This window comes from Triticum aestivum, chromosome 7B (genome assembly GCF_018294505.1).
Source record: "Triticum aestivum cultivar Chinese Spring chromosome 7B, IWGSC CS RefSeq v2.1, whole genome shotgun sequence".
In the NCBI taxonomy this organism is placed as follows: Eukaryota; Viridiplantae; Streptophyta; class Magnoliopsida; order Poales; family Poaceae; genus Triticum; species Triticum aestivum.
This window is the reverse complement of record NC_057813.1, coordinates 119,255,567-119,326,768: the sequence shown is the minus strand read 5'-3', so window position 1 is coordinate 119,326,768 and position 71,202 is coordinate 119,255,567. Positions and strand designations below refer to the sequence as shown.

Here is a 71,202-nt window from a genome sequence, read left to right as displayed (position 1 = left end):
GCAATCTTCAACTTCACCTGCAACTAACAACTCTATAAGAGGGGCTGAGCAAAGCGGTAACATAGCCAAGAAACGGTTTGCTAGGAAGGGTGACAAAGGTTAGAGGCTGACATGGCAAATAGGGAGGCTTGAAGAGCAAGCGATAGGTAGCGTAGTAGAGCGATAGAACGAAGCAACTAGCATAGCAATGATAGTAGTGAGATCCAGGGTAGCGGTCATCTTGCCTAAAATCCCGCTAGGAATAAGAATGAGTCCATGAAGAAGACGAGCGGGAGTAGTCGAACGAATCCTCACAATCACAACATCACCGGAACTAAGAAGCAACACCGGAAAGAAACAAACAACATGGTAAATGCACGAGCATAAACATGGCATGATGCACAACCAAGTATGATGCATGTTCGGTTTAAGGAGGCATGGCATGGCAAAGTGCAACAAACAACACTACAAATTAAGTGGAGCTTAATATGCAACGAGTTGCATATTGACAAAACACCACATGGACATATTTAGTTTAATCTCGTTTAAACTACCAAACAATATTAAATGTTGTTAAACATGACAAGAGGTGAAGCATAATTAAGCTACCTATCTAGGCAAGTTTAAATGAGGCCGGAAGAACAAACAATAATTCCGGAAAATCCCCATGTGCATATTTTAGATTCGGAACTGTTCTGCCCTAAACCATATTTTAGAGTTGTTAAACATGCAAGATGAGTGCACCATGTTAAACTAGGCATTTTTTCACCCCATTTACATATAAAGTTTATTTAAAACCGAGCTACGGTTATTTAGTTATGAAATGAATCGTTTTAACACGGCATTTATGCAAATTTAATCAAACATCATTTAAACATTTTGAACATGGATGAAAGTGGCATATTATGAAAGTGCATGAAAAACTGAGCAAGTTACATATATGACATGTTTAAATCCGATGCACGGTTATTTAGTTGTGAGTAATTTAAAATCATGGCATGATCTGTAATTAAGCATGCACTGGATAAATGGAAAAAAATCGCACGGACTGGGAAAAAAACGCTACACGGGCTGAATCTAGATCTGGCAAGGGTTGCTCACATTGGGCCAACCCCAGCTGATCCTGGAGGCATGGCGCGCTGAGGAGGCGCTGCCTGATGCGCGCTTGTGGCCCAAGAGCAGGGAAGGCCGGCTTGGGGCGACACAGTCAACGCAGCTGGAGCGCTGTGCTCTGCTCCTCTCGAACAGCAGCGCAGGGGAAGAAGAGGATGCAGCGGCAGACTTGGCGCGATGCAGGGCTCCGACGAGCGGCGGGATGGAGCGGAAGGGCGGATCCGGCGGGCGACGCGGCGGGGAGGCGGCCGGAGGAGGCGGACCGGGGCCCTTGGGCAGGGACGCGGGGAGGTCGTCCATGGCGTCTGCCTCCTGTGAAGGTGAGAGAGAGAGATAGTGAGACGAGGGAGAAGGAGAGGAAAAAGCGAAGGGCGGAGGGGAGCAGAGGGGCGGCCTGGTAGTCTAGGTCGTCGGAGGGCGAGGTCGCCGGCAGCAGGTCGAGCTCCTGCTCGAGGAAGGAGGCGCGCGAGGTGGTGCTTCAGCATGGGAGTTCGAGGCGGCGGGGTCGATGTGCTCGTGAATGAGGGCGCCATGGGAGGAGCTCGGGGTAGGAGGCGTGCTGGAGCAAGAGGCTGGAGGGCTCCTGGTGCTCTGGTGGCTTGCGGTCCCCGGCGGCGGGGTTGACGGGGTGGCCGTCGGGGTCCTTGGCCCAAGCGCAAGCGGGCGCTGTGCTCGCACGGGGAGAGTCGAGGTCTCGAGGAGGAGGCCTCGGGCGTGAGCAGAGGAGGCTGGGGTAGTGGATGGATCTGAAATCGAGGGATGAAGGTGATTGGCTCGGTGGGGAAAACAAGGAGGAGACCAGGTGGGCGGCGGCGGCGGCTGGACAGGGAAGGATCCCTAGAAAACAGGGTTTGGTCTAAAATGGACTAGGGGTAGACTATATATAGGACAATAGGATTAGGTTCGGGCCTTTCAATTAAATCGGACGGCCGAAGATAAATGGCTTAGGGGAGTCCAACAAATAAACGCAGATATTTTATAGATGTTTGGGGACGATCTGAATGCAACGGTGATGACTGAGCGGTTCGGGTTCGGGCAAGTTCCGGACGTGCACACGAGGGGGTCTGAGAGAGGTTAGTTGGTTTGACAAGAGGGAATGGAAAACCCGGTTGGTCTCGGAACGACCAACAAAAGCAAGGGGGGACACGGCAACTACGAGCGGATGCAAGTTTTATGAAAACGATGCCGATGCAATGCGAATGATGACATGAGATGAGATGCATAACAAGAACAAATTGCAAAACAACAGAAAAAAACCCAACCACGGAGGAAATAACATATTGCATCTCCGGAAAAGGCAAGAGTTGGAGTTACGAATATGGAAAGTTGTATTCGGGGCGTTACAACACTCCACCACTACGAGAGGATCTCGTCCCGAGATCTAGGATGGCACCGGAGAGAAGCGGAAGAGAAAGGGGTAAGACAAAGTTGCTTCTTCGACAAACGAGTGAAACCATGAACCTTGAGAGGTTGAGAAACATGAAAGAAAGAAAACAATGAAGATGGACAAAGTTGAAAACACTCCGTTAGAAAAGAGGAACAAGGGATACGACGAGAACCAAGAGGTTTAGTGATAAGATAGATATTCAAACCACTCCGGTTAAAACTAGATAGAGAAGGAATAAGATTGATATAATTTGGGCAGCACCTCGACTGAAAGAAGAAGGAAAACTTGATAAGCTGAAAAGCACTTGAAGAGATGACACAACACTCCGGTTAAATGGATAAGCACGAAAAGAACATGATCCTCACAATTCAAGATGATGAGTGAAAAGAGCAACATCACAATGCCTCCGGAAGAAAGAATAGAAGATAGATCATTGGAATAACAGAATGAAGAAGAAAATGCCAACTTCTGCCACAACTGAGCTTGGAAAGCATCCTTGCAAAGAAGAATTGAATAGAGTTATTGCAAAATCAACAACGAAAAGCACAAGCTTGTTGTGGGCTTATGGCAAACATCTCAAAATGATGAGCTGACAACCTGCCACTAACGAAAAACAATTTCTTGTTTGAGATCAACGAAGGGATGAAAACTGCTTTTGCCGAGAGGATAGGAGAAAACTTGGATCATTGATAAGCACCACAAATAGCAACATTCCCAATGGAAGGCTTTAGGTGAAATATAACCCAAGATAATTCCAACAAAGAGATTGATGGATTTAAAATACCTCATTCTTGACAGCATGTGAATTGTGAAACCTGAATGGAAATTGTCAAGAGTGACATAACACCACCTCAGAAGATAAGATAGAGAGAATTGCACTTCGGAATGCAAGATGAAGAATGGTTGAACTCCTCTGAAAAGAATCTTGATGAACACTTCGAGAAGGAATTAAATCCTTGATGAACCATCATGTAGAGCCTCCATGAAGAACTCCGGTAATAAAAGGATGATAAAAGAAAGAGAACTTGAAAACACAAGGTGAACGATGATTTAGATGGAGCTTTGCGACGATATAACCGAGAAAACTTGGAACTCCAGAAACGAAAAGATGAAACATCTCGAACCGGGAAATGTGACATGATGAACAACTCCGGAAAGAAGAAACTAGATTACTTGGATGAAACAATAATAAGAATTACGTTATGCCTATCCTTCACCGATTTAAATTGATGACAAGCAACGGATTTGGCATACTACTTATTCTTCTTGAGGGATTGAAAAGAGATATAGTGCCAACTTGAAGAAGTTATTGATGGGACGACCGGTGGGATTGGAAACAACGAATGAAATGATACGGTAGCAAAGGAAGAGGAATCTTGAATGAACCACCGTAAGAATTGAAAATGAAAGTAGCAAAGGCACAAATCACCAGGAAGAATGGGAAAACGAATGAAGATACTTGAGGGGATTTAGATACATGAGAATGAAGAGATCATGAACTGATTAGAGGGTATTTGAACGATGCACCGGTAAGGTTTGGACATAGCTACACGCTGAGAATGAAGAATTATGACATGATGGCCTTCAGAGGAAAGAAATGGAAACAACTCATGAAATGCTCCGGATGGTAAGAAAATAATTCTCACAATCGAAAACAATTATGAGAGGATGACATAAGCTAGAACTATGAATCTTCAAGAGAATGGACAAAGATTTAGGAGAAAACCTTCTTCGGTCTTCAAATGTTGAGAATGATGACGAGAAACACCACCATGAATTGTTGAGGCACTCCGGAATGACAATTAGTAAGATTGAACCAACAATGAAAAGAATTTGGAAGATCTTGGAGAAAGACATTTGACTGATGATAATTCATTCTTACGTCAAACTTTGAAATGAATTTGGGAATAGCTCCGGGAAGAATCAGAAGAGTCAGGTAAGATCCTGGAAAAGACCTGTGGGTCCCACTCAAAATATACACCTTCGAAAAATTACTTGAAAGGGAAATTGCACCGGTTGAATTAAATGACTTGAATGAGATAACAACCTCGAAATATCTTGAACGGATTGAGAATGGAAACACAAGTCTTGTGAAATATCTTCAGCACTCCAGGACAAATGAATAGGAAGAAGTGAACGATTAAGAGGTGCATCGGCATGAGAAATCATTAGAAACGAGGAAAGGAATATGATGAATATCGAAAGCTTGAATTGGATCCACCGGAGAAGAAACAACAATGAAGGATGATGAACTTGAAATTGTTGAGCATCTTCATGGGAAATCACCGGATAAGAACATTGAAAGAAAAGAATGAAGAGACTTCCCACAAATAAAAGGATACATGATTAAGAAATCCGAGTCCTTGAAGAAAAAGGGTGGGAGGGTGGGAAAACAAAGGCAACTTGGGGTAGATGGAATGGATACCGTTGAAGAAAACTTAGAATTGATCTTGCGGATGTTGAAAATGATCGGATCCACTTGAAGAGAAGCACGCCGGTTGGAAAAGAGTTGACATGACAACCTCAATGATCAAGAAGGATTAGCACTCCCATAGAAATATGAGAACACCGCTTGAAAGGTATGGAATCAACACTTGACTTTGAAGCAACTCGAATACCACAAATAAAACAAAACAAAGGATTTGGCTTGCAGAATAAGCCGGAACAAATACATATGATAGAGATTTACCCAATCCCATATCATGCATCTGTTGGAAAGATATTCTAGGAGCTACTTCAATTCCCACCTATAAACTCCCAAAATTTCTGGTTATGCAATCTGGTGTTGGGGATACAAGGGAAGCAATATATCTCACCCAAACTAACAATACCTACATCCAAGATGTATCCATCCGTCAACACATAACCAAGAAACCTTCGGAAATCGTGTACCTCAACCTTCGAAAAGCATCCGTTATACTAGTTATGGCAATACTCCCGAACTCCCGCCCCAGTACTGGGTGGCATCGAGGTTATCTCACCAACAACTGCATAAAAGAGATTTTCGATGTCGGCAAAACTCAGGTATTCCAGAACTGCAATGATAAAATTGTGACGACAACACCTCGGAGCTCAACTCCCCGGGTCACTGCCACATAAAAGACAGGAGGCACCAAGAACAATGTTCTCGTCACAAAACCATCGGAACGATTCCAAGATACCCGCGTGATCCTAAAAAAATGTGAAAAATTGAGGAGAGGAAAGACAAAACATCTACGTCGAGAGTCCTCACCAGAGCAACGAAGGGACTGGGGAGTAAAAAGAATCCTACTCTCCGATATATATAATCCTAAGACTCAAAATAGTTTTCTTCTAGACTCAACAACGGCCAACAATCAAGGGGGCTCCTATGGTCGGTCGAGGCTCTGATTACCAACTTGTCACGCCCAATATGCGATACTATCCTAAAGAGACTCGAAGGTCCCACCAAGGATAGAACTGCATATCAAAACGCTTTTGCAAGGTGGATATCATTACATAAACATTACATAATAGATGGGGATACATACAATAGGCATACAATGCCACACGAATACAACATCATAATACATAAGAGCATCATCCCACTATGGATGAAACACAAACAGAAACTCAAACGACATCCACCCTGCTAGCCCAGGCTGCCGACCTGGAACCTATCCCCTGATCGAAGAAGAAATAGAAGAAGAACTCCAAGACAAGCAAACATCGCTCTCGCGTCATGATCATCGCATAACCTGTACCTGCAACTGTTGTTGTAGTAATCTGTGAGCCACGAGGACTCAGCAATCCCATTACCATGGGTATCAAGACTAGCAAAGCTTAAAGGGAAAGGAAGGGGTAAAGTGGTGAGGTTGCAGCAGCGACTAACATATATGGTGGCTAACATACGCAAATAAGAGCGAGAAGAGAAGCAAAGGAACGGTCGTCAACTAGTAATGATCAAGAAGTGATCCTGAACTCCTACTTACGTCAAACATAACCCAAAACCGTGTTCACTTCCCGGACTCCGCCAAAAAGAGACCATCACGGCTACACACATGGTTGATGCATTTTAATTCAGATCTGGTGTCAAGTTATCTACAATCGGACATTAACATATTCCCATCTGCCACATAACCGTGGGCACGGCTTTCGAAATATAATACCCTGCAGGGGTGTCCCAACTTAGCCCATGATAAGCTCTCGCGATCAACGAAATATATACCTTCTCCCAGGAAGACCCGATCAGACTCGGAATCCTGGTTTACAAGACATTTCGACAATGGTAAAACAAGACCAGCAAAGACGCCCGATGTGCCGACAAATCCCGATAGGAGCTGCACATATCTCGTTCTCAGGGCACACCGGATAGGTCAGCCTACGAGTAAAACCAGCCCTCGAGTTGCCCCGAGGTGGCCCCGCAGTCTGCCAGTTTCGGACCAACACTCGAAGGAGCACTGGTTCGGGGGGGCTACAATAAAGATGACCCTCGGGCTCCGGAAACCCAAGGGAAAAAGGGCTAGGTGAGGCAAATGGTAAAACCAAGGTTGGGCCTTGCTGGAGGAGTTTTATTCAAAGCGAACTGTCAAGGGGGTCCCATAAATCACCCAACCACGTAAGGAACGCAAAATCCGGGAACATAACACCGGTATGACGGAAACTAGGGCGGCAAGAGTGGAACAAAACACCAGGCATAAGGCCGAGTCTTCCACCCTTTACCAAGTATATAGATGTATTAATTAAATAAGAGATATTGTGATATCCCAACATAATCCTGTCCATCATGGGGCAATCTTCAACTTCACCTGCAACTAACAACTCTATAAGAGGGGCTGAGCAAAGCGGTAACATAGCCAAGCAACGGTTTGCTAGGAAGGGTGACAAAGGTTAGAGGCTGACATGGCAAATAGGGAGGCTTGAAGAGCAAGCGATAGGTAGCGCAGCAGAGCGATAGAACGAAGCAACTAGCATAGAAATGATAGTAGTGAGATCCAGGGTAGCGGTCATCTTGCCTGAAATCCCGCTAGGAAGAAGAACGAGTCCATGAAGAAGACGAGCGGGAGTATTCGAACGAATCCTCACAATCACAACATTACCGGAACTAAGAAGCAACACCGGAAAGAAACAAACAACATGGTAAATGCACGAGCATAAACATGGCATGATGCACAACCAAGTATGATGCATGTTCGGTTTAAGGAGGCATGGCATGGCAAAGTGCAACAAACAACACTACAAATTAAGTGGAGCTTAATATGCAACGAGTTGCATATTGACAAAACACCACATGGACATATTTAGTTTAATCTCGTTTAAGCTACCAAACAATATTAAATGTTGTTAAACATGACAAGAGGTGAAGCATAATTAAGCTACCTATCTAGGCAAGTTTGAATGAGGCCGGAAGAACAAACAATAATTCCGGAAAATCCCCATGTGCATATTTTAGATTCGGAACTGTTCTGCCCTAAACCATATTTTAGAGTTGTTAAACATGCAAGATGAGTGCACCATGTTAAACTAGGCATTTTTCCACCCCATTTACATATAAAGTTTATTTAAAACCGAGCTACGGTTATTTAGTTATGAAATGAATCATTTTAACACGGCATTTATGCAAATTTGATCAAACATCATTTAAACATTTTGAACATGGATGAAAGTGGCATATTATGAAAGTGCATGAAAAACTGAGCAAGTTACATATATGACATGTTTAAATCTGATACGGTTATTTAGTTGTGAGTAATTTAAAATCATGGCATGATCTGTAATTATGCATGCACTGGATAAATGGAAAAAAATCGCACGGACTGGGAAAAAAACGCTACACGGGCTGAATCTGGATTTGGCAAGGGTTGCTCACATTGGGCCAACCCCAGCTGAGCCTGGAGGCATGGCGCGCTGAGGAGGCGCTCGCCTGATGCGTGCTTGTGGCCCAAGAGCAGGGAAGGCCGGCTCGGGGCGACACAGTTAACGCAGCTAGAGCGCTGCGCTTTGCTCCTCTCAAACAGCAGCGCAGGGGAAGAAGAGGATGCAGCGGCGGACTTGGCGCGATGCAGGGCTCCGGCGAGCGGCGGGATGGAGCGGAAGGGCGGATCCGGCGGGCGACGCGGCGGGAAGGCGGCCGGAGGAGGCGGACCGGGGCCCTTGGGCAGGGAAGCGGGGAGGTCGTCCATGGCGTCTGCCTCCTGTGAAGGTGAGAGAGAGAGATAGTGAGACGAGGGAGAAGGAGAGGAAAAAGGGAAGGGCGGAGGGGAGCAGAAGGGTGGCCTGGTAGTCTAGGTCGTCGGAGGGCAAGGTCGCCGGCAGCAGGTCGAGCTCCTGCTCGAGGAAGGAGGCACGCGATGTGGTGCTTCAGCACGGGAGTTCGAGGCAGCGGGGTCGACATGCTCGTGAACAAGGGCGCCATGGGAGGAGCTCGGGGTAGGAGGCGTGCTGGAGCAAGAGGCTGGAGGGCTCCTGGTGCTCTGGTGGCTTGCGGTCGCCGGCGGCGGGGCTGACGGGGTGGCCATCGGGGTCCTTGGCCCAAGTGCAAGCGGGCGCTGTGCTCGCACGGGGAGAGTCAAGGTCTCGAGGAGGAGGCCTCGGGCGTGAGCAGAGGAGGCTGGGGTAGTGGATGGATCTGAAATCGAGGGATGAAGGTGATTGGCTCGGTGGGGAAAACGAGGAGGAGACCAGGTGGGCGGCGACGGCGGCTGGACAGGAAAGGATCCCTAGAAAATAGGGTTTGGTCTAAAATGGACTTGGGGTAGACTATATATAGGACAATAGGATTAGGTTTGGGCCTTTCGATTAAATCAGACGGCCGAAGATAAATGGCTTAGGGGAGTCCAACAAATAAACGCAGATATTTTATAGATGTTTGGGGACGATCTGAATGCAACGGTGATGACTGAGCGGTTCGGGTTCGGGCAAGTTCTGGACGCGCACACGAGGGGGTCTGAGAGAGGTTAGTTGGTTTGACAAGAGGGAATGGAAAACCCGGTTGGTCTCGGAACGGCCAACAAAAGCAAGGGGGACACGGCAACTACGAGCGGATGCAAGTTTTATGAAAACGATGTCGATGCAATGCGAATGATGACATGAGACGAGATGCATAACAAGAACAAAATGCAAAACAACAGACAAAAACCCAACCACGGAGGAAATAACATATCGCATCTCCGGAAAAGGCAAGAGTTGGAGTTACGAATATGGAAAGTTGTATCCGGGGCATTACAATACTCCAAGAAGCTTCCGAGGAGGTCACGAGGGTGGAGGGCGCGCCCCCCTACCTCGTGGGCCCCTTGGAGCTCCACCGACGTACTCCTTCCTCCTATATATACCTACGTATCCCCGAACAATCAGACGAGGAGCCAAAAACCTAATTCCACCGCCGCAACCTTCTGTATCCACGAGATCCCATCTTGGGGCCTGTTCCGGAGCTCCGCCAGAGGGGGCATCCACCACGGAGGGCTTCTACATCATCACCAGAGCCCCTCCAATGAAGTGTGAGTAGTTTACTTCAGACCTTCGGGTCCATAGCTAGTAGCTAGATGGCTTCTTCTCTCTTTTTTGATCTCAATACAATGTTCTCCAACTCTCTCGTGGAGACCTATTCGATGTAATCTTCTTTTTGCGGTGTGTTTGTTGAGACCGATGAATTGTGGGTTTATGATCCAGTATTATCTATGGAAAATATTTGATTCTTCTCTGAATTCTTTTATGTATGATTGAGTTATCTTTGCAAGTCTCTTCGAATTATCTTTTTGGTTTGGCCAACTAGATTGGTAGTTCTTGCAATGGGAGAAGTGCTTAGCTTTGGGTTCAATCTTGCGGTGTCCTTACTCAGTGACAGAAAGAGTTGCAAGGCACGTATTGTATTTTTGCCATTGAGGATAACAAGATGGGGTTGTATCATATTGCATGAATTTATCCCTCTACATCATGTCATCTTGCTTACGGCGTTACTCTGTTTTTACTTAATACTCTAGATGCATGCTGGATAGCGGTCGATGAGTGGAGTAATAGTAGTAGATGCAGAATCGTTTCGATCTACTTGTTTTGGACGTGATGCCTATATACATGATCATTGCCTAGATATACTCATAACTATGCTCAATTCTGTTAATTGCTCAACAGTAATTTGTTCACCCATCGTAAAATACTTATGCTCTTGAGAGAAGCCACTAGTGAAACCTATGGCCCTCGGGTCTATTCTCATCATATCAATCTATATCACTTTATTTACTTGCTTTGTTTTACTTTGCCTTTTACTTTTTACTTTGCATCTATCTATCAAAAATACCAAAAATATTATCTCTATCAGATCTCACTCTCGTAAGTGACCGTGAAGGGATTGACAACCCCTAAGTGTTGGTTGCTAGTTGCTATCGTTTTGTGTAGGTACGAGGGACTTGTGCGTGGTCTCCTTCTGGATTGATACCTTGGTTCTCAAAAACTGAGGGAAATACTTACGCTACTTTACTGCATCATCCTCTTCTCTTCGGGAAAATCCAACGCAGTGCTCAAGAGGTAGCAAGAAGAATTTCTGGCGCCGTTGCCGGGGAGGCTCACGCAAGCAAGTCAACCATACCAAGTACCCATCGCAATCCCTATCTCTCGCATTACATTATTTGCCATTTGCCTCTCGTTTTCCTCTCCCCCACTTCACCCTTGCCGTTTTATTTGCCCTCTCTTTCCCAATCTCCTCCTCTCTTTCCCGTTTGCCTTTCTGTTTGCTTGTGTGTTGGATTACTTGTTGCCATGGCACAAGATAATACCAAATTGTGTGATTTCTTGAATACCAATAATAATGATTTCCTTAGTACTCTGATTGCTCCTCTTAATAATGATGAGTCTTGTGAAATCAATACCGCTTTGTTGAATCTTGTTATGAAAGATCAATTCGCCGGCCTTCCTAGTGAAGATGCCGCTACTCATCTAAACAATTTCGTTGATTTGTGTGATATGCAAAAGAAGAAAGATATGGATAACAATATTGTCAAATTCAAGTTATTTCCGTTTTCACTTAGAGATCGTGCTAAAGTTTGGTTTTCATCTTTGCCTAAAAATAGTATTGATTCTTGGAACAAGTGCAAAGATGCTTTTATCTCTAAGTATTTTCCTCCCGCTAAGATTATCACTCTTAGGAACGATATCATGAATTTTAAACAACTTGATCATGAGCATGTTGCCCAATCTTGGGAAATAATGAAATTAATGCTTCACAATTGCCCTACTCATGGTTTTAATTTATGGATGATCATACAAAATTTTTATGCCGGATTGAATTTTGCTTCTAAAAATCTTTTAGATTCAGCCACGGGAGGCACTTTTATGGAAATAACGTTAGGGGATGCTACCAAATTGATTGATAATATTATGGCTAATTATTCTCAATGGCACACCGAAAGATCTTCTAGTAAAAAGGTGCATGCTATAGAAGAAATCAATGTTTTGAGTGAAAAGATGGATGAACTTATGAAGATGTTTGCGCCTAAAAATATTCCTCTTGATCCCAATGATATGCCTTTATCTACCTTGCTTGAGAATAATAATGAATCTATGGATGTGAATTTCATTGGTAGGAATAGTTTTGGAAACAACGCTTATAGAGGGAATTTTAATCCTAGGCCTTATCCTAGTAATCCTTCTAATAATTATGGATATTCCTACAATAACTCTTATGGAAATTTGAAGATGCCCTCTGAATTTGAGAGTAGTGTTAAAGAGTTTATGAATTCACAAAAGAATTTTAATGCTTTGCTTGAAGAGAAATTGCTTAAAGTTGATGATTTGGCTAGGAACGTTGATAGAATTTCTCTTGAAATTGATTCTTTAAAGCTTACATCTATTCCTCCTAAGCCTGATATCAATGAGTCTCTAAAAACCATGAGAATTTCCATTGATGAGTGCAAGGAAAGAACCGCTAGGATGCGTGCTTCCAAAGATGCCTTTATTAAAGTGTGTTCTTCCAATCCCTATGAAAATCAAGATGAAGATCTAAAAGTTATTGATGTGTCCCCCATTAAATCTTTGTTTTGCAATATGAATCTTGATGAATCTGAAGATTATCTTCCTTTACCTAGAAGGCGTTCTAAGAATTCAGAGTTTCTAGATCTTGATGATGAAATTGATGAAAGTGGGATTGAAATAAATAAAAACCGTGATGTTGCTAAACCCACTATTTTGGATCTCAATGAATTTAATTATGAAAATTGCTCTTTGATTGGTTGTATTTCCTTGTTGCAATCCGTGCTAGATTCTCCTCATGCTTATAGTCAAAATAAGGCCTTTACCGAACATATTGTTGATGCTTTGATGCAATCTTATGAAGAAAAACTTGAGTTGAAAGTTTCTATCCCTAGAAAACTCTATGATGAGTTGGAACCTACTATTAAAATTAAAATTAAAGATTTTTAGTTTTATGCTTTGTGTGATTTGGATGCTAGTGTCTCTACTATCCCCAAAACTTTATGTGATTTGCTAGATTTCCGTGATTTTGATGATTGCTCCCTAAACTTGCATCTTGCGGATTCCACTATTAAAAAGCCTATGGGAAGAACTAATGATGTTCTTATTGTTGCAAAAAGGAATTATGTGCCCGTAGATTTTATAGTTCTTGATATAGATTGCAATCCTTCATGTCCTATTATTCTTGGTAGACATTTCCTTAGAAAGATTGGTGCAATTATTGATATGAAGGAAGGGAATATTAGATTCCAATTTCCCTTAAAGAAGGGTATGGAACACTTCCCTAGAAATAAAATAAAATTACCATATGAATCTATCATAAGATCCACTTATGGATTGCCTACCAAAGATGGCAATACCTAGATCTATCCTTGCTTTTATGCCTAGCTAGGGGCGTTAAACGATAGCGCTTATTGGGAGGCAACCCAATTTTATTTTGTGTTTTTTGTTTTTGCTTATGTTTAGGAATAAATAATCCATCTACCTTCTGTTTGGATGTGGTTTTATGTTTTAATTAGTGTTTGTGCCAAGTAGGACCTATAGGATAACCTACGATGATAGTTGATTTGATTCTGCTGAAAAACAGAAACTTTGCACGCACGAATTTATTTATGATAAATCACAGGAACGTGCTTTTGCGTTGATTCTTTTTTCTGCTGATCAATAAACAAAATTTCCAGGACTTCCTATTTTGGTAGAATTCTTAGAGTTCCAGAAGTTTGTGTTAGTTACAGATTGCTACAGACTATTCTGTTTTTGACAGATTCTGTTTTTCGTGTGTTGTTTGCTTACTTTGATGAATCTATGGCTAGTAAATTAGTTTATAAACCATAGAGAAGTTGGAATACAGTAGGTTTAACACCAATATAAATAAATAATGAGTTTATTACAGTACCTTGAAGTAGTATTTTGTTTTCTTTCTCTAACGGAGCTCACGAGATTTCTGTTGAGTTTTGTGTTGTGAAGTTTTCAAGTTTTGGGTGAATTCTTTTGATGGATTATGGAACAAGGAGTGGCAAGAGCCTAAGCTTGGGGATGACCATGGCACCCCCAAGATAATACAAGGACACAAAAAAGTCAAAGCTTGGGGATGCCCCGGAAGGCATCCCCTCTTTCGTCCACTTCCATCGGTAATTTACTTGGAGCTATATTTTTATTCACCAACATGATATGTGTTTTGCTTGGAGCGTCTTGTATTATTTGTGTCTTTGCTTGTTAGTTTACCACAATTATACTTGCTTTACACACCTTTTGAGAGAGCCATACATGAATTGGAATTTGTTAGAATACTCTATGGGCTTCACTTATATCTTTTGAGCTTGATAGTTTTGCTCATAGTGCTTCACTTATATCTTTTGAGCGTGATAATTTTTGCTCTAGTACTTCACTTAGATCTTTTAGAGCACGGTGGTGGATTTGTTTCAAAGAAACTATTTGATCTCTCATGCTTCACTTAGATTATTTTGAGAGTCTTTAATAGCATGGTAATTTGCTTAATGTTAATATACTTGGTGTTCAAGATATGTGAAACTTTCTTTTGAGTGAATTGAATACTAAGATAAGTTTGATGCTTGATAATTGTTTTGAGATATGGAGGTGATAATATCAAAGTCATGCTAGTTGGGTGAATATGAATTTGAGAAATACTTGTGTTGAAGTTTGCAAGTCCCGTAGCATGCACGTATGGTTAAAGTTGTGTAACAAATTTGAAACATGGAGTGTACCTGGCTTGTGCATCCTTATGAGTGGCGGTCGGGGACGAGCGATGGTTTTTTCCTACCAATCTATCCCCCTAGGAGCATGCGCGTAGTACTTGAATTTTTGATGACTTCTAAATTTTTGCAATAAGTATATGAGTTCTTTTGACTAATGTTGAGTCCATGGATTATACACACTCTCACCTTTCCACCTTTGCTAGCCTCTTCGATACCGTGCATTGCCCTTTCTCACCTTGAGAGTTGGCGCAAACTTCACCGGTGCATCCAAACCCCGTGATACGATACGCTCTATCACACATAAACCTCCTTATATCTTCCTCAAAACAACCACCATACCTACCTATTATGGCATTTCCATAGCCATTCTGAGATATATTGCCATGCAACTTCCATCATCATCATCATGACATACATTACTTTTGTCATATTGCCATTGCATGATCATGTAGTTGACATCGTATTTGTGGCAAAGCCACCATGCATTATTTTTCATACATGTCACTCTTGATTCATTGCACCATCCCGGTACACCGCCGGAGGCATTCATATAGAGTCATATCTTGTTCTAAGTTTCGAGTTGTAATCCTTGTGTTGTAATCAATAGAAGTGTGATGATCATCATTGTTAGAGCATTGCCCAAAAAAAGAGAAAGGCCAAAAAGAAAAAAAGAAAGGCCCAAAAAAAGAAAAAAAAGGCAATGCTACTATCTCTTTTTCCACACTTGTGCTTCAAAATAGCACCTTGTTCTTCATGTAGTGAGTCTCATATATTGTGCTTCAAAGTCGCACCTTGTTCTTCATGTAGTGAGTCTCATAAGTTGTCCTTTTTATACTAGTGGGAATTTTTCATTATAGAATTCGGCTTGTATATTCCTACGATGGGCTTCCTCAAATGCCCTAGGTCTTCGTGAGCAAGCAAGTTGGATGCACACCCACTAGTTTTCTTTTGTTGAGCATTCATAGCTCTAGTGCATCTGTTGCATGGCAATCCCTACTCCTCATGTTGACATCAATTGATGGGCATCTCCATAGCCCATTGATTAGCCTCGTCAACATGAGACTTTCTCCTTTTTTGTCTTCTCCACACAATCCCCAACATCATATTTTATTCCACCCATAGTGCTATACCCATGGCTCACGCTCATGTATTGCGTGAAAGTTGAAAAAGTTTGAGATTATTTAAGTATGAAACAATTGCTTGGCTTGTCATCGGGGGTATAGAAGTTGGGAACATCTTTGTGTGACGAAAATGAAGCATAGCCTAACTATATGATTTTGTAGGGATGAACTTTCTTTTGCCATGTTATTTTGAGAAGACATGATTGCTTTGATTAGTATGCTTGAAGTATTATTATTTTTGTGTCAATATGAACTTTTGTCTTGAATCTTTCGGATCTGAATATTCATATCACAATTAAGAAGATTTACATTGAAATTATGCCAAAGTATCACTCCGCATCAATTTTTTTTTTCATTTACCTACTCGAGGACGAGCAGGAATTAAGCTTGGGGATGCCTGATACATCTCCAACGTATCTATAATTTTTGATTGCTCCATGCTACTTTATCTACTGTTTTGGACTATATTGGGCTTTATTTTCCACTTTTATATTATTTTTGGGACTAACCTATTAACCGGAGGCCCAACCCAGAATTGTTGTTTTTTGCCTTTTTCAGTATTTCGAAGAAACAGAATATCAAACGGAGTCCAAACGGAATGAAACCTTCGGGATCGTGATTTTCCAACCGAACGTGATCCAGGAGACATGGACCCTACTCCAAGAAGTTTCCGAGGAGGTCACAAGGGTGGAGGGCCCCCCTGGGCGTGCCCCCTACCTCGTGGGCCCCTCGGAGCTCCACTGACGTACTCCTTCCTCCTATATATACCTACGTATCCCCGAACGATCATACGAGGAGCCAAAAACCTAATTCCACTGCCGCAACCTTCTGTATCCATGAGATCCCATCTTGGGCCTGTTATGGAGCTCCGTCGGAGGGGGCATCCACCACGGAGGGCTTCTACATCATCACCATAGCCCCTCCAATGAAGTGTGAGTAGTTTACTTCAGACCTTCGGGTCCATAGCTAGTAGCTAGATGGCTTCTTCTCTCTTTTTGGATCTCAATACAATGTTCTACCCCTCTCTCGTGGAGATCTATTCGATGTAATCTTCTTTTTGCGGTGTGTTTGTTGAGATCGATGAATTGTGGGTTTATGATCCAGTATTATCTATGGAAAATATTTGATTCTTCTCTGAATTCTTTCATGTATGATTGAGTTATCTTTGCAAGTCTCTTCGAATTATCTTTTTGGTTTGGCCAACTAGATTGGTAGTTCTTGCAATGGGAGAAGTGCTTAGCTTTGGGTTCAATCTTGCGATGTCCTTACTCAGTGACAGAAAGAGTTGCAAGGCACGTATTGTATTGTTGCCATCGAGGATAACAAGATGGGGTTTTTATCATATTGCATGAATTTATCCCTCTACATCATGTCATCTTGCTTACGGCGTTACTCTGTTTTTACTTAATACTCTAGATGCATGCTGGATAGCGGTCGATGAGTGGAGTAATAGTAGTAGATGCAGAATCGTTTCGATCTACTTGTTTTGGACGTGATGCCTATATACATGATCATTGCCTAGATATACTCATAACTATGCTCAATTCTGTCAATTGCTCAACAGTAATTTGTTCACCCACCGTAGAATACTTATGCTCTTGAGAGAAGCCACTAGTGAAACCTATGGCCCCCGGGTCTATTCTCATCATATCAATCTATATCACTTTATTTACTTGCTTTGTTTTACTTTGCCTTTTACTTTTTACTTTGCATCTATCTATCAAAAATACCAAAAATATTATCTCTATCAGATCTCACTCTCGTAAGTGACCGTGAAGGGATTGACAACCCCTAAGCGTTGGTTGCGAGTTGCTATCGTTTTGTGTAGGTACGAGGGACTTGTGCGTGGTCTCCTACTGGATTGATACCTTGGTTCTCAAAAACTGAGGGAAATACTTACGCTACTTTACTGCATCATCCTCTCCTCTTCGGGGAAATCCAACGCAGTGCTCAAGAGGTAGCAGATGCACACGCACTTAGCTTCCAGTTTGAGCTTTCATACACTTATAGCTCTTAGTGCATCCGTTGCATGGCAATCCCTACTCACTCACATTGATATCTATTGATGGGCATCTCCATAGCCCGTTGATATGCCTAGTTGATGTGAGACTATCTTCTCCCTCTTTTTGTTCTCACAATCACCACCATATACCATCATAGTGCTATGTCCATGGCTTGCGCTCATGTATTGCGTAAGAGTTGAAAAAGCTGAAGCGCGTTAAAAAGTATGACCAATTGCTCGACTCGTCATCAGGGTTGTGCATGATGGGAGTATTTTGTGTGACGAAGATGGAGCATAGCCAGACTATATGATTTGTAGGGATGAGCTTTCTTTGGCTATGTTATTTCGATAAGACATATTGCTTGGTTGGTATGCTTGAAGTACTATTGTTTTTATGTCAAATGATAGACTATTGCTTTGAATCACTCGTGTCTTAATATTCATGCCATGATTAGATATATGATCAGGATTATGCTAGGTAGCATTCCACATCAAAAATTATCTTTTTTATCATTTACCTACTCGAGGACGAGCAGGAATTAAGCTTGGGGATGCTGATACGTCTCCGTCGTATCTATAATTTTTGATTGTTCCATGCCAATATTCTACAACTTTCATATACTTTTGGCAACTTTTTATATTATTTTTGGGACTAACATATTGATCCAGTGCCCAGTGCCAGTTCCTGTTTGTTGCATGTTTTATGTTTCGCAGAAAACCAATATCAAACGGAATCCAAATGGGATAAAAACGGACGGAGAATTATTTTGGAATATTTGGGATTTTCCGGAGGAAGAATCAACGCGAAACAGTGTCCGAGGTGGCCACGAGACAGGGGGGCGCGCCCCCTACCCCTGGGCGCGCCCTGGGCTCTCGTCGGCCACCCGTAAGGCGGTTGAGGTTCTACTTTTGTCGCAAGAAAGCTAACTTTACGAGAAAAATCTGGGCGAAAGATTCACCCCAATCGGAGTTACGGATCTCCAGATATAAAGGAAACGGTGAAGGGGCAGAATCAATAGAACGCGGAAACAGAGAGATAGATCCAATCTCGGAGGGGCTCTCGCCCCTCCCAAGCCATGGGAGCCAAGGACCAGAGGGGAAACCCTTCTCCCATCTAGGGAGGAGGTCAAGGAAGAAGAAGAAGAAGGGGGCCTCTCTCCCCCTTGCTTCCGGTGGCGCCGGAGCGCTGCCGGGGGCCATCATCATCACCGCGACCTTCACCAACACCGTCGTCATCTTCACCAACATCTCCATCACCTTCCCCCTTCTATATCCAGCGGTCCACTCTCCCGCATCCCGTTGTACCCTCTACTTGAACATGGTGCTTTATGCTTCATATTATTATCCAATGATGTGTTGCCATCCTATGATGTCTGAGTAGATTTTTGTTGTCCTATTGGTGGTTGATGAATTGCTATGATTGATTTAATTTGCTTGTGGTTATGTTGCTGTCCTATTGTGCCCTCCGTGTCGTGCAAGCGTGAGGGATTCCCGCTGTAGGGTGTTGCAATACGTTCATGATTCGCTTATAGTGGGTTGCGTGAGTGACTGAAACACAAATCCGAGTAAGGGGATTGTTGCGTATGAGATAAAAGGGGACTTGATGCTTTAATGCTATGGTTGAGTTTTACCTTAATGAATCTTTAGTAGTTGCGGACGCTTGCTAGAGTTCCAATCATAAGTGCATATGATCCAAGAAGAGAAAGTATGTTAGCGTATGCCTCTCCCACATAAAACTTGCTATCGGTCTAGTAACGTAGTCAATTTCTTAGGGACACTTACATAACTCCTACCACCACTTTTGCACACTCGTTATACTTACTTTATTTGCTTCTTTATCTAAACAGCCCCTAGTTTATGTTTACGTGTTCTTTATTAGCTTGCAAACCTTTCCTATCACTCCTACAAGGTACTTCTAGTTTCATACTTGTTCTAGGTAAAGCGAACGTCAAGCGTGTGTAGAGTTGTATCGGTGCTCGATAGAACTTGAGGGAATATTTATTCTACCTTTAGCTCCTCATTGGGTTCGACACTCTTACTTATCGAAAACTGTTGTGATCCCCTACACTTGTGGGTTATCTGTAATGCCCCAAGACCAACGCTCCAGATGCCTTCCTTGTTTTGCGAGTCGGCTGTGTTATTTATTTGTTTGTTGCACCTCATCTCAAAGCATCATGTGCATTGCATCCGCATGTTTTCATAAAACTCATAGCCGTTCACAGTTGCCCCTTCTCTCTTTGCCTTCGTCGTCATTTTGTCAGGCCCCTTGTCCTTGTTGACCTCTCTCAGACCCCTCGTGTGCGTGTTCGAAACTTACCCGAACCCGAACCGGTCTGTCGTTACCGATGGGTCCGGATCATCCCCTAACATCCCTACAATATCTCCATTTTCTTAATTGGACTCCCTAACCTGTTTATTTTCGACCGTTTGATTCGAATCGGAGGGACAAGATATCCCCTAACCGAATCCCACCTAGCTATTTAAACAGTCTAACCCTAGATCCTAGGGGCTTGTCCCATTCATCCTTCCCGTCCGCCGCCACCCGACCAACTCCCTTCTCTCTCGGGATCCTCCCAGATCCGATCCAGCCAACCTGCTGCCTCCGACCATCTCCGTGATTTCCGCCGCCACCCAACCAGTGTATCCCTTCGGGTCCATCCTTCCCGCGCCTCCCCTCTTGATCCAGGAGCCTGAGCTCCCCTGCCTGAGGTCGCCATCTTCGACCGGCCTCGCCAGAGACCAGCGCCCCGCTACTTTCTCCTCCCTGTTCAATCCCGAGGAGAGGAGCTCCTCCATGCCCCACCTCACGCCGATGGTCGCCGGCCACTCAAGCAGCTGCAGGTCGTCGCCCCAGTCGTCCTCGACCGCGTGCCTCCCCGAGCGGAGAGGCTCATCCCCGAGCTCGACCGAGCCCCTCGCCCGCGAGCGTCTGCCTCGTCCCCAAACCCCAGTGTCGTGCCCTCTCCTCCCGCGCAGGAGCCCGCACCGGCCTCCGTTCGCCTCCGGCAGCCGCATCGGCGAGCGCCACCGATAGAGCTGCTTCGTCTGCCGCCGAACCTGCTAAGACCCCGCCGCCGGCGTCCAAGACCAGCACCCAGGCCGAGCCCTTGCTTCCTTCTCCTTCCTTGCTCTCTCTTTCTCTCTGAATGCGCTCCCTCCCTGTCTTTCTTCCACAGGGAACCGACGCCGCCCCTGAGCTCTACCCACGCCGTCGTTGCCCAGATCCGGCACTGGCCAGCCAGATCCGCCCCGTCCCCACCTCCGGCGCCCCAAGTCCCGCACCAAGTTGCCGTCCCCTTCCTCGCCTGAAGCCGCCATCGCCGGCCTCTGCTTCCTCTGCAACGAACAGGAGCACGCTCGTCCGGCGCCCGCCTCCTCTATTCCTGCTCGTGTGGGCTACGAGCCTCTCCAAGGCCCAGCGGGCTCTGCCTGCCAGCATCATCTCCACCGACTGGGCTTGGCCCATGGTGAGCGCCCCAGCGCCCAGCAGTTTTGGCCCGTGTCTTGTTTTTTTTTCAGATTTGCGTTTTAGTATTATCCAGAGTTACCAGTTTTACAGAAAAGTCCCTATAGTTCATGCATTTAATAACTCACAAATGGTGCATCGGATTTAAATGAATTATATATGTAAAATGCTTAGAATTGCATCTAGTTTCATAATATGCAACTCTTATCCATGTTTAAAATGTTTACAATGTTGTTTGTTTAAAATTTATATAAATGCCATGCTAAAATGATTTATTTCATAACTATATAACCGTAGCTCGGTTTTAAATAAACTTTATATGTAAATGGGGTGGGAAAATGCATAGTTTAACATGGTGGCATTGTTTTGCATGTTTAACAACATTACAATATGTTTTAGGGCATAACAGTACCAAATCAAAATATGCATATGAGGATTTTCCGGAATTGTTATATGTTGTTCCCGGCCTCATTTAAACTTGCCTTGATGTGTTGCTCTTGTATGCATCATCTCTTTCCATGAGTAGCTTCATGTAGCCTTGTCATGCATCATGCTTGGTTGTGCATCATATCTTGTATATGTGTGGTGTGTTTACCATGTTGTGTGATTCTTCTCGATAGTTTCCCGTTTTGTTGCGATCGTGAGGATTCGTTCTTATACGCTTGGTTCATCTTCGTGGCTTCATCTTCTTCATGGACTCGTTCTTCTTCGTAGCAGGATTTCAGGCAAGATGACCACTACCTTGGATCTCACTACTATCACTGCTATGCTAGTTGCTTCGTTCTATCGCTTTGCTGCGCTACCTATCTTTTGCTCTTCAAGCCTCCCAATTTGCCATGTCAGCCTCTAACCTTTTTCACCCTTCCTAGCAAACCATTGCTTGGCTATGTTACTGCTTTGCTCAGCCCTCTTATAGCATTGCTAGTTGCAAGTGAAGTTGAAGATTGCTCCATGGTGGACAGGATTATGTTGGGATATCACAATATCTCTTATTTAATTAATACATCTATATACTTGGTAAAGGGTGGAAGACTCGGCCTTATGCCTGGTGTTTTGTTCCACTCTTGCCGCCCTAGTTTCCGTCATACCGGTGTTATGTTCCCGGATTTTGCGTTCCTTACGCGGTTGGGTGATTTATGGGACCCCCTTGATAGTTCGCTTTGAATAAAACTCCTCCAGCAAGGCCCAACATTGGTTTTACCATTTACCTCACCACCACCTATAACTTTCCCTTGGGTCGGCCAACCTGAGGGTCATCTTTATTTTAGCCCCCCCCCCCCCCCCCCCGGGCCAGTGCTTCTCTAAATGCTGGTCCAAACCGAGCGATGTCCGGCGCCCCCTGGGCAACCAGGGTCTATGCCAACCCGACGTCTGGCTCATCCGGTGTGCCCTGAGAACGAGATATGTGCAGCTCCTATCGGGATTTGTCGGCACAACGGGCGGCTTTGCTGGTCTTCTTTTACCATTGTCGAAATGTCTTGTAAACCGGGATTCCGAGTCTGATCGGGTCTTCCTGGGAGAAGGTATATCCTTCGTTGATCGCGAGAGCTTATCATGGGCTAAGTTGGGACACCCCTGTAGGGTTTAAACTTTTGAAAGCCGTGCCCGCGGTTATGCGGTAGATGGGAATCTGTTAATGTCCGATTGTAGATAACTTGACACCAGATACGAATTAAAACGCATCAACCGCGTGTGTAGCCGTGATGGTCTCTTCTTGGTGGAGTCCAGGAAGTGAACACGGTTTTGGGTTATGTTTGACGTAAGTAGGTGTTCAGGATCACTTCTTGATCATTGCTAGTTTCACGACCGTTCCGTTTTCTCTCTTCTCGCTCTTATTTGCGTATGTTAGCCACCATATATGCTTAGTCGCTGCTGCAACCTCACCACTTTACCCCTTCCTTTCCCATTAAGCTTTGCTAGTATTGATACCCATGGTAATGGGATTGCTGAGTCCTCGTGGCTCACAGATTACTACGACAACAGTTGCAGGTACAGGTTATGCGATGATCATGACGCGAGAGCGATGTTTACTTGTTTTGGAGTTCTTCTTCTGCTTCTTCTTCGATCAGGGGATAGGTTCCAGGTCGGCAGCCTGGGCTAGCAAGGTGGATGGTGTTTGAGTTTCTGTTTGTGTTCCATCCGTAGTCGGATGTTGCTCTTATGTATGATATATTGTTGTATTCATGTGTCATTGGATGTATTGGATGTATCCCCACTATTATTTAATGTTGATGTAATGATATCCACCTTGTAAAAGTGTCTTCAAGATGCGGTTCTATCGTTGGTGGGACCTTCGAGTTCCTTTAGGATAGGGTCGCATCTTGGGCGTGACAAGTTGGTATTAGAGCCTCGACCGACCATAGGAGCCCCCTTGATTGTTGGCCGTTGTTGAGTCTAGAAGAAAACTATTTTTGAGTCTTAGGATTATATATATCGGAGAGTAGGATTCTTTTTACTCCTCAGCCCCTTCGTTGCTCTGGTGAGGTCTCCTGACATAGATGTTTTGTCTTTCCTCTCCTCAAATTTTCACTAATTTTTTTTAGGATCACGCGGGTATCTTAGGATCGTTCCAATATTCTTATGATGAGAACATTGTTCTTGGTGCCTCCTGACATTTAGGGGTTGTGGCAGTGTCCCGGGGAGTTGAGCTCGGAGGTGTTGTCGTCATAATTTTATCGTTGCAGTTCTGGAATACCTGAGTTTTGCCGACATCGAAAATCTCTTTTATGCAGTTGTTGGTGAGATAACCTCGACGCCACCCAGTACTGGGGCGGGAGTTCGGGAGTATTGCCATAGCTCGTATAACGGATGCTTTTCGAAGGTTGAGGTACACGATTTCCGGAGTTTTCTTGGTTATGTGTTGACGGATGGATACAGCTGGATGTAGGGATTGTTAGTTTGGGTGAGATATATTGCTTCCCCTGTATCCCCAACACCAGATTGCATAACCAGAAAGTTTCAAGAGTTTTATAGGTGGGAGTTCAACTAGCTCCTAGAATATCTTTCCGACAGATGCATGATATGAGATTGGGGTTCGACGTCAAGTGGTCCGCCTATCCACGGTCGTTTTTACAGTGGTCTCGTTGTGTCTTAAAGAATCCTTGGCTATGCCGATTCGGGGACACTTTGTATGTCATGTGCACTGCCTTGTACATGATGGTGTTGTACGATCGAGCCCGTGTGGGCTCCACCATGAAAACTTCGGACCAAATCTCTATCATATGTTTGTTCTGGCTTATTCTGCAAGTCAAATCCTTTGTTTTGTTTTATTTGTGGTATTCGAGTTGCTTCGAAGTCAAATGTTGAATCCATACCTTTCCTAAACGGTGTTCTCATATTTTTATGGGAGTACTGATCCTTCTTGATCACTGAGGTTGTCATGTTAATTCTTTTCCAACCGGTGTGCTTCTCTTCGAGATGATCCCATCATTCCCCCCATCCGCAAGATCAACTCTAAGTTTTCTCACCGGTGTTTGTTTCATCCGTCCCCAAGTTGCCTTTGTTTTCCCACCCTCCCACCCTTTTTCTTCAAGGACTCAGATTTCTTAATCAAGTATCCTTTTATTCATGTGAAGTCTCTTCACTCTTTTCAATCAATGTTCTGATCCGGTGATCCCTCGTGAAGATGCTCACGAGCTTCAAGTTTATTATTCTTCATTCTCTTTTCTTCTCCGGTGGATCCAATTCAAGCTTTCGATATTCATCATATTCCTTTCCTCGTTTCTAATGCTTTCTCATGCCGGTGCACCTCTCAATCACTCACCTCTTGTTATTCATTTGTTCCAGAGTGCTAAAGATATCTCACAAGACATGTGTTTCCATTCTCAATCCATTCAAGCTATTTGGAGATTGTTATCTCATTCAAGCCATTTAATTCAACCGGTGCAATCTCTCTTTAAAATTATTTCCAACGGTGTTTTCTTTTAAGTGGGCCCTAACCCACAGGTCTTTTCCTAGGACCTTACCTGACTCTTCGACTTATCAGGAGTGATTCTCAAATTCATTTCCAAGTTTGACGTAAGAATGAATTTTCATCAGTCACATGCCTTCTCCAAGGTCGTTTTCAAATTCTTTTCATCTTTGGCTCAACCTTTCCTCTTTTAATTCTCCCGGAGTATCTCAACAATTCATGGTGGTGTTTCTCGTCATCATTCTCAACATTTGAAGACCGAAGAAGGATTTCTCCTAAATCTTGGTCCGTTCTCTTGAAGATTCATAGTTCTAGCTTATGTCATCCTCTTATAATTGTTTTTGATTGTGAGAATTCTTTTCTTACCATCCGGAGCATTTCATGAGTTGTTTCCATTTCTTTCCTCCGAAGGCCATCATGTCATAATTATTCATTCTCAGCATGTAGCTATCATTCTCCAAATCTTACCGGTGAATCATTCAAATATCCTCTAATCAGTTCATGATCTCTTCGTTCTCATGTATCTAAATCCCCTCAAGTATCTTCATTCGTTTTCCAATTCTTCCCGGTGAATTGTGCCTTTGCTACTTTCATTTTTAATTCTTACGGTGGTCCATTCAAGATTCATCTTCTCTTGTTATCGTATCATTTCATTCGTTCTTTCCAATCCTCCTGGTGATTCGCTGAAGACTTCTTCAAGTTTGCGCTATATCTCTCTTAATCCTTTCTACGCGAATAAGTAGTATGCAAATCCATTGTTTCTCATCAATTTAATTGGTGGAGGATAAGCATAACATAATTCTTATTCTCATTTCATCGTGGTTAAGTTGATTAATTCTTTTCTTTGGAGATTGTTCATGATGAAGTAATTCTCTGTTGTAGTGTTTCATCTTTTCTTTTCCGGAGTTCTTCATTGAGGCTCTACATGGTGGTTCATCAAGGATTCCTTTCATTCTTCAATTGTTCTTCAAGATTTCTCTCGAAGTTATGACCCGCCAAGCTATACTCTAAAATAAACATGGTTCTCAACACATGTTTTGTTTTGAGGAGCTCAAGTATTCTTCATCTTGCATTCCAAAGTGCAATTCTTTCTACCTTATCTTTTGAGGTGGTCTTATGTCATTCTTGACAATTTCACTTCGTGTTTCATGATTCGCAAGTTGTTAAGAATGAGATATTTAAACCCATCATTTTCTCTTCGTCCAGGAGATCCTTTGCAACCCATCAATCTCTTCATTGGAGTTATCTTGGGTTATATTTCACCTAAAGCCTTCCCTAAGGAATGTTGCTATTTGTGGTGCTTATCAATGATCCGAGTTCTCTCCTATCCTCTCGGCAAAACAAGTTTTCATCTCTTCTTTGATCTCAAACAAGCAATTGTTTTTTGTTAGTGGCAGAATTTCACCTCTTAGTCTTGGGATGTTTTCCATAAGCCCACTACAAGCTTATTCGTTTCGTTGTTGGTTTTCCAACAACTCCGTTCTATCATTTCTTGTAAGCATGCTCTTTAAAGATCTTGTTTCCCTCCGTTCATTCCATTCCATTCTTTCATTTCTTCCGGAGGCATTGTGATGTTGCTCTCGTTGACCCATCATCTCGTTTTGTCAAGATCATGTTATTCTCTTACTTATCCATTTAACCGGAGTGTTGTGTTCTAATTCAAGTTCTTTCAACTTGTCAAGTTTTGCCTCTATTTTCAACCTGAGTGTTGTCTGAAATCCTTCTTAACCATTATGCCATTCTTTCAATAGTTCCGGAGGCAGTGTGTTGTTGATTTCATCAAGTATCATCCCATCTTCTCAAGTTCATATTCTATTCCTCCCAATTCCAACCGGAGTGATGTCTTAATTGACCTTTGTCATTCCTTGTACATCTCATTTCAACCGGAGTGCTTGCATGTACTTCTTGTCCATTGTAACCCTTTTCTTATGTCTTTCAACCCCCAAGGTTCACATGGTGTTCCTTGTTTCTATTTGTTCTACCGCGGTGCTCTCAATTGTGTTCAACTCTGTTATGTTCTTTCTTTCAAATTTTCAACCTCTCAAAGTTCTTTGGTTTCACGCATTTGTCGAAGAAGCAACTTAGTTTTACCTCTTCTCTTCCTCTTCCGTTTCTCTTCGGTGCCATCCTAGATCTCGGGACGAGATCCTCTTGTAGTGGTGGAGTGTTGTAATGCCCCAAGACCGACGCTCCAGATGCCTTCCTTGTTTTGCGAGTCAGTTGTGTTATTTATTTGTTTGTTGCACCTCATCTCATAGCATCATGTGCATTGCATCCGCATGTTTTCATAAAACTCGTAGCCATTCGCAGTTGCCCCTTCTCTCTTTGCCTTCGTCGTCATTTTGTCAGGCCCCTTGTCCTCGTTGACCTCTCTCAGACCCCTCGTGTGCGTGTTCGAAACTTACCCGAACCCGAACCGGTCTGTCATTACCGATGGGTCCGGATCATCCCCTAACATCCCTAAAATATCTCCATTTTCTTAATTGGACTCCCTAACCTGTTTATTTTCGACCGTTCGATTCTAATCGGAGGGACGAGATATCCCCTAACCTAATCCCACCTAGCTATTTAAACAGTCTAACCCTAGATCCTAGGGGCTTGTCCCATCCATCCTTCCCATCCGCCGCCACCCGACCAACTCCCTTCTCTCTCGGGATCCTCCCAGGTCCGATCCAGCCAACCTGCTGCCTCCGACCATCTCCGTGATTTCCGCCGCCACCCAACCAGTGTATCCCTTCGGGTCCATCCTTCCCGCGCCTCCCCTCTCGATCCAGGAGCCCGAGCTCCCCTGCCTGAGGTCGTCGTCTTTGACCGGCCTCGCCAGAGACCAGCGCCCCGCTGCTTTCTCCTCCCTATTCGATCTGGAGGAGAGGAGCTCCTCCATGCCCCACCTCGCGCCGATGGTCGCCGGCCACTCAAGCAGCTGCAGGTCGTCGCCCCAGTCGTCCTCGACCGCGTGCCTCCCCGAGCGGAGAGGCTCATCCCCGAGCTCGACCGAGCCCCTCGCCTGCGAGCGTCTGCCTCGTCCCCAAACCCCAGCGTCATGCCCTCTCCTCCCGCGCAGGAGCCCGCACCCACCTCCGTTCGCCTCCGGCAGCCGCATCAGCGAGCGCCACCGACAGAGCTGCTTTGTCTGCCGCCGAACCTGCCAAGACCCCGCCGCCGGCGTCCAAGACCAGCACCCAGGCCGAGCCCTTGCTTCCTTCTCCTTCCCTGCTCTCTCTTTCTCTCTGAATGCGCTCCCTCCCTGTCATTCTTCCACAGGGAACCGACGCCGCCCCTGAGCTCTGCCCACGCCGTCGTTGCCCAGATCCGGCGCCGGCCAGCCGGATCCGCCCCGTCCCCACCTCCGGCGCCCAAGTCCCGCGCCAAGTTGTCGTCCCCTTCCTCGCCTGAAGCCGCCATCACCAGCCTCTGCTTCCTCTGCAACAAACAGGAGCACGCTCGTCAGGCGCCCGCCTCCTCTATTCCTGCTCGTGTGGGCTATGAGCCTCTCCAAGGCCCAGCGGGCTCTGCCTGCCAGCATCATCTCCACCGACTGGGCTTGGCCCATGGTGAGCGCCCCAGCGCCCAGCAGTTTTGGCCCGTGTCTTGTTTTTTTTCAGATCTGCGTTTTAGTATTATCCAGAGTTACCAGTTTTACAGAAAAGTCCCTATAGTTCATGCATTTAATAACTCACAAATGGTGCATCGGATTTAAATGAATTATATATGTAAAATGCTTAGAATTGCATCTAGTTTCATAATATGCAACTCTTATCCATGTTTAAAATGTTTAAAATGTTGTTTGTTTAAAATTTGTACAAATGCCATGCTAAAATGATTTATTTCATAACTATATAACCGTAGCTTGGTTTTAAATAAACTTTATATGTAAATGGGGTGAAAAAATGCATAGTTTAACATGGTGGCATTGTTTTGCATGTTTAACAACATTAAAATATGTTTTAGGGCAGAACAGTACCAAATCAAAATATGCATATGAGGATTTTCCGGAATTGTTATATGTTGTTCCCGGCCTCATTTAAACTTGCCTTGATGTGTTGCTCTTGTATGCATCATCTCTTGACATGAGTAGCTTCATGTAGCCTTGTCATGCATCATGTTTGGTTGTGCATCATGTCTTGTATATGTGTGGTGTGTTTACCATGTTGTGTGCTTCTTCTCGATAGTTTCCCGTTTCGTTGCGATCGTGAGGATTCGTTCTTCTACGCTTGGTTCGTCTTCGTGGCTTCATCTTCTTCATGGAATCGTTCTTCTTCGTAGCGGGATTTCAGTCAAGATGACCGCTACCTTGGATCTCACTACTATCATTGCTATGCTAGTTGCTTCGTTCTATCGCTTTGCTGCGCTACCTATCTTTTGCTCTTCAAGCCTCCCAATTTGCCATGTCAGCCTCTAACCTTTTTCACCCTTCCTAGCAAACCATTGCTTGGCTATGTTACTGCTTTGCTCAGCCCTCTTATAGCGTTGCTAGTTGCAGGTGAAGTTGAAGATTGCTCCATGGTGGACAGGATTATGTTGGGATATCACAATATCTCTTATTTAATTAATACATCTATATACTTGGTAAAGGGTGGAAGACTCGGCCTTATGCCTGGTGTTTTGTTCCACTCTTGCCGCCCTAGTTTCCGTCATACCGGTGTTATGTTCCCCGATTTTGCGTTCCTTACGCGGTCGGGTGATTTATGGGACCCCCTTGACAGTTCGCTTTGAATAAAACTCCTCCAGCAAGGCCCAACCTTGGTTTTACCATTTGCCTCACCACCACCTATACCTTTCCCTTGGGTCGGCCAACCTGAGGGTCATCTTTATTTTAGCCCCCCCCCCCCCCCGGGGCCAATGCTTCTCTAAGTGCTGGTCCAAACCGAGCGATGTCCGGCGCCCCTTGGGCAACCAGGGTCTATGCCAACCCGACGTCTGGCTCATCCGATGTGCCCTGAGAATGAGATATGTGCAGCTCCTATTGGGATTTGTCGGCACAGCGGGCGGCTTTGCTGGTCTTGTTTTACCATTGTCGAAATGTCTTGTAAACCGGGATTCCGAGTCTGATCGGGTCTTCCTGGGAGAAGGTATATCCTTCGTTGATCGCGAGAGCTTATCATGGGCTAAGTTGGGACACCCCTGTAGGGTTTAAACTTTTGAAAGCCGTGCCCACGGTTATGCGGCAGATGGGAATTTGTTAATGTCCGGTTGTAGATAACTTGACACCAGATACGAATTAAAACGCACCAACCGCGTGTGTAGCCGTGATGGTCTCTTCTCGGCGGAGTCCGGGAAGTGAACACGGTTTTGGGTTATGTTTGACGTAAGTAGGTGTTCAGGATCACTTCTTGATCATTGCTAGTTTCACGACCATTCCGTTTGCTCTCTTCTCGCTCTTATTTGCGTATGTTAGCCACCATATATGCTTAGTCGCTGCTGCAACCTCACCACTTTACCCCTTCCTTTCCCATTAAGCTTTGCTAGTCTTGATACCCATGGTAATGGGATTGCTGAGTCCTCGTGGCTCACAGATTACTACAACAATAGTTGCAGGTACAGGTTATGCGATGATCATGACGCGAGAGCAATGTTTACTTGTTTTGGAGTTCTTCTTCTGCTTCTTCTTCGATAAGGGGATAGGTTCCAGGTCGGCAGCCTGGGCTAGCAGGGTGTATGGCGTTTGAGTTTCTGTTTGTGTTCCATCCGTAGTCGGATGTTGCTCTTATGTATGATATATTGTTGTATTCATGTGTCATTGGATGTATTGGATGTATCCCCACTATTATGTAATGTTGATCTAATGATATCCACCTTGTAAAAGCATCTTTAAGATGCGCTTCTATCCTTGGTGGGACCTTCGAGTTCCTTTAGGATAGGGTCGCATCTTGGGCGTGACATTATCACCCTGCGCCGGTAACATCATCAACACCGTCGCCACGCCGTCGTGCTGACGGAACTCTCCCTCATCCTCAACTAGATCAAGAGCTCGAGGGACGTCATGGTGTTGAACGTGTGCCGAACACGGAGGTGCCGTACGTTCGGTACTTGGATCGGTTGGATCGTGAAGACGTTCGACTACATCAACCGCGTTACTAAATGCTTCCGCTTTTGGTCTACGACGGTACATGGACAAACTCTCCCGTCTTGTTGCTATGCATCTCCTAGATAGATCTTGCGTGATTGTAGGAAATTTTTTGAATTACTACGTTCCCCAACAGCAACTAAGGCAATAATGAGTAGACCGCTAGTTGTGCATCGAATGTGAACTTGCAACTGGGACAAAAGGGTCAGGCTCCTCATCCCCAAGTTTCATATCGAGGATGAACTTGCAACTAGGGAAAATGGGGGTTGGTTGCATGTCGGTGGTGGAGGTGCAACTAAGGCAATAATGAGTAGACCGCTAGTTGTGCATCGAGTGTGAACTTGCAACTAGGATTAAAAAAAAGCATGCCCCAATTACATGTCAAGGATGTTTTGCAATTGGGACAACGTAAAGGCTCAGGCGGGCCCAAGTTTTCCATCAAAGGTTTGACTTGCAACTCGGACAACAACACAAAATTATGATACCATTTGCGAGTCAAGGGTGGACTTGCAACTGAAACAATAACAAATTTAAAGCCCAGTAGCGAGTTGAGAGTGGACTTGCAACTGGGATGAAAAAGAAAAACACATGCCCAGTTGCGAGACGAGGGTGGACTTGTAACTAGGACAACTACTAGCCCAATTGCGAGTCGATGGGGGACATGCAACTAGGATAACTATGAAACTACGAGCCCAGTTGCGAGTCAAGGGTCGACTTGCAACTGGGATGAAACAAACTACCAGCCTAGTTGCGAGTCGAGGGTGGACCTACAACCAGGATGAAAGAGAACACATGCCGAGTTGTGAGTCACGAGGGCGGACTTACATCTAGGACAAGTACAGAACTACGAGCCCAGTTGCGAGTCAAGTATCGACATGCAACTGGGACAAACAAACTGCAGGCCCAGTTATGAGTCATGGGTGGGCCTACAACCGGCATGTGAAACTAAACACGGGCTGAGTTGCGAGTCAAGGATGGGCCTGGAACTGAGATGAAACAAACTATGGGCCTAGTTTGGAGTCGAGGGTCTACTTGCAACTGGGATAACTACACAAAACTACGATACGAGTTGCGAGTCGAGGATGGACGTACAACTAGGACACCTACACGAAACTACGATATGAGTTGCGAGTCACGAGGGTGGACTTGCGACTAAGATAACTACGAAACTATAAGCCTAGTTGCAAGTCAAGTATCGACTTGCAACTGGAATGAAACAAACTATGGGCCCACTTGTGAGTCAAAGGGTGGACTCGGAACCGGGATGAAAAACAAAACACAAGCTCTAGTTGTGAGCCGAGGGTGGACATGGTACTCGGACAACTATGAGCCTAGTTACGATTCGATGGTGGACTTTCAACTAGGACACGGGCCAAAAACAGGCCCAAACAGACACAGGGACAGCGGGCCAAAAACAGGCCCAAACAGACACAGGGACAGCGGGCCAAAAACAATCGATGAAAGCAGCACACGTACGAGGCCGAAGAAAAAAGATAGCTACGACACTGGAAGCAACGGGCGACGCAAATCAAGCTTGGCACAAGAAAACAAGCAGCAATAGACAAATCTGTAAGAATAACTATTGCGTCGAGTAGCTGACCAGCAAAATCGAGTCAATTACAAATTGCAGATTCCAAAAATTAAATCAGACCAGTGGTTTTTACATCTACCACTACTGCCTATTGTGGGTGGGCAGGGCACGAATCAGGCGTGTTCGGAGGCTCTCCAGCTCCACGCTTCACGGATTTATGGAGGGAAGCTGAGCCGAACGAATTACTGCCAAGAAGCTAGAAGCGAGAAGCTCAGCCGGACTCCAGTGTAAAAACACGGAGTACCAAAAGCCCAGCTCCACCGATTTGGAAAAGGAGAAGTTCACCGAATTTACAAGGAGCTGCCACCGCCAAGTCAATTCCGATCGAATCGGTACGCTCGCTGTAACAGATGAGAGCTCCTATGCGCCGCTCGCTGCGGCGAATTGTCGAGCGGACGCACAGGCGCGTCTCCAGCTGGGCCGGCCCATTCGCGCAACGCAGTGAAAAAATCACAAAAAACTCTGCTTGAGAGAGGGATTGAACCAGGGACCTCCAACTTTCAACGAACGAGCATAGCCATCGCGATAGACAACCTTCCTTGATTTGATATGGCGTGCGGAGATAAATGTAAAGGAGGCCCGAACAATTTCTGAAATTCCTAACGCGAAAATTATTTTGAAAAGATGTTTCTTAAAAAGCGAACACTTTCCAAATTTTAGAAGAAAAACTAAAAGGCTTGAACAATTTTTTGATAAACTGAACATTTTTTAAAATCCCGAACATTTTTTGAATTTAGAGAACAAAATTTGTACATGAACATTTTTTAAAGCACGAACATTTTTTTAATCTTGAGAACAAATTTTGAATCAGAGAACAAATTTGTAAGCGAGGAAATTTGAGAACAAAATTTGAACATGAACATTTTTTAAAGAAACGGACATTATTTTAATCTTGAGAACAAAATTTGAAACAGAGAACAAACTTGGAAGCACGGATTTTTTTTCAAAGCATGAACATTTTTTTTTGAATCTTGAGAACAATTTTTGAAACGTAGAACAAATTTGGAAGCGCGAACAATTTCTTAAAGCACGAACATTTTTTGGATATTGAGAACAAATTTTGAAATAGAGAACAAATTTGAAAAATCCCGAATATATTTGGAAGCGCAAACATTTTTTGAAAACCTGAACAAAAAATTTGAAGTCCGGTACATTATATTAATTTCGAAAGTTTTGCACTTTTTTTAGTAACGAGAACAATTTTTGAATTTTGAGAACAATTTCTAAAAAACTGAACATTTTATGGAAAGGCAAACAAAATTTGAATATTTTGAAAAAAAAAAGAGAAAAGAAAAAGAAAAAGAAATAAGAAACCAAAGAAAGAAAACAAACAGTAAAAACGAAAATATTTTGAATCTTGAGAACAAATTTTGAAATGGTGAACAGTTTTAAAAAATCCTGAACAAATTTGGAAGCACGAACAATTTTTTGAAGCACGAACATTTTTTGAATCTTGGGAACATATTTTGAAACGGAGAGAAATTTTGAAAAATTCTGAACAAATTTGGAAGTCTGAACAATTTTCTAATGCACGAACATTTTTTGAATCTTGAGAACAATTTTTGAAACGGAGAGAAATTTTGAAAAATCCCGGACAAATTTGGAAGCGCGAACATTTTTTGAATATGTGAACAAAAAATTAAAATTCAGTACATTTTCTGAATTTCAGAAGTTTTGTACTTTGTTGTGTAACAAGAACAAATTTTGAATTTTGAGAACATTTTTTGGTAACACGAACAAAATTTAAATTTTTGATTTTTTTAAATAAAGAGAAGAAAAGAAAAGGAAATAAAAAAGAAAATCATAAACATTTTGTAAAACTGTGAACATGTTCTGAAAAAGAAAAATAAACTTGAAAAAGAAAGTGAAACAAGAAACAAAAAACGAAAAAATGAAAAAGAAACAGAAACGAAAAAAAGAGAAATAAAAAACGATAGAAAGCCAAAAAAGAACCAGGAAAAAACGATACAGGAAAAACACCCGGTTTAGGGAACCTTCTGGAAGGTTCCCAAAACCGGTTTGGACGCATTATGTGTGGGCCGGCCCATTTCTTCGCTCGCTGCGCTGCCCCTGTGCGATCGCTCGACAGTTTGCCGCAGCGAGCGGCGAATAGGATTTTCCGTAACAGATCGCTCTTCGCTCCCTCGATGGAATCGGTACGAGGGCTCCTTCTCTGGCTGAACCACCAAGTTGGGCTGCCTCCAACCGGCCCAAACTGGAGCCCAACTAGGCCAGCTAGCTCCCAGATGGGCTGCACCGCTGGGAGAAGCCACTAGAGCTCCCGAACGCTTTCCAATCGCTACGTGAAGTGAGAAGCTACGTGAGGAAGCAGAATCTGGGAAGTTTTCAGAAGTTGCAGGAGTTCAGAACACGCCCGAAGCTCCGAGTCTTTCACGTGGGGGGTGGGCAGGGCAGGAAGCTCCGAGTCTTTCACGTGGGGGGTGGGCAGGGCACGAAGCTCCGAGTCTTTCACGTGGGGGGTGGGCAGGGCACGAAGCTCCGAGTCTTTCACGTGGGGGGTGGGCGCCGCCGAGCGAGTCTCCTTTCCCGCGGGCGCTCCCCTAGCTTGACTCCGACAGCAGGACACGGGATGGCCGCACCCGGCCGGCGTCAACAATGGCATCCCGGATCCCCACGCCCTTGCCGCCAGCGCGTCACCCACATGTTTTGTGCGCTATTGATGCATGGTGGGTAGTCTGCATTAGCTCAAACAGATTCATTGAGTGTAAAGAAAACAGTTTGGTTGCATACATGAGAGTTGTTTTGCACGCGCACAAACCTTAAAGCAGTTCTATTAGAAACCCTCGAATCGGGAGTTTTCAGCGAGCTAGACTAATTCGAGCGCAAAAGGGGGCACAAAGTACGCGGTGGTGCAGGAGGGAATCGGCATGAAGATGATAGGAGACCAAAATCTGTCGGCGCACGATGGCACAAAATCTAGCCTCACCCCCATTTACTCACTCATCTCCGGCGGCATGACCTGCTTATCCCCTTCGCCTCCATCTACGTCTCGTTTCCCTCGTCTCCAAACATGGTCGCATCATCGGCTTCGATGGCGACAAGGACCATACATCCACACTTAGCCATTACTTACTGTCACATCAGTGAAAGGATGAATCTGGTTGTTTATGCAACATCACTTATAATTGTGATTCAGGCCTAGGCCATGTTGGTCCACAGAAGAGTGGTTCGTTAGAGTGATAAACATGTGATCCGTTATGATTCATTGTTACCCTGAGATAGGAAGAAGATGGCGAATCTGAAGTACATTTACAATAGCAACGACGTAGAGGCTGTGAACATCCTTCAAATGTGAAAAGACCTTTTGACAAGTTAGTGGAGATGTTTACGACCAATGGGTTGCTAAAAGATAGCATCCACAACTTTATGGAAGAGCGAGTAGGAATGCTCTTTCATGTTGTAGGTCATAATTAAAGGTTCGGAGTTATTCACAACACATTCCAGAGATCCAGCAAGACAATTTTCAAGGTATTTCAGAAGAAGAAGAAGAAGAAGAAGAAGAAGAAGAAGATTAAGAAGAAGAAGAAGAATAAGATTAAGAAGAAGAAGATGAAGAAGAAGATAAAAAGAAGCCAACTCTAACAGCCTCGCACTCTGAAAAACACAATGCAGACAGTACCAGCTAGGCATGGTCGCGCCCCGCTGCCCGCTGGCGGCGAGACAAGCTGAGGCCGGCCGTGGCAAACGGACGCGCGCCGTTCACCGGACACCAGTAAACTACACGCCCAGCCATTTCAGAGCTTCAGTGGCAGGTCTGAACTCTCGGACACCCTCAGCCCGGCCTCCTTGTGGTGGAATGCACGCGCATGATCAACGGGGGCTACAGCAGAACCTGCTGCAGTGCTCACCCGCATCGGTTTAGCACGCGGGGATAGATACGTCTTTGTACAGCTTCTCTTCACTAGCGTGGCAAATTTGCGTCAGCACTGAATAAGGGCTGCAGATAAACACAAGCCCCGACCAATACCAGCTATAGCCTCCCCACATCAAAATGGACTCTGCTTTATTTAACATAGGGGTAAAATATGTACATTGATTTCGTTCCTTGTAGCCTTACACATATAGACAAGGCAGACACGTAAAACAAGAGAAAGCTTCATAACGGTGGACTTACAGGTTACAACAACAACGACAACAGCCACTTGCCCGTAGTATTGATCAATTCGAGCGTGTCTTAGCACCGAGTGCTCTTGACAGCTCTCTAACAAGGACAGACTTCTCCCCGGACTCTCTGTCGGCTTCGTAATGCCATTTCCGGGACGTGTCCTCGGCCTGCAATTTCAGTGTGTGGAAACGGCATGTCAATTGTGTTACTGTACAATAAACAGAAGAAACCAGAGCAAGACCAACTCTGAAGTACAATCAAGACGAGAGGATCAATACGACAGCCAGAAACAAAGGATGGGTTCCGAAGTTTGGTTACCCATTTCCTCAGTGGAGCTATCTGTTCTTTGATCATATCGGCATGTGGTTGCACTGCGTCTTTTCCTTTAGCTTTGACGTCGTCTACCTGAAAGGGGATACCAGTGTTGTTTCAGAGAGGATATTTGTCAATTAGATGTCTTGACTTCCATCTCTTTTGTTGTTCATTGTTATTATCAAGGATGCTGATTAGTATGTTGACGTCGGCTTATCCAAAGTTGGTTTTATCTACACTGACATATGAATGGGCACAAGTTGGTTCTTTACCATTTTAAGTATGCCAATGACTACGTATTAACTAAAAGATGCTGAAGGAGCATAACAATTTTGAAAACCACATATTTTGGAAATTAATACATGAAAAACTGAAGACAGGAAAACAATGGAAGTACAAAACTCGAATACAAATCATAAATCTCAAACAAGACAGGTGAAGATCATGCAGTAACCACAGAACCTAGAATTTTTATTGCGATCTGATATGGCATTTTTTTTTCTTTTTCTTGAAGGTAGGAAGTATATTTACTCTTGTATATTTCAGTCTAGAGCAAGTTCCGTGACTTACTGAATGCAACTGTAGCTTATTGGCAGTGTACAGCAGCACAGCTGTTGCTCCTCCAAACACCAAAACAGTCCCAGCAAGAAATGCCTTTCCAACTGCGTCAATGAAAAGGTGAGAACAACAGATCTTGAACAACACCACAACACAAAATTTTCTGGCATAATTACATACCCTGTGAGTATCCATCAATTACAGCCTTCAACTTCTCAGGGTCCATGGGAGGAGGATGCATATCACGTCGCCGCTCATTGGCGGTTGCCGCCGAGTAGTAAGGCTGCTCAGTTGGAAGTTCCCATCTGTAAATTCATGACAAAGACAGAAAAATATGAAAATGAATCATCAAGTTAGGTTTTACAGCGTTAACTTAATTACCTCACAGAATGGCCAGGCAGAACAGCTCTCAATATGTAGGACTACTACATGGTACACTGAGAAGAGATAGTTTTCTTTAAATTTAGGAAGCAGTACTCCTGCTAAAAATCTCATGGTACCATTTGCAGCACTCAGTATGTAGAACTAATTGTTGATCAACGTTGCAAAGTTTTAATCTTAAACAGTGTGTTCATCTTATAAAAATGAATAAATGAAGGAGGTAGCACATAACCTCTTGCTCTAGTATCAAGTTGAGTTCTCTAACCAACTAGTACAAAGGTTGAGCCATTATATATTTACGGTTCTGTTTCTGGTATGTGCAACAGTGCAAGTACGAAATTGCATTCCTAGAGGACTCATAACGAGTGCTTATGCACGTGCTAAAAAAATGACCACTTTAGACCCCTCGTTATGACATTATAGAAAGCAGGCTGCAAATAAAATAACAATGTCTCAAATTCATGATTTATAGAAGTGTAGGTTTGTGATTGGCTTCTTGCTTGACCACAAGTCCACAACTATCTAGTGACAGATAATTACAGACGAAATTTATAATTGCTTTTTCAGTATTATTGCCTTACTCCATTTACATCCCTACCACTCTAGCTCAGCTCCACATGCTTTAAGTCGCTAGAGATTTGTAGCAAGTATATATACAAACTTCATGAAATATAACTCTCATCCATGAATTGATTTGATAGATCACCGTATTATGAAAGACGGAAAAAAAATCATTGGGTTATCAAATTCTCTCCTCCTTCCTGCCCACACCTTCATTCTTTTCCTCCTCTGAGAAAAGCCTGAGTTATAGACTGACTAAAGAAATCCACCTAAGCCATAAGTTTTTCAGTTAGAAACTTAGAACTAACACCCTTTTGGTTGGGTTGTGGCTTCACTCGAAGCAACTTTGGGTTGGCTGTACCAGCAAAACTGCTCTATGAAGCCTCGCAGGGTGCGGTGGCATTTTGTTTCCATAACGGGGCTCCGTGGAAGCCAGTTTTCTTGCTAGAAGCACCTCTTGGCTGCTTCGCGCCCTACGTGCAACTGAAGTAAGTGCCTTGGTCAAAGCTAGGAAACTGAAGGTAGGAAAAGGCTGTTTGGTTGGGATTCGGCTATTTTCAGTGGAAAACCACTCTAGAAGCCAAACCAAATAGGATTTGGTCAAAAATATTGGGAGCAGAGCATAGGTGCGGAAGTACATATGGAACACATATGAAATTTATCGGACTGTACATTCTGAAGTGACCCGTGTAAAATCACATATAGCTCATTGCATCGAGTGAATAGAATCAACTTTCGGAACAGTTTCCATATGAAAGCACACCCTGCACCTCACATAAGCTCATATGCCCGTTTTCCTTCCAACGTGTGCATCAGTGATATATATGATTTCCCAGGTATATCGTCCACACCAACTATAGGCAACTAACAATTGCTCTCACGGATCAAAATATACATCACCCATAAGCACAAATTCTTAATCCCTTGCTGATTATCCGAGCATGAATGATCGGGTGCACGTTTTCCCCAATTCAGAACGTACGCAGACCCGAGCGAGCACCCGATTTCAAAGCTACTGTGAGCGAAAAAATTGGAGCAGAACTGAAGGCAGCAGAGCCGCACCTTTTGGGGCCGAAGGTGGCCTGCGGCAGAGCGACGTACGAGCGGAGCGGGTTGAGCACGTCGGGCGACACGCCGGCTGTCTCGGCGCCGCCCTGTGGGAGGACCCAGCGAGTGGAGCCGTAGAGGGTGGAGTCAGCCGGAGGCGGCGTAGGCCTGATGGGCACGGAGTGGCGGAGGATCTCCGGGAGCACGTCGGGCGACGGAGGCGGGGACGCCGGCCTGGGCCCACGCGCGGACGCGGGGAGCTTCGCCGCGAGGCGGCCGGCGGCGAGCTTGGACTCCTGCAGGAAGTAGGCGCCCTCCTGGGCGGCGAGGCGCCCGGCGAGAAAGCTCATCGGAAGGGGCGGAGGCGGCCGGAGGCTAGCGGCGTTGTTCGGGCGCGGTGTAATTTGATCGAGCAGGTGGTGTGCGGTGCAGTGGTTTGCAGAAAGGTCGGAGGCTGCTTATGTAGACGGCCGTTCATAAGCAGTGACGTGGATGTCAGCGTAGCTACTTGAGCTATACTACTATGTGATTTTACTATGTAGTGAACGTTCATAGACAGAGATTATGAAAGGGCAGTGATCTGCGCCGGTGCACCGGCCTAACTGTTGGGTCAGTCCAGCTCGAGCCGTCCGATGCAGCGAGATTCAACCGTCCGATCATGCGTGCGTAATCTCTGTTTTATCTTGGTTGGTCGAAGGAAATGCTCCCTCCGTTTCATAATGTAGCAATCGTAGATTTTTTTTTATAAAGTCAAACCTCACAAATTTGATTAGGCTATGGAGAAACATATTACCATCTAGAATGCCAAATATATGTCATTAGATTTATCATAAGATGTAGTTTTGTATTTTATATATTTAAATATTATAAATATAAATAGTTTTTTTCATAAACTTGATCGAAGTTTGTAAAGTTTGACTTTTTAAAAAATCTATACGCACTGAAACAGAGGGAGTATAAAGTAATTCAGGGTATAGTAGTTTGGACTTTCAACAACTGAAACAATATTTTATTTACATATTGTGAACTATAATTTCAATATTGAAGTTTGAGATCTCTTTTTTTGTATTTATATTTATTAATTATTCTAAATGTCATCAGAAAAACTGTGATTATTTTTTATGTCTGAATGTGAAATTTTGAAACGCAAAAGATCATAATGAAAATTTAAGAAAGATCTAAGTATTGGAAATATGATATATTGAACCCGCAAAAACAAATAGTAAAAGAAATTATGCATCTTCAAATATAACACTAGAGATATAATTTCGATTGCTAAAATATAGACTAAGTAAAAAAACACAATAACAAATATTCATTTGATGATGTCATTTAAGTGGGAATTTGATGACTTTCCACACCTTTCTTTGCAAAACAACATAATCACCAAAAATTGGATCCTTCTTTGTTTAAACAACCACCCAAAATGGAACTTTAGAAATGGTAAGTGATTGTCACAAATAGATCGTTTCATTGGTAAGAATAATTCAAACAATACTAGAAGAATATAATGGCATAGCTCTATGAAACCAAAGAAAATTCATATGATATGAGCATACATTGCATCCTATTTGTAGCAATCAAACCAGCCCAATTTCATTGCATCCGCCTGCACCTCTAATTATAACCACTCAAAATCTCTATTTTGCATATGTGATTATAGGAGATGTCCACTATATTTAAAGAAATACATGAAGATTTTGCTATACAGTACGAACCACGTGCCTCCCTTGAGTGGTTATAATTAGGGGTGCATGCGGGTGCGTCCGGGACCATCCATCATCATGCCGACAGGTGCAGACGCGTCCGCCTGCATTCTTACATATGATCCATATTCAAAAATTTATCCGATTAACTAGTTAACTTGCTGATTAATCCCTACTCGTAGGGTAATCGACCGATTACTTGATTAAATGACTAATTAATTAGCCTATTAATCACTTTCTCGCCAGCCAACCGAGTAGCTACCAGTTAACGATTTCCTCAACAATGCATATGATGGTCTATAAAGATAAAAAAATTGCAATAAGTTCAACTATAGACATGAGACATGATATAAAATGAAATATATATTGGCGTAATCTCTATCAATTCATGGATGCGCTCCCAATTATAGTGTGATTTAAGTTAAACTAGAGCAATATTGGAGATATATCATTTTTTTGCTAACAAAAAACATTTTTTTATTTTCCATTTCTCTTCTAACTCACGGGTCATCCTATTTGGCATTGCTAAAATAACACTATGTCTTTTAGGCTCTACTTAAAACAATATATTTTTTTAAACGAAACAACTTTCACGAGGGCATTGCGCAACCACCAAAAATACACACCGTTTGTTGACTTGGACCATGTACAATTGTTGAAATATATTACCCGCATCCCTCCATCAGTTTAGACTTTTGGATGAGTTGGCTGGAGCATGAATTCAATATGGTATCAGAGCCAAGAGGTCTTGAGTTCAAGACTCTGCCAACGCAGTATTAAATAAAAATGGTTTTGTGGCCTACATCGATCCCACACCTAAGGACTAAAATAGTCTAGACATGAGAGGGAGTGTTGAAATATATTACCCGCCTCCCTCCATCAGTTTGAACTTTTGGATGAGTCGGCTAGAGTATGAATTCAATAATAATGCAAGATACTTAGAAAGTTGTTTGTAATAAATCATATTTTTTGCTTGAGCATCAGTGCTTGTTTCTATAGCTTAGGGGCCTAAGTACATGTTGTACAAATAAGCACCGGTACTTTAAAAAAATAATTCATTTTTACAATCTCCTCTTTAAACACCTTGCATTGTACATGCTCTTAAGACCCATAATCGGTTATTTTATTTACTATCGGTATGCACGTAAATGAGTCGCTAATGAAACAATTTCTTAGGATCCGGTCTTCGTTGTCTATATTATTTAAACACCCTGCACCATACATGCCTTTGGGCCCATAATTAGTTATTTTATTTACTGTTAGCACACACACGCGTAAATGAATCGCTAATGAAACAATTTCTTAGGATCCGGTCTTTGTTCGCCTATATTCGTATGTCTATAGGTTGGATTCTTTCAATCTACGCTTCTTTTCATCGACGGCGCTTGTTGTTCTATTGTGCTGGTCCTCTGGGGCCTTAGCAGGACAATTTTCTCACTGGTTACTACAACAAGGTTTGCCGGCTCCGGTGATGAGGCGATGAAAGGTGCGCCTTCGACTCGCTCAAGTGCTTGTAGTCATCGCTAGGTGGTTTACGGACCTGTATATAATTCCTTCTGATGTTCTTTGTACTATCTTTTCTTTTTTGAATCATTCTTTGTAATAACTTAACAGTAGATGAATAGATCAGAGGTCCCCCACCCCCACAAAACAAACAACTTCTTGGAAAGCAAGTAAAACAAGTCGTTTCATCTTGACACCCCCTTCCAGAAGGCAGAAATTCCCCGATTTCTCTGCCTTGGTCAACAAGTCCGTTTTGCCACAGTAGTCAGCAATAGCTGCACCCCAACATTTCTTATCACAAGGATTAGAGCCGCCAACTTCTGTTTATAGCGGTTGCTTCTTAAACACTTTTATATGCAAAACAAGCTTCTGAAAAGGCCGTCTCTTTGACAGTACTCCTTCCGTCTTAAAATAAGTGTCTCAACTTTGTACTAAGGTTAAGACACTTATTTTGGGGACAGAGGGAGTAGAGACGAAACATATCAAATGCTGAGCTACTGTCACTACAGGTCAGCGCAGAGGAACAAGCGGCTTGCACTCCAAGTAGTCAGGATTGAGTAGCTACAAATTTCAGTACTCCCTCTTTTTGTATACAAGACCACGTCATATATTTATGCTTAATTTTGATTATTAATATACCAACAAAATGTGAGCTATGTGCCACAAAAAGTATGTCATTGGATGAGTAGCATTTTTACCAACACTCACTGTCAGGTGGCCGGCTATTATTCATGCAAGCTTAGTCTGACAATTGGATACAGAGTAGCATATCTGTTGTGAATACCAATTTAAATTTCATTACGATCTGGCATCTGTATAATTTTGCTCATGTGAATCTATCAGTTCCACACAGAAGCAGGTTATTCCGTGTCTCCACATTGGCTGACAGGTGTTTTACTAGTTCAGTGGAATCTTGGTGTTCATGGTTAATGGAACCGAATGGATACATAGTCGAAGAAAATTATATAAACACAAAAGAATTTACACATATAATGAACCAAGAGACCGGTAACCAGGATGTTACCAGCTATCTTGGCTCCAATACTCTCTCAAAATCCCATTACTTGATCATTAGTATGTCCTCCTACCTCACGAAGTAAGTCTGTTTATTGAATCATATATTTTTGCCTCAATAGTATGCTCGTGGGATCTCCAAGGGCCTTATCTCCTAACCAAGTGAGCAGATTGTGGCAGCAGCGTCGCTAAGGGGATGGAGGCTCTTGACATGCCTCCTGTCCTTTACAACCAGCCAAATAATGGAGCTGCCGCCTTAGATGCAGTATCTGTTAACAGGAAAGAGAATCTAGTTACAGTACATATAATACTTCATGCATAATAGGCTTTGGGAGTTCATTTAGGAATAAATTAACTATTGTTTCCTCTCATGGGAATATGAATGGGACTGTCCCATGGAATGAAGGCTTATTCAGGAAGAAAAACATGTGGGTACAATGATGATTAAAAGTATTAGTCTGCTGTCAGAGAGAGATATCAGTCAGGAAAATTGACAGCATGAGCTGGGCTGGTAAAGTAGATACCCATCTGGAAAGAGGTGTTCTAACACTAAATTAAATGAAAACTTTGTTGCAAATGCTCATGAATCACCAAAGGAGCACAGACATTGAGGACGAAGATACATAAAGACCAGTAAGACAGTAACCGGCTGATAACCACCTGGTTCCGAGTACTGACTTGCTGCGATAATAGATCCGTTTTTTGTATCCTTACCCTTAATCTCATTCTCACCTATTCGCTTACGTTTTTTACTCACATATGTGCCCATAACAGTTTGATACACAAGTCAGCTCTTGAATTCATATGAAAACTTGCTATAACTTAGAATATCCATCTTATACAATGGCATGTAGACCAATGTCTGCATCTGTAGGAGTTAGCCGGCTGAAAGCGCAATGTGCCAAGATAAATTTAAATAAAAAGACATAAAAAAGATGCACCGAGAACAAAATCCATTTCAGGAAAACAAAAGAAAGTTTTAATAGGCTGTGCAAGCTGTGAGCAATTCATGGACTCATGTAGCAGATTACCACTGCCTAAGATACCCCAAACACAACAGAAAGTCAAAACTTCCAATATATCCCTGAGTCCCAGACTACCACACTCAATACAGGAAGTACATAAGATTAACTTCTTTAGTGTAAAGAGGATAAAAAAAGATTCAGTTGTGCTTTCTATTTGTCTGTCGTTAGTGGTGCTGGTTTCGGATACCTATCTCAGGTTTCCTATTGAGTATTAATAGGATACTGAATTACTGATCCATCTAGCACAAAGCTTGATATAATTTGCATAAGAAAAAATAAATTTAAAACATGTTGCTAAGGAGCAAGGTAAATAGATACGTGAGATACTTGGGCTGAATCAACGCACCTCCTGTTTAAGAAGATCAGGAAGATTGTCTGTTGAAACAAGACTCTGAAATTCAGCTTTCACGTTCTCGTCTTTTATGCCAAGCCATGTGTTAGGCTGTAAAACTAGCAGTAGGACAGTTAGAACATCTGTGCTTGATGGATACTTGACAATCTTGCTCCTCAAGTTTGAATTGCATGAGCTTGTTTTTGATGAGGATGTTGGTAAAAGCAAATCAACACCCTGTTCATTCCCTTTAGATACCACGGTTCCTGAGATAACAGTCTTTAGTCCATCACCATTTGCTTCTATACATTTGATACATGTTTCTCGGCAGCAGAACCCATCTCTAGATACAAGGTTACCAGACAGGAATGCAGCTCCTTGACAGCACACAGTGGCTGCAATCTCGGCAAGCGAATCTTCATCACTTGAAGACGAGCAACTACCACATAGCCCCTTGGGATATTGCAGTTCGTGGACTACTCTGAAAAGATCAGTATCACGGATTTGCTGTAATACTTTTTCCTGAAAATTAACAGAGTATATGGTGTGTTATGCAAGGGAGAAACAGTAACGGTAAAATCAGCATCAGCAAAGCAAAAGGAAACTGACCTTCAAAAAAAGCCTTTCTTTCTCCTCTTTGCTCAAGCTTGATTCACCTTCCTCTTTTCTCCTAACTTCAATGACACATTTGATCAAATCTCCAGCATTGGCTGGGAGAGATTCCACTAGGCGGGACAGAAGTGTTGTAACATTGTCTAGACTCTCATCCTTCAGTAGATTGGGTACATCTTCCACACAATACTTTGCCATGCTTTTCCAACTTCCATGGCCGCAACTCTTCAAAAAATTGGAAGCAATGAGAAAAGGAGAACCGAAGATGTCAATTTGCACTTGATACAGCATAGCAATGGCATGTTTACCACTGTGTAGAGCAATGAAGGAGCTGAACTGCGCCTTGATACAAGCATGAACCTATCAAATACGAAGACAACACTGTCATAAGGTGGCATGCAACACTGCAGTTTCATAATCTATTTTTGAATTTCCATAGGAAGAACTAGAACAACAGTGCAATTTTGCAGTCTATGTTTTCTCTAAATGAACAGGCAGGTCTACAGTCGGTTACCTGGAAAGATCTGAATGTATAGGAGATAAAACATGTGTAATGTGATGTCAAGGTCTACGACTCTACACAGACACATGATACAATGCAGCTAGCCAGCTAGCTGTAAGACTACTAAACTACAACTGGAGTAGCATTACATCAGAGCCAAAACAATCAGGCACCTCAAGTAGCATTGAGTTAGAGCAAACACCCAGTCTTTCCCAATGAAGCATGTCGAGCTAATCAAGAAGGCAAAAAGGAAATGAACTAAACAATTGCAGCTGAAGAAATCAAGATGCTCCCTGCAATAACATGTCTCAAGAACCTAATAAAAATGAAACTGCAGCCCATAGGGCAGGTTGTAAAGTTTACTATCTATGATACCAAAGTACATAAAAATGCCAACCATACAGAGCAGGTTTTCTTAAACCAAATATTAATTTTAGAGCTATTAGTAAACTGCGTGTCAATACAAGATCAAAGAAGAAATGCGTATCCTGATAATCACTGATAGTAGTGTAGCCCAAATGCTGTTGATTAATCCCAAACTGTCCTATTTGGTTACAAGGTAACAAGACAGCAAACTAAACTACATTCAACAGCATCTTTATACAGGACTACAGGAGTACATGTTGACTAAGGAAACAGTGGTAAGAGACAGAAAGATGGATAAACACTCAGCCTCTCCCAATGAGCATGTTGAGCCAATCAAGAAGGCAAAAAGGAAATGAAGTAAACAATTGCAACTGAAGAAATCAAGATGCTCCCTTCAAATAACATATCTCAAGAACCTACTCCCTCCGTTCACTTTTATAAGTCGTTTTAGACAACTGAAATTAAACTGTTTTGCATGCTGTCTTAAATCTCTACAGCGCCTTATAAAAGTGAACAGAGGAAGTAATAAAAATGAAACTGCAGTCCATAGGGCAGGTTGCAAAGTTTACTATGATACCAAAGTACATAAAAATACCAACCACACAAAGCAGGTTTTCTTAAACCAAATATAAATTTTAGAGCTATTAGTAAACCGCATGTCAATACAAGATCAAAGCAGCAGCGTGTATCCAGATAATCAATGAACAGTAGTGCAGCCTAAATGCAGCTGCTTAATCCCAAATCTCCTGTTTGACTGCAAAGTAACAAGACAGCGAACTGAACTACATTCAACACCATCTTATATACAGGAGTTCAATGTCTGACCAAGGAAACGGTGATAATAAGAGACAGAGAGATGGGTAAGAGAAGGTACCCCCTGAGAAGTCCAGTTGCTTCATCAGTCGTGTTCATGGCATCCCAGAGAAGCGTCAATGGAACCCAATGAGGAGGGTATTTGAAGCGCGCGACATCCAAGATGAGCGCCATGTCTTTTTCGGCGTGATAGCCGCCGATCGGTGAGAAATGGCCAGTTCCAGTCTGCACCCCCGCACGCCGCATCAGACATTGTGTGATCTACTGGTAGGTGGAATTTTGGGGAACTGAGGAACAAAGAGAAGGTGTACCAACCAACCGACCTGCTTGAAGGGGCTCCTGTGGTAGGAGGAGATGAGATGGCAGTCCTGCGAGGAGGCGCAGCGCGTGAGGTGGGCGCGGAAGTCGTGGATGGTGGTCTGGTCGGCGCGGAAGGACTGGACCCTGGCGCCGGCGCAGTGCGCGAGGCAGACGACCTTGCCGAAGGTGATGCCCTCGGACTTGACCTTGTGGAGGGGCTCGCAGCAGTCGAGCATGGACTCGTCGAACCAGCGCCAGGGCCCCTTCCACGGCCGGCCCGGGTCGATGGCGAGCGCGTTGAGGACGACGGAGAGGGAGGCGAGGCCGCAGAAGGCCGGCTCCGACTGCGTCTGGAAGTAGGAGATGAGGTTGAAGAAGCCCTCCATGGTCCCACCCTGCAGCGCCTCCGCGAAGAGGCGCTTCCCCTCCGCCGACGCGAACTCCACCGCCGGCGGCGACGGCAGCACCCGCCGGTACAGCGACGCCACCTCCATCCTGCTGGCTTCCGCCGGCCGATCTGCTGCAAGTGTACGGACGGCTTCGGGGGATTTCGCCACCTGTCGGTCGGCTCTCCCCTTCTTATTTCCTCTCCCTCCGCCCTTGAAATTCAATAGGATTTCAACCTGGGAGTCGTCGTCGGCGCCTCGCTGTCGACCGCCAGTTGTGCTCCTCCACTTCCGTTTTCGACGCTTAAATTTCGCCCAAAGTTGACATTCTTTCCGTATTTCTTCTGGTAGTAGTTGTCAATTCTTCGAAATTCGTACATATCCTGCGGGTTCGGCTCACCTGCAGGGATCACCGCAGGAATTAATGTGCAGGCCCAGTAATAGAGCGCCACGTATCATTTTCTGGTGGGCTAACAACTTTCATTAAGCTAGATTTATTTTGTTACTGCGTTCTCAATTTATTTTCTCTTTCTTGCTGTAGCAGCGATGTTGGTGCCACAAATTTTGAGAGCTCGATGTGCTCAAGGCGGAGCTCGAGTCCGCGCGCGCTGTCCACAACACAGCGGAGCGGAGGATGATGTTGGCGCTGGCGTACCAGAACGAGCTAGAGCGAGGTGAGGAGGAGGCACGGAGGTTGAGGGCCGAGCTGGACGCCACCGACGACCTCGAGAACAAGATGGTGACGGCTTCCGAGCATCCGGCGACGCTAAGAGCTGAGCTGTTTGCGCGCGCCATCGAGGAGGAAGAGACACCCACGGCAAGCAGCACGCCGGGGATGCAGGGCAAGATGAAGACGGAGCTTGAGAAAGCGATGGCGAGCGTCGAGAAGCCAAGGACGAGGCCAAGATCGTCCAGGTCGCCGCCACGTTGCTGCGCGCATACGTGAATAAGGGAAAGCCGCGCTGCGGTGGAAGGAGGGCGTGTCGTCGGCATCCAACCCGTCGCTGGAGGATGAGCTGAGTCGGGTGACCTCTCAGCTCGTCGTGACGCAGGAAGGACTGAGGGACAGCGGCGAGGGGAGGAAGATGACGCCTGAACACCTGATGAGTGATGAGGCACGACGAGACGTGGAGCAGTGAAGCCTAGAGCATGAGCGGCGCAAGAGGAAGTTGCCGCGGCCACCGCGGGCGCACGCGTGGTCAGGGGCGCCGGTTAGACCACGAACGAGAGCCTAGAGGCAGTGATGCGGGAGACACTAGCAGCGAACGCGTCAGCGGTGACTGCCGGTCTGCAGCGGCCTCGGCGGAGGAGCTTGAAACGGTAACAAAATAAATGTAGCTTAATGAAAGTTGTTGGCCCAGAAGACAAGGATACGTGGCGCTCTATTATTGGGCCTGCACATTAATTCATGCGGTGATCCCCTGCAGGTGAGTCGAACCCATATCCTGCGGCCGATTCTGGATCGCGGTTGCCGGCAAATGGGCTTATACTATGCCGATTTAAAGAAAGGAATGGTGATCACCTCCAATATTGTTCGTACAAAATTCTGCACGCGGCGTTGACTGAACGTGTGTCTGCCGTGGCACCAAATTTCAAGCACAAATGTGATCCACATGTCATGAAAAAAAATGGACCCCGACAAACGAACGTTTTCATCGCGAACATTTTTTCATGGTAACTTTAGTTGACGTGAGGTGGCAACTTTAGTTGTTAAGACATGACAACTTTGTCCCAGTTCGTTATTTTGTCGGAAATTGTCATGTTTTCCAACCTCGCGTGAACCGCGTGAACTAAAGTTACCGTGAAAAACGTTCGGGTTGCCATGCTTAACACTCGAATCGTTCGAGGGTTATCATTTCCCAATTTTTTTTTGACAAATTTAACCATGAATAGTAGCCAAAACCATTGTTCGGATGAATAACATTTTTTCCTAACTGTGTGAAATGGAATGGATCATGGCCTTTAATGGGGTTAATTGGACATTTGTTACACCCTAAATTCATTTTTATTATGTCGTCTAAAAATCATTATTATTGTGCCACATTCATCCCTCAGTCTTTCGCAATAATTATGTCTTGATTATCTTCTGAGGGGAAAAAATAACAAGGCCATAATAAATTACATCGTACATTTTGTTACAACAGAAAAGAGATAGGAGTACCAACATCACCATAACGACCGATGAAATTTATCTATAAGACACCTACCACCTTTGGCTATGGGTCTAAAAATATCCTAACCATGCCAAAAACCTTATAACCAATGACTTTGGTTGGCTCTTTCGTCAACACCTTAAAGGCTTGTTGGGTTTAATGGGGATTGAAGATGATTGAGGGGGACTAATATAAATCTCTTGCAGGTCAAAATCGCTTTTGATCTCCTCCAATCTTCTTGGGAAGGTGATAATACGAACAAGCTCGAACATAAAAACAAAATGGAAGGGGAAGGAGTGGCAGGAAGTTTTTTTTAAAAAAATTAGGAGTGGTAAGAAGTTTGAGGGAAGAAAGAAGAAAGGATTGCAGACATTAAGGGAGCTTTCTTTCTTGAGACGTTGCACTGGTCAGCTGGAGCATTGTCTTTCTATCTATTTGGTTACATTTTTCTTAAAAGGAGGATTACCTCGGCCTCTGCATCAAACGATGCATGCAGTCATCTTGTTAAATCTATTTGATTACATGTACTAGCTCTCTTGCATGGTTCGAAAAGAAAAACTACTACACTTTTGCTAATTCCTAGGCAGCAGAATTTTTTGCAATCTAAGTTGACTTTCTAACCCAAAGTCGCACCATATTTCACTTGTGCTTGCACGTTTCAAAAAAGGGCATGATTCATGCCATGTATATAGAACATGTTATTCTATTCAATTGTGATAATTTATGTCTCTTGATTTTAAATTTTAAACTTCTGTCAGGGTTTTGTGCCAAGATTTTTAATCCTTCTTTCTTACATTTTTAGGCCATCCTAGTCAACCCATCTGGGTTGCTTTTTTTTTTTTGCATGGTAATACGTGTCCCATTCATCGAGAAATAAGGGATCGAGATCGAGCGCTTTCTGCGCCTCCTCAGAGTTTAGTGGATTCTGGCCGTCCGATTCGTTTGCTTGATTTGTCTCCCACCATCGGATCGAGCCACCGGAGAGCCTTCGCCGTCGGATCGAACTTGGATTCTTGTAGCAATGAATAGTAACTCTGCCCTCGCGCTTTCGTTTACTCTGCAATTTCCGTCCGGTTCTCGCCGACGCGTGGGGTCTCTCGCTGGTAGGCCCCGCGTGTCATTTGCTGTGGCTGGAACGCATTCTCGTGCGGCTCGTCGGTGCTCACGACAGGCAAAAGATCTCGTGCCACCGCCGAGATTCTTATCGCCCACCGAGGGTAATTTTTGGGATTTCGCATAGCCTCTTGCCTCGTGCCTTCTGTCGATTCGTGGCTTCGTCCCCAATCGGTGAGGAGGGCGACGATTGGGTGAGAACCCTAGCATCCACTCCCCATCGTTGTTCCTCTCTTGCAGCCTGCCTCACTACTGCTGCTCTCGCCGCCGAGCTCGCCCGCTGCCGCTGCCGCCGCATCATCTTCTCCTCCTGGGAACCCTAGAGCGTCTACTCTCCTGGCTGTTCGTATCTTGGCTCGCCACAAAAAATGGGCACGGGTGGGTAGGACGAGGCCATGGCTAGGGTTTCAGGCTGGGCATCGCCTTCGTCGCCGGCGCGGCTCCGGTGGACTCCGGTGGCTCCTCTCCGTCTCCTTTTCCGTCACCACGCGCGGCTCCGCTTCCCGCCGGCCATGGGGTGCAGCCTTACAGGGGCGCATCGGGCTGGGCATCCTCTATTTCTGGTGAGTTCATCCCCCTCCTCCTTCTCTCTGATCTGATCTGCTCTAGCTCTTACCCTCTCCTCTTCTTCCTTCTCTATCAGAGTGCATGGGGCGGTTTGAGGCGCACTTGTGGAACAAGAACACCTGGACAGAACCGCAGAGGAAGAAGTCAGTCTCCGTCTCAATCTCGATTTCCTTGTGGACTGAAAGCTAATGCCATGTCTTTTATGTGATTTGATGCCTCTGGTTCTTCCATGATATATTTTATTTGCTGTCTTGAAGGATGGCTTGGTTGATGCAATCCGTGTATCCCTCACAGATCCACTTGGAACTCATGCTGCAGACCATCAATTAGGTGTGGTAATGAACTTTTCCTTTCCTGAGCATTTCATTTTCCTCTTGTTTTTAGTTGCTATACTGTAATGGTGTTTTTCAGTGGTGCTTTGCCTTATTTATTGCTATATATTTATCATTTTGAATACTGTGTGACCTGCTAATTTAGACATTGTTGGCACACCTATTATTTTTTGGATTATATTAGTTTAGATGGTTCATGGAGTTTTGTGGCATTTTTATTTTTCTTCTCTAGATCCGTTGTACTTTGTAGCTGAAATTTCATTATGTATGAATGAAAAAGAACGGGAATAAGCAGACCATGTGTATAAATATCACTAACTACTGATACTTTCTCCTTAGGATCAAGTATAGGTTGTTTTCATCCAAAGAAATGCATTATAGATTTACCAATTATGTGTTTACAATCTGAAATAGGCTAACCAGCAAAAAAATTGGTTCAATTATGATATTATTGTTCAATCCAAAGAAATGCATTATAGATTTACCAAGTATATAAGTAGTATACTCTAGAAGTTTGGCACTGCTCATTTTTTGTCATTTAAGAGTTCTATATTGTTATGTTCCTGTAGTAACCATTTGGTTTTGATGGCAGGATAACCATGCTCGGCATCCACATGAACAATTTGTTTCAATGACCACCCAGGTAATTCAGATGCTCCATTTGGTTCTTGGATATTCTCCCTGCTGCTCATTTCACAACTACGTCAATCTGTTGTTTTCAAACAGTAAGGGAGAAAGCTACTGATACAGTATATATTGGACATTGAATTGGTGCTCCATGGAGCCAGGGCACCATGATTTATGCACAAATCCAAACCAAATTTGATTATAGTTTTTTTTGGAAATTTTAGCTCTGGGGTATAATACCTGATTATTATAGAATTCAAGTACTCTACATCTAGGATATTGCTGTGTATATCTATTTCTGCATACCATACTGCTTGTATATAAAATCAACATATATCTGCAGTCAAACAATCATTAGAAAAAGTAACTGCAATTTGGCTTTAGTACAAATATTTCACATATATGTGCCTTAGTTCTATGTAATGCTTTGTTGTTCTCTAAGGTATCCTCCTATCTTTGATGGAAGTAGTAGCATTTTTCTGGCAGTGCTGCTTGTTAATCAATGTAAATCCTAGAGAATCATGTAATTAAGGATAGCCTTTGTTATTGTAATCGTAGATTGATCCTAATTGGGATCCTGTACATCTGGATGTAATCTTGATGATGAAGTATCATCAAGTATATATTCATGGCAAGGCCCAAGGGGTAAATCACGACAACCAATCATGTTTAACTCTGCTTTCTCTTGCCTTCGGCGGCCCCACGTGTGTCGTGCTCGTGGACGTGTGTGCGTCCTGATCGTGGCCGGCTCTTGCTGCTATTTTTGCTGTGTGTCGTGTTGCTACTGCTGTTGATTGCCGGCTGTTGCGCATGTCTTGCTTGTGGCCGGCCCTGGCTGCTCATGTCCTACAATTTCTGCTATTGTTAGTTTTTGCTTGCTTCGGTTTTTCTTTTTGGAAATTATGTATAGAATATGTCTTCTGTTGTATACAACTTTATTCTTTCAAAGAAAATAACTAAACAGTATGTGTTTCTACCCTCACCTTTTTTATCTGTTCAAATCCTATTTTACTTGGAATTATTTGAAATTCTGGGTCACTTTATCTGTTGGTGCAGCAGCTTGCATCTACAAGAATAGGTTATCAAAGAAACTGAATCTGGAAGGTTAAGACATTAGACATCTATTGACAGGTACCAACATGTCATCTTTGTCCGTGTGTACCCGACGTTGATCTGATTTGAAGTTGGTTTATTCAATTCTTTAGTAGTGATGCATACAGATATGATGGAAATACTCGAAAGTAGCACTTGTTTATGTGAGGTTTAGTGTGTAACCGCTCAAGTTTTAATATATGCATCACTACTATAGTCCTTTGTTATCCCAGCCTCGGCCGATCGGGTCGCAGTTGTTTCTTTCTGTATGACTATTGTTTCAACATGTGTGTGTTGCAGCCATGATCAAGAGCCGGCTGCACATGCAGCAGAGACATAGAATTATATTTACTGCCTGTAGTAGACGCATCCAAGTTGGACTTGCGTAGAAGGATTGAGACTAATTTTATGTTCCCATGTAGTAGCGATTCCTTGGTATTTAGATGATGCCAATATTGTATATCAGTAATCCATCTGGTGTTTTCCCCTTACATTTGTGCATTCTACAAAGGTGTTCAATTTTTCAGCTTCAATAATTCTATTTCTTTTTGCTCATTTTGTTCCTACGGGTCATGAACTATCCCCTTCTTGCCATCAATGCCCCGGGCATTGTTAGTACAGAAGTACCCGCTCCTACCTTATTCACATTTAAGTTTCATCTTTTCCATTGATTTATTAGTAAACTATATTTTCTAATTGAACTATAGCCTGTCAAAATAATTATAGCAAGGTCGTGTGTACATTTGTACCAACAAGCGAATCCACTATCAAATGCATTGTGCAATAATACATAAATAGGTAAATAGATGCTGATTCGGACACTTATGAAACTCAAATCACAAATTTAGGATGAATGGAGCAAACATCAATGACCGCATATGGATCAATGACGATGAAGGTGTTAATTCCCGCCTCTATTTGTTATGACTGCTTATGGATCGAAATCTGTTGGATTAGTATATAGCACACGTTGTCATTCCTTGCTTAATAGACACGCACTGCTCTTTTTGTCATGGCTGCTCTGCAGTAAATGCACGATGTTTCACTTTAGCCTGAGTCTTCTGTTCGGTAATTGTTGTTTCTCCCTGAAACAAAACTGACACTGTAATCCAAACATCCAGCTGGGTACTGACAAGAAGTACCAATTTAGGAGGACAGTGAGAGAGCTCAGAGGTAATAACACAGTTGATGAACATATTTGGTGCCTTCTGGTGCAAACAGTGGAAGTCTTTTAGTGAGCATATATTCATGTCAAACTTCTATGCTACTTACTCTTTGATCGCCTGTTCCCCTTCTTCCTTAGTTGTAGGGCTCGGCATGAAGAACACATTGGAGGACCATTTACGATGCCTTCTGGTGCAAATAGTGGAAGTCTTTTAGTAAATATATATTCATGTGAAACTGAAATTTAGACAACATTAGATGAACATTATTGTACTGAATCTTCACTGTATTGTTACTCTGTATGAACGTATATGCTAAACCAGGATTACTACTGGACTTAGCATTACCTGCTTACCAAAATGTTGGGACTGGCACCCTTGCGCCAAGGCGCGATCCCGATCTAGTATCGTAATATAGTAGCACATATTATGAGCTGGTCCATTAAGAAAGAACTTTGACCAGTCAAGTAAACAGCCAACCTTCCTTTAAAAAGGGTAAACATCCACTTTCCATAAAATGTACCTTCATTAGATGCAAATCACAAAGCTAACAAAAAAGTGACTGAAATTTCAGTAACCTCAAGCAACTGTTCAATTGATAGGCCTCGGCCATCAAGGATTCAGACAGCCGTATGACATACCAAGAGGGAGCTGCAGAGGTACAACTTGTACAAGTTGGAAGCAGAAGAACAGGAGCTAGTAAGAAATTCCAATAGTATTTCTGCCAAAATCACCGGTTGAGGAAATTCGAAAAGAGAATGGAGATCGTCCTCGTAGCAGCAGCATGGCACTGCAAGTCTGCACTTTGATGATACACAACGTATAGATACACAAAATGGCAGCATTGTTAACCTTGCCCTTTGGTATAACCTTACAATATGTACGGCTCGTATAGTACAACATTACCCACTGAAAAGGAATGCGAACAAAATGTACAGCAAGTTTGAGAACTCGACTCAACAAATGATGGACGAACCACAATTGATATGGCATGCTCCAATCTTAGGAAGCCAGAAGCCTGTGTTGACAAATGATAGATCTTCTGAACTCTGAACAGAAATAATATAGTTGTTTTTCCGTCTGTCAGATATACAGATAATACACTCGCGGTAACAATGCTGTTCCCAGCCTGACCTATCAAAAATACGGCAGCAGCAACACCGTAGCTCAGATGCAAAAATTAGTTCCTGATCTACCACAATCCAAGTGCAACACAATGTCAAGCTGATCAGAGCAGTCAGTAAACTGAATTTGATCCCAATCAGCTGTGCTGGAACCATATTTAGAATGCACGGTTGTTGTTCAGCTTAAAGCGAGAACTTTGTCACCCAATCTAAGTTGATTCCGGTGGTGCTTCATGTCGAGGTATCAGCCAAAGAGCCAAAACAAGCTCTGGGCCTCTGGCTGCATAATACCGTTACAGGCACAAGAAACTCCCAGAATGTCTCAATTATCTGTTCTGCACATACACTCTGGACAACGTGGATGTCTGAATATGCTCCTCGCAATTGGCCTCTCATGGACTTGCTTAGTTTGTTGTATGAGTTTGTTTACTCTAGTTTCAAATTCCTTCCACTCTATTGTGACATTCTTCACAAGTATGCTGGCTAGGCGACGCTTATTTGGTCTTAATGTGGGAAGGTCCCCACCACCATAGTACATGCGGTATCCTTGAACAAGAGAAGAGAACTGGCTGCCTGGGTCAGTCATAGCAAATGCATCAGCTGATGCACATGCAATAAAGTCCAAAGCTGCCAACTGCAAATGACAAGAGAAAAAAAAAATATTTCATCAAGTATAATTAGAATGCATAAGGTGCTTATTTTTTTCGAATTAAGGAGCAGAGCTCCCAATTTCATTTCATTCAAAATGAAACTGATAACACAGTTGTTGGTGCTGACCCCTCGAAAACGAAAGGCTCGACTTCTTTATCATGTACGTGCAGACTTTCATTCAAAATTCTGATATTGCTAATATTCTTTATCATGTATGCCACTCTAGTGGTTCGAATTTGAATTTCACACATGAGACACCTTAAGTACGGAACTGGCAAACGAAATACTTAAGCTGCCCACATGAGCCACCCTTACAGTGGAGCACGTAAAATTAGAGCATTCCTGGTGTTGCACATGCAAACTTGTATACATTTCAATCAAATTGTAGGCTATATCGAAGGTCCATACCCATTCGAGGCTTAAAGCCTTCAAGAAGCGTCTTTGCCTATGAATGATTTACATCCATGTCTAACGACATTGTGTTTGCATAGTTTTCTACCTATATACGGAATCAAATAAAACATCTTATCAAAAGTTACCTGCGATGAGAAGTTTCTGAATGGTTCAAGCTCTGATGGGGACAGAAGTGTTTCTTTAGTTACTATAGCAGGATAAAGGCGACTTATGGCAGCCATCCTATGCCTCCCTCCATAAATTTCAGCACCTGCAATGTATATACTAGTCCTGCGCTTGAAACCAATAGCAGCAAGCATAAGCGCAGCTTCTTCAGGTGCAAGGGGGCATTTGCCTTCAGATCGCAAGAAAGCAGCAGAGGGCAACCTGAAACAATAATTGGACTTTCAGAAACACATATTTTTTTTTTCTGAGAGGCAAGTATATTTGATTGGACATCATTTGATTTGGATGGAACATTTTTCAAAATTAGATACAAAGAAGACCATTTCATTGTCATGAATGCCCAAACAGGGCATCAAAAAGTATCTAGAAATGGAAAGCATAGGATGGCATACATACTTTGTTGTCCTCTTGATTTCTGTCAGAGCAGGAAAATGAATTTGACGATACATCTCTAATTCCTCTTCCTCATCTTTCCCACCACCAAAGTAACACATTGAGTATGCAACCATATCAATCTCAAATCTGAGATGAACTGCTAGATATTTGGACGACTCGTTTCTGTTCCCACTGGGGATGGATTTCCCAGCAAAATGACCTAAAAGATTATCTTGCAAAGGAGATAGATGGGGCATGTGGCCATGCAATCTCTCTACGAGTAATGCACCAGTTTCTTGTATTTTGTGTACAAAACGAAGAGCATGAAAGTTACATCTGCATCGCAATCTCTGTAGAACAGTTAGCACATATATAATTAGAACATGCTTTCAAATTATTATTTCTCACTTACACAGTGAAATTCTAATGCTTTATCCATGTGTCATGTATGTAATTTTAATATGTGGCTGAATCAGGAACAGAGGAATAAGAAACCTAGCAAACATAGTTATAGCTTCTTTATTGTATCTCACTTCATATATGGGTTGGAACTCGTGTCATAGCTCTGGTATGCGTTTTGTAAAAATACACTGCCCACCACCAGTATTTATGCAACCTTAGACTAACAATGTTTGAAGAGAACTCATGGAATTTAACACGCATATGGCTTTGCAGGTAAATGGAAACAATCAATAGAAAATGGCAATACCTGAAGTTGAAAAGGTATCGGGTCAAAAGATAAGCGATTGCCAAATCCTACAAAGTGGACAACTCTGTTCTTCAGTAAAATTGGTAGTATCTTTTTTACATATATACTTGGCTTTGCCTCTTTCATGACATCTGTATCATTAACCTACAGAAGAATAAGAGTTGGGCAATACAGTATGAGCATCAAAACCATTTTTCAACCTCTAGAGCTTTCTGCAAATCAGAGATTACTTACAAGGCTACCAATTGCCTCCAAATCTAACGATTGCAACTCCAAAGGAAGCTCCTTCACAATCCGAATATCAGGTTTCAAATATTTGATAAAATAATCCTCCTGATATATATCTCGAAACTGGCTACGATATTGAATTTAATTGTACTTTAGAACATAGTAGAATTATTCAACCACTGACACAAGCTATCAACACATAAGACTAAGATGAACTTATTTTGTAAGGAAATGATGAAATATACCTTTTGTCCAGCCAAACATTACTGTACAAGAACTTTGGAATGACAAGAGTTGCGTTGAGCAACCGGGATATGGTAACGGCATTACAGATCTGTTAGAAGATAAACCAGAATGCACTTAAAATTAATGAAATAAGTTTGAATAGCAGTTAAGAAATCTAGAGCTTGAACTGCAGTTTCCTTCAAGTTTTTTTTAATTAGACCAGGAAAACTGAAAGATGTTTCAAATTACATAAGACAAAAAAATGTTTACAATCCTCTTGCTCCAACTTGCTGTGAAGTGAGAGTCTTGTGGGATTCATGCTAATGATGTTTGTCATCCTTGGCCAAGCTTTGGCATCATATTTATGGCAAACCTTTTTATAAAGAGGATACGGATTCAACACAGAACATACTTCATAGTCTGGATAAATCATAACTTGCTTTAAAAAAATGAAATGTATTAAATTTATGCCCCCCCTAAAATGAAGTAAAGTGTGACATTGATTACAATTATTCAGGTAATGAACAACCCAGAGTCTTGTATGATGTTAGAACTCAAGTAAACCACCATCCTCCAATCCATCAAGGAACGAAGAAAACAGTCTTCTTCTCATTGTCTATTTGCATGTAACAACTGCAGACCTCTTCCACACTAAAACCTTGAGGACTAAATAGAGCGCATCTGATGTTACACAAGTTAGGACTACTCACCGCTACCCTTTGCTGGTTTATTCCACCATTTGCACTGATGATGATGTAACCATTGGTTTCCTCTGTAGTTAACAAACAGGGGGCTAATTAAAACAACAGAATGGTAACTCATAACACGAAAGGGGTGGGAGACAAAATCATTGATAGTGTGTGGGTAAGTGCAAAACAGCAACAGTAATGCTTACCTGATGAACTGATATTGCCTGATGCTTTCCAATCCCTTTGGTCAGAGCAAGGTTTCCACAAAGTAGCATTTATTGGTTCTTTCCATAGGTCTTTGGGTTCTGGCCTATTATCTGCCTAGGTGATTAACAGTACACATTACAAAAGAAAAAATTTCATCAACATGCGAACCAACTTTGAACTTGGGATGAACACATAGTTGCATTTACGAATGCTTTGCTACCTCTGCCAAAGCATGGGCCGCCAAAGCGAGCAGGTGTGTGAGCATGACCGGGTGAGGCCTCTTCCCCTTTTCAGTAGCATTCACCTCTTCCTTGAAACATTTGAAAACACAAAATCATCCCTGGGTAATGTTATATTATATCCAACAGCATACATGTTTACCTTTATACAAAGAAAAAAAAAGATAGCTTTCATTCCCTCAAGCAAGATGCACCTTACATGGAATCCCATAATGACATTGTCCGTAAAAACAATAATGTATGGCAGTAATGGAAATAAGGAGGGTGTATTGACTAATCCCGGGATTATAGTACCCCCGGTGCTCCCAAGCAGAGAAATCCTCTAACGGTCATGAAAATTTCTGAAAATAACGAAATATCAACATTAACACAGCATGCACCTGCAATAACATAAAAATATCAAACCCAAATTCGGCCTACACGTTGATAAACAGAAAGGACGAATTCTGCTGTGCATAACGTCTGATCCAAATCGGGTGAGTAATAGCCCACAGAGTCAGACAATACTGACAGCAGGATTGTTTTTTTCTTTCTCGACGAGTAGTTCGAATTTGGATTTGAAATTTCTGACATGGTAGGCGCATATCATGAAAATGCTGTCCTTTTTCTCCATAAATTTCCATGACCTCAAGAGAGTGGGTTTCTGAGCTCAGTAGTACTAAAGCAAGTTGATGGATAGTAGATGTACAACTACGAAGTTTTTGTCGAAGAACAGAACATTATTATTTTTGAAGCTTATGAAATAGTAGTTCAACATCGCGACACACTGCATTTTGCTATTTTGCACTCTTTCAAGTCCGCCGGCTAAAAACCCTCTTAACCAAAAGCCAGATTGCGAAATGTAGCAACGAGCCATGTTCTCCGTCCCCTAGAAGCAAGCATAACCCGAGGACCTAAGCCGAATCAAAGCCAGGAAGCACTCAAAGAGAAGCACCGGCATTACCAGGGTGGAGAGCGAGGAGTTGGTCGCGCGGGGCGGGTGGCGGCGGAGGCGGAAGCGCGGGCGCGTGGCGGGGTCCTGGAGGCGGGAGAACATCCACCAGTTCATGAGGAAGAAGAAGGCGACCAGGGCGCCCCAGCAGAGCAGCCCGCGCGGGCGGCGCCACGCCCTGCGCCGCCGCCGAGTCCGCAGCACGGAGGCGGCCGGGGAGCTCGCCGAGGCCGGCGGCGGGAGCAGCGGCGGTGGCGACGCCGCCTCCGGCATCGCGGGTGGCGGCCGGATTTGGATCTCGGGCGCGCGCGCGGGGAGGCAGGGGATTTGGTGGGAGTGGGAATCGAGCGAGCTGCGTGGGTGGGAAAGGGATGATCGGCGTGGGTTTAGCGGAGTGCGGCTGCGATTGATTGCGAGCTTAGTTTAATTGATTGATGGAAAGTGTGCTGCACGCTGGAGTTTGTGCAGATCGGAGGAGGGATGGGTTAAAAGTTGGTTAGCTGTAGGCGTGGCACGGAAGGAAGGAAGCTGTGCGGACGGTCACGTGAGGTGAGCGTGCTTCTTCCTCTTTCTTTTGGTGAGTGCTAGGCGTAGGTGCACCGGCCCAAATTTGCGCCGGTTAGCACGCGGCTGCTTGATATGTCTGGCATTCACTCCATTCAGCCCTTCTCTTTTGTCATCGATCTCACATGAAGACAAAAGAAATCCCCCCGCATCGCACATCTCGCAGCTCTTCAGCTCGTCGCCTCGTCGCTCACGGAGACGGTCTCGCAACCCATTGGTGAGCTGCAGGGCACCGCCGACCGCAGCTCCACCATTGTCGGCTCCAGCTCCACCACCGTTTTGAGTGCATCTTCGCCAATAATGGTTGTAGCATGGTCGTGGTCAGTTGCAGCTTCCTGTCGATGGATGCAGCAAAACGTGGCCCGACGCGATGCTTGTACCAGTGTGTGTTGCCTGGTTGTAGCACCCATGAGCAAGGATGGCAGCAGTGGATGCCAGTTGTAGCCATCGTAGACAACGGTTGTAGCAGTCGCGGCCAATGATGGCAGTAGTGGATGTCGGTTGCAGCCGCCGCAGATGATGGTTGTAGCATTGCACGCCGTCGGTTCCAGCAAAAACCAGGCCTTTGTTGTCTCCAGCAAAAAAATATCGAGGAATGTTGGAACCTGCGAGAAGATTTGCTGGAACCACACTCACATTTTGCTAGAACTGGCCTTCGTCATCTCTAGCAAAAACACGCCGAGGATGTTGAATCCAGCGAGACAATGTGCTGGAACCGGCACTTGCATTTGCTGGGAACGGTGGTCATATTTGCTGGAACTAATTGTGGTGAGTGCGGTGACCGGCGAGCCACGTTGCTTCGACAACAGGGGGTTGTAGCTTCTCCACGCCAAGGTTGCAGCTTCGCGTCATGGGTACCAACACCCCACCATAGCGAGGATGTGCGGCGTCGCTGGTTGCAGCCTCCCCTCGACAATGATGTGCGCGCGTTGGGGGATTGAAGCTCGGCCTCTCCGGTTGCAGATCCTCCACTACGAGGTTGCAACTTTTTACGCGAGGTTGCAACTCCCCTGCTAGTATTCCTCGCCACCTCGTCCTCTCGCGCATCCTGGCGGCCGCAGAAAAAATGGCGGAGAAGGAACAAGCCATGGTCTGGAGAAGAGATGTGGTGGTGAACGAATGGCCCTGAGGAAACCACGTCAAGAGATAAAGTTGGGGACGTGGGTGGTTGGTCGACCCAGTAACTGTGCAGCGTGGGGCATCTGATCTCCTCCCGTCCAAGGGCTTGAGCGTGACCGGCCGAGTTTTCAGTCGGTCCTCCGTACCCAAACATTTCCCTTTTCTTTTGGCTATATGGTGAATTCAGAGTTAGGGACGGTTCTTTCGGGGCTAGGCTTCTAGTATAAAATAAAATTTTAGTTTAGTCTTAGAATATGTTGGGGAGGGGCAGCTTATTTTCATAGCCACTCATAAGCCTCAAAAGAACTGGCAGGCTTCTAAAAATAAAATTTTATGCTGGACTTCTAGAATAAGCTAGGCAGGGGTTGCTTATTTTCACAACCGTCATAAGCCCCAAAAGAACCGGCAAGCTTCTAAAAATAAAATTTTATGTATGGTTTCTAGAATAACCCGGGGAAGAGGAAGCTTATTTACACATCCGGCCATAAGCCCCAAAAGAATTGGCCTTTGATTTGGTGATACTAGTACATTTAGTACATAAACTTGTACTCATACAAGAAATAAAAACACGCAGAAAAGTGGCCCTTTAACACTAATGCGGATCTAATTTCCTACAAATTGCTCCCATGATGACACTTGGCACGCCACATCGGCTTGCGGCATGCACCCCTCTCTCGGTAAATTATGAGAAAACCTACCCACGGTGTACCAATTTTACTTTAGAAGGTTCCTAGCCAGCACTATCCAAATCCCTAGCTCGTGACATCAGACTCCCCAATTCCCCCTTTCAAAATCTCTAGCCACGTGTGACAACGTCGACACTGCCAACCCTGTATGCCTCTCACGGTTGACAATAAGCCGTTGTACCATGTCGTATACATGAAGGGCTCCACAACGGGCTAGAAGCAGGAAGAAAGGCATTGATGTAGGATGGAAATCCTAAGGCCGATCTTTCACGAAATGGATTGGATCCTACGAAGAACACGACGAGCACGAGGGGAAACGCGAGGGGGAAACACAAGGAGAAACACTCAAATCAACCGGGACGATCACACATGTGCTAGATCCATGAAAATAAAGAGTGATACAAGATTAAAACGCAACAAAGGACGATACAAGTAGCAAGTTCTTCTCCGTGAGGAGGTCTTGAAGGTCTTCCCGTGAGGGGTCTTAAATCCACTTGGGGGATTTTCTCCGTAGAGGTCGTGATCTCCGATGGAGAAGGTATCAAGTGGATGAGCAAAGCTCTCTCTCACAAATGAGTTATCACATTGCTAACCCTAAAAAGAGGAAGGAGGAGGAGTATATATAGTCTAAGTGGGCGAAGGGGTACATGGGCTTCGGCCCAACACGCAGTCAACACACAGGCGTCGGACGTCCGACAGCTACCGGTCGTCCGACGTCTCGCAGGGGCTCGGATGGCCGGTACTTGTCGGATTTCCGATGTTTCGGCTCTAAACAGGCCGTGTCGGATGTCTGGTCGGGGTCGGACGTCCGGGGCGTCTGTCGTCCGGTGGCCTCCATACTTCTGATGTTTTGGTTCTGTACTGGTGGTGCAGGTCATCCGGGCGCAGGGGGGCGTCGGTCGTCCGAGGCGCGTCGGACGTCCGACCACTGTAGCATTCGCAGGCTGAGGCTGATCGACGTCCGGTGACTGGAGACTTTCTATCTACTTATCTTCTCGCTCGTGGTACTTGGTGTCCTTGCCGTCTTGTCCGTTGGCCGTAGCTGATCCGTGGCCTTCCTCCAAGTACCTGATCGCGCATAGGGTCTTCGCTTGAGGTAGTAGCCATGACTCATATGAGAAAGGGGTATGAGGGAGTCCCGGATTAGGGGGTGTCCGGATGGACGGACTATGACCTTTGGCCGGACTCCCGGACTATGAAGATACAAGATTGAAGACTACGTCTCGTGTTCGGATAGGACTTTCCTTGGCGTGGAAGGCAAGCTTGGCGATACGATATGTAGATCTCCTCCCATTGTAACCGACTCTGTGTAACCCTAGCCCTCTCCAGTGTCTATATAAACCGGAGAGGTTTAGTCCGTAGGACGAACAACAATCATACCATAGGCTAGCTTCTAGGGTTTAGCCTCTCTGATCTCGTGGTAGATCAACTCTTGTACTACCCATATCATCAATATTAATCAAGCAGGAGTAGGGTTTTACCTCCATCGAGAGGGCCCGAACCTGGGTAAAAACATCGTGTCCCTTGTCTCCTGTTACCATCCGCATAGACGCACAGTTCGGGACCCCCTACCCGAGATCCGCCGGTTTTGACACCGACATTGTTGCTTTCATTGAGAGTTCCTCTGTGTCGTCACCTTTAGGCCCGATGGCTTCTCCGATCATCAACAACGATGTGGTCCAGGGTGAGACCTTTCTCCCCGGACAGATCTTCGTATTCGGCGGCTTTGCACTGCGGGCCAATTCGCTTGGCCATCTGGAGCAGATCGAAGGCTACGCCCCTGGCCATCAGGTCAGATTTGGAAGTTTGAACTACACGACTGACATCCGCGGAGACTTGATCTTCGACGGATTCGAGCCACAACCGAGCGCGCCGCACTATCACGATGGGCATGATCTAGCTCTGCCGCCGAATAGTGCCCAGAAGGCCGCTCAGGTGTCCGCTTCGACCCTTAGCTCGGAGCCGACTGTGTCAATCGGGGATGGATGGTTGGACACCGCCTCGGGGGCTGCAATCTCTACAGCAATCGAGCCGAATACCAGCCTTGTCCTTTGTGAAGCTCGTGACTCCAAGGTGCTGGACTCCTTTCCGGACTCTGAATCTTCCGCACCCCTTCTGATCGAACCCAATTGGGCTCCGATCATCGAGTTCACCGCCGCGGACATCTTTCAGCACTCTCCCTTTAGCGACATCCTGAATTCACTAAAGTCTCTCTCTTTATCAGGAGAGCCCTGGCCGGACTGTGGTCAGCAAGGTTGGGATGCGGACGACGAAGAAATTCGAAACCCACCCACCACCCACTTCGTAGCCACTATCGATGATTTAACCGACATGCTCGACTTCGACTCCGAAGACATCGGTATGGACGCTGATGAAGGAGACGACCAAGAACCAGCGCCTATAGGGCACTGGAAAGCCACCTCGTCATATGACATATACGTGGTGGACACCCCAAAAGAAGGGAATGGCGATGGAACAACGGAGGATGACCCCTCCAAGAAACAGCCTAAGCACCGGCGTCAGCGGCGCCGCTCTAAATCCCGCCAAAGCAAAAACGGCGAGTCCGGCACCGGAGACAATAACACTCCGGACAGTGCCGAAGACAGCCCCCTCCAACAGGATTCAGCGCAGGAGGCTGGAGAAGCCAGCCCTCATGAGAGAGCGACAGACAGAGAGGTCGAGGACGACAATTATATGCCTCCCTCCAAAGACGAGGCAAGCCTCGACGACGACAAATTTGTCGTGCCTGAGGATCCCGTCGAACAAGAGCGTTTCAAACGCAGGCTTATGGCCACGGCAAGCAGCCTCAAGAAAAAATAGCAGCAGCTTAGAGCTGACCAAGATTTGCTAGCCGACAGATGGACTGAAGTCCTGGCGGCTGAAGAGTACAAACTCGGACGCCCCTCCAAGAGCTACCCAAAGCGCATGCTGCTACCCTAACTAGAGGAGGAAGCAACTAAACCTACATCACCAGCGTATGATGCGGCCGACCGACCACCTCGTGGCCGCGACAGAGAGGCCTCTCGGCCATCCATTCAAGCCGCACCCCGGCGCCGCTCAAAAAATACCAAGGCACGGGGAAACGCGCCAGACCTGCGAGACATATTAGAGGACAAGGCCAGACAAACAAGATCGATCTACGGATCGCGTGGGCACCCCACGACACGTGACGATAACCGTCACGCCGGATATGGCAAATACGACCAGGCCGAACATGGCAGGAAAAGCTCGTATGAGCTACGTCGTGATATAGCCCAGTACAGAGGCGCCGCACACCCACTATGCTTCACAGACGAAGTAATGGATCATCAAATTCCCGAAGGGTTTAAACCCATAAACATCGAATCATACGATGGTACAACAGATCCTGTGGTACGGATCGAGGATTATCTCCTTCATATCCACATGGCCCGCGGCAATGATCTACACGCTATCAAATACCTCTCGCTCAAGCTTAAAGGACCAACTCGGCATTGGCTTAACAGCTTGCCAGCAGAGTCAATTGGTTGCTGGGAGGACCTGGAATCCGCATTCCTTGACAACTTCCAGGGCACTTATGTGCGACCACCAGACGCCGATGACCTAAGCCACATAATTCAGCAGCCAGAGGAATCGGCCAGACAATTCTGGACACGGTTCCTAACCAAGAAAAATCAAATAGTCGACTGCCCGGACACAGAGGCCCTTGCAGCCTTCAAACATAACATCTGTGACGAATGGCTTGCCCGGCACCTTGGACAGGAAAAGCTGAAATCCATGGCAGCCCTCACGACACTCATGACCCGCTTTTGCGCGGGAGAAGACAGCTGGCTAGCTCGTAGCAATAACATGACCAAGAGCCCTGGTAATTCGGATACCAAGGACAACAATGGCAGGTCACGTCGCAATAAGCACATGCGCCGCATTAACAACGACAATACTGAGGATACGACAGTTAATGCCGGATTCAGAGGCTCTAAACCCGGCCAGCGGAAAAAGCCGTTCAAAAGAACTACTCTGGGCCCGTCCAGTTTAGACCGGATACTCGATCGCTCGTGCCAGTTACACGGCACCCCCGAACAACCAACCAATCACACCAACAGGGATTGTTGGGTGTTCAAACAGGCAGGCAAGTTAAGTGTCGAAAACAAAGACAAGGGGCTGCATAGCGATGACGAGGAGGAGCCCCGGTCGCCGAACAATAGAGGACAGAAGGGTTTTCCCCCACAAGTGCGGACGGTAAACATTATATACGCAACCCACATCCCCAAAAGGGAGCGGAAGCGTGCACTCAGGGACGTATATGCGTTGGAGCCAGTCGCCCCAAAGTTCAACCATGGTCTTCCTGCCCGATCACTTTTGATCGTAGGGACCACCCCACTAGCATCCGTCATGGCGGATTCGCCGCATTGGTTCTAGACCCAATCATTGACGGATTTCACCTCACTAGAGTCCTCATGGACGGCGGCAGTAGCCTGAACCTGCTTTACCAGGATACAGTGCAAAAATGGGCATAGATCCCTCAAGGATTAAACCCACAAAGACGACCTTTAAAGGCGTCATACCAGGTGTAGAAGCCAGCTGTACGGGCTCAGCTACACTTGAAGTGGTCTTCGGATCCCCGGATAATTTCCGAAGCGAGGAGTTAATCTTCGACATAGTCCCGTTCCGCAGTGGCTATCACACCCTGATCGGGCGAACCGCATTTGCAAAGTTTAATGCGGTGCCACACTACGCATACCTCCAGCTCAAGATGCCAGACCCTCGAGGAGTCATTACGGTCAATGGAAACACCGAACGCTCTCTCCGAACAAAGGAGCACACGGCGGCCCTGGCGGCGGAAGTACAAAGTAGCCTCTCAAGGCAATTCTCCAGTACGGCTGTTAGACGTCCGGACAACGTCAAGCGCGCCCGAAGTAACCTACAACAAGACCGTCTGGCACGTTCCGAGCAAGCATAGCAGTGCGGCCCCAACCCCAGCCCTTGCGAGATTGCGATACCAGTACCACGCGTACATAATTACGCTCTGGATATACCATGGGCATAAGGGGAGGGGCACAACCACGGCACGCCCAGAATGCGGCTCAACCGCACTAGGGGCTCCCGATTTTGCCATTTCTTTTTTTTATATATATACTTTTAGGACTCCACTATTCGGAAGGCCTGTCCGGCAGTATAATCGCCGAACACGCGATGCAACAGCCAGGGAGACAACAAGCCACGTCGAATGTCCAGGTGGGCTCTATAACAAGCTAAATACATGTCTTACTTAAAGTCTCGCAGCTTGCCCCTAGAGGGGGACATGTCAAATAATCCCATCTCTTGCCTATCACACTATTTGTATTGTTCTGCTCTCATAGCAGCCCTTTAATAAACAATACATATCTCTTGTCTATTATTGCATTCATTTTTTATGTAAATATGTTCAGTTATGACATTATGCAACCGTACACTTTGGTACGGCCAATACACCAGGGGCTTAAGTACCCCAAAATACGGTGTGAGAAGACCGAACACTCTCATGAGTGCGGCACCCCGAACTTATAGCATTATATGCATCGGCTCTGAATCATGTCTTGGGTCAATAGTTGGGTTTGCCCGGCTCCCATGTTTTGGTACCTTACGTTCCGCTATGTCGGCTAAGGTAGCGCTGGGAGAACTACTGCGATTGTGCCCCAGCTGAGCTGGGTTAACACCTCAGTAGAGAAAGCTAAAACTGACCTTCATGATAGGGCGAGAGACCGGTCGCTGTTCGAGAGGTTTTTCGAGTCCCTAAAGACTCATGCCGCTTAGAGCGAGGAGCTGGCTTTGTCCGACCTAGGCGTGGATAGCGCCCTAAACTCGGTCTTCCGAATACTAGGGGCTTCGCCGAAATTTAAAATTATAGAATTCTATGGCAAGTGAGAGTGATAAAGCATTATAAGTCAGATTACCTTATTCGTTGTGCTGAGCGCCTCCCTCGAAGGACCCAAGAATGGGAACAAGAGCGCTTAGGTTTATCCCGAACACCCCACCACTCGTGGCATGGGGGTAGAAGTCGACGACTTGCATCTCTCAGATTCAATAAACGGCCACACAGAAGGTAATATTTTAAATTCAAACAGCGTTGCTTAGCGCATATGAACAAGTTTTCAGCGCACAGGATAAACACGAGCGAGTTTACTCAAAAATTACATCCTTGGAACATTCATTTGCCACAAGGCGGGCACCCTTCAGGACGCCCTCATAATACATCTCGGGCTTGCGATGCTCCTTCCCCTCTGGTGGCCCTTCTGTCACCAGCTTCTCAGCATCCAGCTTGCCCCAGTGCACTTTAGCACGGGCAAGGGCCCTACGGGCGCCTTCGATGCATACGGAGCGCTTGATGACTTCAAGCCGTGGATAGGCGTCCACCAGCCGCCGCACCAGCCCAAAGTAGCTCCCAGGCATGGCCTCCCCAGGCCACAGCCGGCCTATCAGGCCCTTCATGGCTTGTTCGGCTGCCTTATGAAGCTCGACCAACTGCTTCAGCTGGTCGCTCAGGGGCACCGGGTGTCCGGCCTCAGCATACTGGGACCAGAACACCTTCTTTGTCGAGCTCCCTTCCTCGGCCCGATAGAATGCGGCGGCGTCGGATACACTGTGGGGCAGATCTGCGAATGCTCCTGGAGAGCTCCGGATTCGGGTAAGTAACAGGTAATTTACTTTCACGTGCTTGCTTTGCATAAAGAATGCCTTACCCGCCGCAATCCTTTTCATCACCTCAATTTTTTGGAGGGCTTTTTGGGCTTCGGCCTTGGCAGATTTGGCGCTTTCAAGTGCCGAGGCAAGCTCGGACTCTCGAGTCTTCGAGTCAAGCTCTAAACTCTCATGTTTTTTTCACAAGAGCATTGAGCTCTTGCCGCACCTCCACCACATGCGCCTCTTGTTTCTCTTGCTCGGTGCACTCCACGGCCGCATTGTCTTCGGCCTTGGAAAGCGCTTCCTTCAGGGTCGCCACCTCGGTTGTGGCCCCTGTAACATTCACGTTCGTCCTGTCATTATTTGCAACCAGGTATTTTTATATATACTTACATAAGGTACTACATACCTTCCTTGTCCTCGAGCTGCTTCTTGGCACGGCCGAGCTCGTTCTCGGACCGCTCGAGGCTCTGCTTCAATGCATCGACCTCCGCAGTCAGTGCGACAAAGGTCAGCAGCGCAGCCTGCATTCCCATATTGACATATTTATGTTAGACTCCTGCGTATATATTTTTAGATCCTCAGTCCGGCTTTTCTTTCCGAACACCAAACTGAGCATCAGGGGCTATTGTCTATGCGGTAACATTTTTACATGTTTTAAATACATACCTCGAAACCTGTTAGAAGGCTGGTACAGGCTTTTGTCGGCCCGCTCTTGGCGGACTGAACCTTCTGGATCACCGCACTCATAACAGTATGGTGCTCCTCGTCGATGGAGGCGCCGTTAAGCACCTCCAACAAATTGTCCGGCGCCTCTGGTTGGACGGAGGCCGCGGGCGTCGTAGGTTTGCCCTTCTTGCGAGGGGGCCGCCTGCCG

General features: G+C 44.7%; 3 protein-coding genes and 2 long non-coding RNA genes across 6 annotated transcripts; 2 read left to right on the top strand and 3 right to left on the bottom strand.

Moving 5' to 3' along the window:
* Positions 1-36,777: 36,777 nt before the first annotated feature.
* Positions 36,778-40,207, bottom strand: LOC123162066 (uncharacterized). Its single transcript, XM_044579869.1, has 5 exons — positions 39,771-40,207; positions 37,947-38,071; positions 37,779-37,870; positions 37,215-37,301; positions 36,778-37,063 (listed from the first exon to the last, which is right to left on the bottom strand). Exons 1-5 carry the CDS (start codon positions 40,103-40,105, stop codon positions 36,950-36,952), a joined length of 753 nt encoding a protein of 250 aa, XP_044435804.1. The 5' UTR covers positions 40,106-40,207; the 3' UTR covers positions 36,778-36,949.
* Positions 40,208-43,856: 3,649 nt separating this feature from the next.
* Positions 43,857-48,641, bottom strand: LOC123158478 (glutathione gamma-glutamylcysteinyltransferase 1-like). Its single transcript, XM_044576452.1, has 6 exons — positions 47,951-48,641; positions 47,689-47,852; positions 46,255-46,306; positions 45,944-46,171; positions 45,350-45,856; positions 43,857-44,247 (listed from the first exon to the last, which is right to left on the bottom strand). Exons 1-6 carry the CDS (start codon positions 48,419-48,421, stop codon positions 44,167-44,169), a joined length of 1,503 nt encoding a protein of 500 aa, XP_044432387.1. The 5' UTR covers positions 48,422-48,641; the 3' UTR covers positions 43,857-44,166.
* Positions 48,642-51,691: 3,050 nt separating this feature from the next.
* Positions 51,692-52,472, top strand: LOC123161679 (uncharacterized). Its single transcript, XR_006480815.1, has 3 exons — positions 51,692-52,142; positions 52,223-52,289; positions 52,404-52,472. It is a non-coding gene; the product is annotated as an uncharacterized lncRNA (long non-coding RNA).
* Positions 52,473-53,070: 598 nt separating this feature from the next.
* On the top strand, positions 53,071-55,715 carry LOC123161681 (uncharacterized). Its single transcript, XR_006480816.1, has 2 exons — positions 53,071-55,370; positions 55,501-55,715. It is a non-coding gene; the product is annotated as an uncharacterized lncRNA (long non-coding RNA).
* Positions 55,716-56,185: 470 nt separating this feature from the next.
* LOC123161678 (O-fucosyltransferase 15) lies at positions 56,186-61,817 on the bottom strand. Of its 2 annotated transcripts, none has more exons than XM_044579495.1 (10): positions 61,330-61,817; positions 60,368-60,457; positions 60,147-60,261; positions 59,962-60,023; positions 59,272-59,360; positions 59,033-59,153; positions 58,799-58,942; positions 58,111-58,439; positions 57,675-57,915; positions 56,186-57,118 (listed from the first exon to the last, which is right to left on the bottom strand). In XM_044579495.1, the coding sequence occupies exons 1-10, from the start codon at positions 61,588-61,590 to the stop codon at positions 56,807-56,809; spliced, it is 1,764 nt and encodes a 587-aa protein (XP_044435430.1). In that variant the 5' UTR covers positions 61,591-61,817; the 3' UTR covers positions 56,186-56,806. The 2 variants fall into 2 exon arrangements, with proteins under 2 accessions (XP_044435430.1, XP_044435431.1); XM_044579496.1 differs by having other exon boundaries at positions 60,368-60,727; positions 61,330-61,440.
* Positions 61,818-71,202: the final 9,385 nt, after the last annotated feature.

What these genes read in the sequence shown, in the direction of transcription:
- LOC123161678 (XM_044579495.1), bottom strand. Translation starts at nt 61,590, where the DNA reads ATGCCGGAGGCGGCGTCGCCACCGCCGCTGCTCCCGCCGCCGGCCTCG. An exon ending in TGGAGGCAATTGGTAGCCTT is followed by an intron (nt 58,943 to 59,032) that starts GTAAGTAATCTC and finishes ATTCTTCTGTAG; the next exon opens with GTTAATGATACAGATGTCAT. An exon ending in GAAATCAAGAGGACAACAAA is followed by an intron (nt 57,916 to 58,110) that starts GTATGTATGCCA and finishes TTATTGTTTCAG; the next exon opens with GTTGCCCTCTGCTGCTTTCT.
- LOC123158478 (XM_044576452.1), bottom strand. Translation starts at nt 48,421, where the DNA reads ATGGAGGTGGCGTCGCTGTACCGGCGGGTGCTGCCGTCGCCGCCGGCG. An exon ending in GCAACTGGACTTCTCAGGGG is followed by an intron (nt 46,307 to 47,688) that starts GTACCTTCTCTT and finishes CGTATTTGATAG; the next exon opens with GTTCATGCTTGTATCAAGGC. An exon ending in CTTCATTGCTCTACACAGTG is followed by an intron (nt 46,172 to 46,254) that starts GTAAACATGCCA and finishes AATTTTTTGAAG; the next exon opens with AGTTGCGGCCATGGAAGTTG.
- LOC123162066 (XM_044579869.1), bottom strand. Translation starts at nt 40,105, where the DNA reads ATGAGCTTTCTCGCCGGGCGCCTCGCCGCCCAGGAGGGCGCCTACTTC. An exon ending in GCCACCTTCGGCCCCAAAAG is followed by an intron (nt 38,072 to 39,770) that starts GTGCGGCTCTGC and finishes ATGAATTTACAG; the next exon opens with ATGGGAACTTCCAACTGAGC. An exon ending in ATAAGCTACAGTTGCATTCA is followed by an intron (nt 37,302 to 37,778) that starts GTAAGTCACGGA and finishes ATCCCCTTTCAG; the next exon opens with GTAGACGACGTCAAAGCTAA.